Raw genomic sequence first — 72,089 nt, forward strand, 5'->3', positions numbered from 1 at the left:
TCTGAAAAAGGCTAAATTCTTGTTCCATATTCAAAGTGTAACCCACATGCTGAGAATAAAGGAACAGTCCTATTTTAAACACATATTACAATTCATGCTTTGAAACATAAGTCTAGCCTTAAGTACTTCCCATTTGATAGTTACTTCATTTTTGCCTGCTTTTGTTTTCTTCTTCATTCATGTTGATCTAACAATATATATTAAAATTTTAACTTCTTCTCTTGCTGCACATTCAGGTGCCAACAATGAGTTGAACTCCACTGTTTAAAAGCATGTTTACTGGGGCAAAACTACGTCCCTTTGTTCTCACGAGGGCAAATGTAGTTTTATTATCGTGGAAGATTAAAAGACCTGACCCTTGGCACAGAGAAATATTGTGGCAACTCCTACAACTCCTGACTTGAATACTCTAAAGTATGGTCCCTTGGTAGCTGGCAGAGCACTAAAATGTATACTGTATCTGGCAGAGGTGTTTATGTTCAGCTTTCATCTTACGCGTGCATTAGCTACTGAATTGACTATATTGTCAGGAGAACAATGCATCAAGTCCAGGCCTGGCAGATCCTATCTGATGGGCAGGTAAAGCAATAGGAAAGCAGGCACTCATTTGAAGAAAAATACCAAACTGCAGTCAGATGCTCACTATACCTCCCTTGCTGGCGGAATTAAACCAATTCCCTCCTCCTTGATGAGGGCTAATGCACAGCCAGCTCCAGGAGCACGCGCATCATCAGTGGGGAGCAAATCACGCTCAGCAGCGTGCCAAAATGGGGGTGGAACAAGAATTCCTACGAGGAAAGCCATCACCCATACACAAAGACAAAAGACAGCAAGTGGAAAAAGATACCATTTTTACCTCAGCCTGAGTAAGGCTGAGCAGCCTCTTTTTTTCTCGTAACAGAAACCACAGGCTTTCCCAGCTTCAGCCAACCACTGCGATGAGAGCAAACAGCACTGCCAACCTGCCTCATTTCGTTATGAATGTTGTGATACCTGATGTCTTCTTTCAGCCCCCGCTCCTTAGAGTCCCTTCATTACGAGACCCTCTCTTCTCCGCTCCAGAAGAGCTGAGACACCTTTCTAACCCTCGTGGCCGCAAAAGCGACCTCAAGAACAGCTCCCAGGGGGACAATAAGCTTCCCGCTGTGGGTGCTCACCCCGCAGCCCTCCAGACCAGAGACTAGAGCAGGCTTAGATGAAAGCAGACTGCCCACAGCAAGAGTTCACCAGGCAGGGAACGCTGATAACCGCCAGCTGCACCAGCAGGGGATGCCAGCATCTAATACCAGCCATCATCGCCAGCAAGCTCCGGGTGATCTGTGCCAGGGACTACAGGGTATAAATTCAGCCCAACCTTTCCATTGCAAAAGCACGGAAGAACCTGGCTGACTTTTCTCTATTACAACTGCTTTTACGGAGAATAACTTTTAATTACTTTAAAATAAATTAACAAAATGAAATGTTTTTACCTCTTCTTTCCCCATGTGGACAAAAGAGCAACAAGAGAATAAAGTAAGAAAAAAAAGACGGCTTCACCTACAGATACAGAATGAATTTTCAAAGCCAGCATACTAGAAAAAGCATTTGTTTGCTTACAAACTCTCAAAGTGCAATAGATTAAAGCACAGAAAGTATGTGCTAATGTTCACAGCTCCTTTCCAATGCATTTATATAGTCACCTAGAAGACAGTGTGCAATTTTTGTTCATTTCTGTAGACTGCTGAAGAAGTAGTTCATGACTGAGCACTAGGAAAAGCTGTGGTTGGAAACGCACATTTCAGCTCAATTTACAGATGGTAACTTTTAAAGACAGAGATTTTTGAAAAGTTTATTCATAAAATGAAATTTTTACCTTCTACCAGATGATTCTAAATTCTCTATTTCTTTAGTTTAGCATCTCTGGCATGCAAACCATTTTAACTGCACTTGAGAAAGATCCCATTTCTTCAAAATTTTGCTTCTCATGTGCTAGATTACCTCTTCTTGACCTCCCACAACAAAATTATGAATGTGCCCTTACGAAACACACCCCATGAATACAGCAGCTTTGGAACACAAAGAAGCACTTCCAGAATAATGTAGGATAGGATTTTCAGTTGCACTTTCATATAGCCCACTTCTTTTGTTTTCAGTCAGTGATAAGGTACTGTTGACTTTAATGGGAGCCATGAAAAAAACACAGCTTGCCATGAAAATGCAGTCTTCTGTTTTCTCTTGTTAATTGCAATACATTTCAACTAGAATTTTCAGAAAGATCACGATCACAGTATTACTTGCCCTGCATTTTTTTTCAGAGAACCAACATTCCTGCATTTGGAATAATTCAGAAATACTTTTTAAAGAAAATTTCTACACCAAGATTTCTCTGTAGTGAGCATGTATTGGTCATGTTTTACTGCAGAATTTCTGTCCTGTTCTGGGCCTGCATTCTTGCAGCTATGGAAATTGTCTGATATTCTAGATTTTTCGAAAGAGACTTTTATTCTAGACTCCAAAATAAGACATGCTGAGCATGTGGTAATATAATAAAATTGGCAAACGCCACAATTTTCTGGATAAGATTGCCATTTAGAGGAATTTCACTCCATTTACTTCTTTTAAACTTGAAATCCTAAATTAAATTCTTTGCTACTACAAATAATGGAAAAAGTAGATCTGTAATGGCAGACTAATCACCACCTTGCAGTGCCACTTTGAGGGTTTTGGTATGTAGGGTTGATTCACCTTTTTTCTTTTCTAAACGTCAGAATCTCATAATGGCCTACAAACAAAAGACATCAGCAATAACCATCCCAGTCCTTGCTGCAGAGGATTCCCAATTATATTTGCTATGACATTCCCTGTTTGTACTTTAAGTTTCCTTGTTCATAACTCCAACAATGGTTAACATCTTAAAAGGACATTAAGTTAAATGGATGGTGTTACACAAGGAAGTTGTTTTCTACTGTCTATCTAGAAAATTTTGACCAAGTTCTGTACTTACGATTTCCCAGAACAGTCTCCTATTCTGCCATCATAGTCTTAATACTTGTCCCCTCATGCTTCTTCCTGTCCTGATTGTATATACATTCAAATCATTAACTTTCCCCTACCTTATCAATTCAGGCAGAAAGTTCTCTATCGCTGGCCTCTTCATAATCTTTAGTTCTTCCAGTCTTGTGTCACTTGCAAAGGTAATCAGTGAGGATCTTCTGTGTTCTTTCAGGTCATCACTAAGCTGTCACCTAGTATACAGCAGAAGAGAAACGGACCGAGTAACTACTCTAGTCACCATAGGCCTCAAAATTCAAAGTTAAAAAAAAAAAAAAAAAAGACAGAAAACTGCAAAAAACTACTGAGCAGCAGCTTCCAATCACCCTTTGTAAACAGCACGCAGATATAATGCTGTATCCTTAGCATGTGATCTAAAAACTTCTCCTGGGAGAAGCAGCCTCAGAAAAAAATGCGTAGACTCTTCTCTGGCACGTTTGTGATAGATTTTCTCAGTCTGTTCAGCCTGAGGTAATGAGCGGCCACAAGGCCTCATGAGACAAAGTTTACATGTCTCCAAAAGGACAAGGATCGTGATGGTGCCAAGGCAGCAACTGCATTTGAAATGCACACAATAAAAATTAAAAACATTAAGCATATCATGTAAACACAAGTACACACACTTGCTGGATATTTGTCATTGCATATTGGTAGAATAATAGAATTTGTATAAGAAATGTGAAAATAAAGGCCAATAAAGGCCTGCGAGACTCACAAAGAACCAAGGTTCTACTTTAGTTGCCTTTGTTAATAACTCATACTTTTCTTTCCTGGTCATCTTTGCACAGGAAGACACTTTACATGCACACTACATTAATTAGACATGTAAAAGACATCTCAAGCCTGCCAACTCAACTGCTTTGGGCAGTATTCCACCAGATTTCCAGACAATTAGCAGCTGGAACATCTGGAAATCCCAGACAAACGGCCACCAACCATGCAAAAATCGACTCCATATCACAGAAGTGTCTGATGCATCCCAGGAGTTCAGAGGCATAGACATCACAGGAGGTACTTGAGCCTCCTGGAGTGCATGCACAGTGAATCTGGCATGTCCAGGACACACTGGAGTAGCTGAACAGGCGTTGATCACGTACATATGCACAGGTTACTCATGTGCACTCAGAGAGTGGCCAGATTTACTATTCTGGGGCTTGAGGAGGCTGGAAGTGATGATATAGTGACCATTTCATTGCTGAGTTGCACAACATCATTCAGGCTATATCTTATCTTCCTAGTCTCTAGGACTCCGACGGTACGTCCCCCAGTTGGAGGAAGAGAGCTGAACTTTTGCTGTGTGTTGCTATTAATCTGGTGGTGTCCAAGATCAAGTCTCAGGAGCTCAAAACAAAAACCTCAATCTGTTTCTTTTCTTTCTCCCACTGGCCTAGAGATCTATCCTCTAAGACGTCAGGAAGGAAGTAAATACAGCTTATATCCAACCGTTGTAGTCATTGAAAAGGTAAATCTGACTGATGATATAAAATCCTTGTATTTTCTGAGGTGGTTTCAGCATTCTGGCTAAGATTTTCAAGTCCTGATGCCCAGAATTAGGCCCATAAAGCTCCTGTGCATAGTGTCTCATTCTCAAAGTGCTCAACATCCAAAAGTTGTTACAAGATGGTGTCTTTCCCAGTCTGAACAGACTTCTGTGTAAAAAACTTCTAGAGCCTCTACGCTGCAGAGCTTACAGCACTGGTTAATGGCTCTCACACTATAGCATTGCCTGAATCCTATGCCTTTGTTTTCAGCTCGTTCCTGATACTGTATTATGGCACAAGAACAATGCACAAGCCCTCAGCAACTTGCTGTCTCAAAAGGAATGGCATTCCTACAGCCGATTAATCTGCCAAAAAAGCTGAAAGGGTCACATCTCTGACTAAAAAGGCCTTCCACTTCAAGGCTTATTCCACAATTCAGTTCAGCTGACAAATGCACAGATGAGGATTTCTCAACTATGCAGTTTTCAGTAAGGGATGACCCACCCACATTGTTAGGAGAACTGGAAAAAGAGAAGCAATCCCCTGAAAGCGATACAACTTCACATTCAGAGGGCATCAGGATGCAGCACTGCAAACGAGTTCCCTCCTGGCTAGGAGAAAATAATCAGTATCACATGGGATCAGTTGTCCATATGCCTGGAGTCAGCATGTAGGGAGTGGAACATGACACAAAATGCTGGGAACATATGAAAATTTACTTCCCCTCTCCTCTTACAGGTCCTCAGGACCGTTTCCTTGCATCACATCTGAAATGGCAGCTAGTGAAATGGGGAGAAAGGAGAGTCTATGGCATGAAAGTTGTGGCACATTTACACCACAGGATGCAAAGTTCAGTGGTGACAGAGAGGATCTGAAGGCTGCATGACATGCTATAAAGAGAAAAACCTATAGGAATGTGCTGAGTTCTGTCCATATCCAAAATCAAACATTTACCACCCTGTTTATCCAATTACCATCCCATTTAGCTGAGCAGTACTTAACTGCAATCCTTCAAGGTTAGGGCCCCAGGAAGAGTCACTTTCCTGGGCAGTTCTTTGATTACCTTTACCTCCATCCATCCAAATATGCTGGATGCCCCCAAACCATTTGAGATCAGCAAACATGGGCTGAATTTTTTATCCAGTTCATTCACTACTTAAGCAGGGGGGAAAAAATAAAATAACAACTTTGCTTGTTCAGCTGACTTAATATTGAGGATAGGCAGTGATCTTCTTTTTCCATGAATATGCTAAAATTAATCCAATTTGCATGGGAACATATAAGCAGTAAATATTTATTCATGATTGGGAGGGAACCGATCCAAGTATGTAAACTAAAGGTAGACATTAAAAAAACAGCATAAACATCGATCACCTTAACTTTCCTACAATTAGCTGCCAGGTATAATTAATTTGTGCTTCCAGCCATATTAAATCACTAACAAGCATAACATGTTTGAAATAACGAAATAATTCCAAAAAATGCAATTAGGGAGATCCAGTTATTTCAGTCTGGGCAAAGTGACCCTCACTCTAATAGCCTAGTAGTTAATGAATCTGACTTTAAAAGAATTCCTTTTTCTCTCCATGAACACTATCTTTATTTTTTCCTAAACTTCATACTGAAGTTGCAAAGTTTAATTAAATATGCTCCAGTCTGGAGGAGTAAAAAGTAAGAGATGTGTCAGCAATAGAAATGGCAGACTTCATGTAAGCAGTCTGCCAACTAAGGGAGTCATATGCTGGGTTATTGTTAAACTAAAGCAGAAGGAGATAAAAAACATACAGACATGTATTTTTACATACTTTTAGTCGAGCATTGCGAGAGGACGTGTTCCTTAGCTGAAATCATTCCTACCCTGACTAAGGACAAGATTTCAAGGGAGAGGTAAAATTGCCATTCTGCATTTCCAGAATGTATTTTTTACTAGAAAATGGATCTCTAGTTTAGTACAGAGGAACTTTACTTCTCAGAAAGATCTCTGTGGTTTGAAAAACACTCCTGGCTTTGGGCTTAAGGTTGTGTTTGACAAAAAACCAGCTCAGAAGCATCAGTCAAAGTCAGTATCTCACTATCTTGATGCTTTTCTGCTCAAGGCTCTTAAGAAGAGGACTGCCATGACCAGGGAGCACAGAAACGTTGCTGTGAAAGCCTGGGTTACTTCCACAGCAACTCGGTGCGTGGATGAACCATACACACTGACCAAGGCCACGGGCAAACACACGTATCATTAGTTAGCCCTCTAATTTGCTAGTGCTCCTCTGCTGGAGATTTATTGCCTCTCCATCAGAGCCATAAGAGCAGACCGTATGAATGTTCCCCATCTCTGTCTAAATCAAAGCAGTTGGTTTGAGCTAAGCTCAGAAACTTTTCACCAAAGTAGATGAGAAGAATTCATGTGATCTGCTCCCCCAATCTGTTCTGCTATGAAGGAGTGCAAAGAGCTGTGGAGCAGTTGCATCTGCGACGGTTATTTCTACTCTGCCTGTAACCCAAATCTGGTCAACACGGTGCCTCAGAAGGATTATAAAGTCAGCTCGTGATTCTTTATCTCGAAGGTTCAGGTTATAGGTTGGGAAATCACTGTACTGTCGGGGGAACGGTGTACAATTTCAGACCAACAATTTTCCTTAGATCTTTCTTGAGTTTAACCTGAGCTTAAGGAACTTCATACCCTTGAAGGATAGGGCCTCATTTCCACTGATGGCCACATCAGGTTTAGGCAGCCCACAGACATACCAGTCTTGGTGCAGGAGTGGGAACTAAGATAAAAATGAGAACTTAAGAAGAAGAGAGACAAAAGAAAATAATCAAATAATCTCACTAGCACTTACGTTCATCTGTTGCCCTGTTACCAAAATATTTAAGCACCCAGTAATTTATGTATTTATCGTTCTGTGAAGGAAGTACACACTGTCATTCAGTCTGTCTGTGAAAAAGTGGAAAAGGGGCAGCATCTCAGCACGGCTGCACTCCTGAATCAGAAACTACGATATTGGTAATTTGGTTTTGAGAAAGAAAAAAAAAAAAAGAAAATAAGAGAAAGAAGTCTTTGGACAGGGGCAGTTACAGATCACAGCAACCCTTTTCTTCTTATTTCCATCTTTTTTTTTTAGCAGAGGAAAACTTGGCATTGTAAACAAGCAACGCTGATGCAACAAAGACAGGATACCTTTTGCAATTTCAGCTTCAGAGCCAGCCATGCAGAGATGGCTGTATAAATACATGTGGAAGGAGGCAAAAACAGAACTCTGTTCCCTGCTGTCCCCCAGTCCTGCAGTCAGCTGTTGAACTCCAGCTCTCAGCCCCTCCTCAGTGTTGGTGCAACGTAAGTTGGAGAAGCAAGACCAAAAAGAAATTCTTTGAGCCTGTGGGAGCAAAGGCATAAGCAGCTGAGGCACTGGATATTCAGAAGACTTTCTCAAGCTGTGACAGGACTTTCTCTACTAGCTGCTGACCAAGGACTTACTCTAATACTCACATGAGCTTTATTCTTCCCGTAATTCTACATCAGCCCCATTTCTATCTGCTTCATCACCATGCTGTTGCTCCTTCTCTTAATAGATCTTTCCATGTACACAACCTCTTCCTAGCAAAATCCAGCTACATAAATGCTTTATTAATTTACATTAATTCAACAGAGATCCAAGCAAAATTATCTGTCAAAATATAATTTACATATTAAAGAACAGGTATCCATTTGCTCCATTGAAGTGCACTAGGTTATGTTCTATACTATTGCCTACTCTGGGTCTAGCTTTCTTCTGCTTGGGTTGCAAATACTGTGGACTGCCTAGTTTTCTAAACATCAATTCAACACTCAGGAGCAGTCAGAAAAATAAATAAATCATATATTAGGAACTTCCACAGTTCATAGCAAAGAACACCATTATGCCACTGGATAAATCCATGGTTTGCTCACACTTCTTATACCCTGTGCATCGCTACCACTTCATTGCAAAAATTATAGGTTCAGTGCTCAGACAAGGGTAAAAAGGATGAGCCCAAGTGAGGAATTATGGTGGCTTCCACCATGAGGACGGCATTACCACTGTACAACTCCAGAGCCCCTGTAAACTCTTCCTGAGTTTTATTTTCCTTGGACACGAAGCATGGACATGCATGTACTAGCACTAAGACCAGCATCACAAGTATATTGTGTCTCGCACCCTAGCCTTCAGTGGGGACTTCTCCAGTTGTCCCCAAAGTCACAGAGACTGATACGATGCACTCAATGTGAGTGCACAATCAGCATGCAGGAGAAAGCTAAAAGGCCCTGACACCCTGCCTAACCTGTGATTTCATTTGTGATGTGCATGGTAAGAAGTTATTCCTTTACTGTGAGATTCAGCCTTCCTTCTCTTCAAAAGGATTGAACAAAGTAGACTATGTTGAAAGACAAGTTCAACAAATGCGTGACAGGGTTCTTGAGTGTTCGCTTGGCTGCGCAGTTGCCCTCGGTGGGCATTTTGCTGGCTCTCACACTCTTGCAGAAACGGGCATGTGGCCAGTCAGGCTGAGCTGCAAAAAGAGGGCACACGGGAGAACAATACGAGATCCTTTACAAGGTAATGGCTATTTTTCCTGTTCTCCTGCTTGAATTACAAGTTAAAGAATAAATATCCTATTTATATTCATCCTAGAATAAATATCCTATATTATTCTTGTTTTGCATACTGTTCTCTTAAACCTTCAGTGCGTTTTATATATATAAATGTAAATATATATATATATATTTTACTTGTAAATATAAGTATGTGCACGTGCATACACAGAGACACAAGTCTACTGGAAAATCTTCTGTCAAGATCCCCACTAGTGAAAAAGCATTAGAGCCACCATCTTATGCAATAGTTTCCACTAAAGGGACAGCTGAGCAGGCAGGGACTTGCCAGCCTAGAAAAAAGACAGTCTGGGCAGGCGACACATGGCAGAGGGCAGTAAATTAACGAGTGTCTTCAAAAAGGTAGATAAAAATTGACTGCCGTTTTCTTCCCGTATGAGAGCTGAGGGGCACCAAACGAAATTTGCAAGAGCGAGGCTGAAGAAAAATAAAAGTGAAATAAATGCTGTGTGTGCTACAGAACTCTTGAGAAAGGATATTGTGAGTGGCAAAAGTTTACATGGGCTGACAAAGAACCTGTACAACACCTTGAAGAGAGAGGCATTTAGGGTTACAAAACAGAAAAGGGGAAAAAAAAGATCAAATTTGTGAAATCTCCTGAGCCAAAAATGTTGGGAACTGGGAGAGTACTTGCAGGAATTATGTTCCTTTCCTTGTTTCTTTGTCTTTAGTCTTCCCTGTGCATCTGCTTATAGACACATGGATAGTGGACTCAATGAACCCCTAGACTGAGACAGGACAGATGTTCTAAAATTCAGGAACTGTGTATCACAAGAGGATCTGTCTGGGGTTTGTATTTATGTAGAGCCCTAACAATTAGAAACACATTAATCAATAGATGAGCATAGATTTTAACTCAGACTTCTCAAACCTAGAACTAATGTTTTAACCAGATCAGAGCTTTCCTCTCTGATACAAAGCATCCTGGTGCATCAAGTCTTTTTCTGGAGGACAAAGTATCCTGAGATGTGGCTCACAGATCCAACAGTTCACAGATTTACAGTACATTAACTATGGTCATGGGAAAATGTTGGGTTTTTCTTCTGTAAAGAGAGTCTTGTGTAATATGTAAATGCCATAAGGGATTAGCACAAGATGATATTTTTGCAGCGTGTGAAAGTACGTTGTTCCAATTCTCAGAACGTCCAGCACCGGCCAAGCCTCATGGCAGACCCAGAGGCACAACTCTCAATCCAACTGCCCATTAGAGATGGCCAGACCAGCTGAAAAGCCAGAAGCATATGCTAAACCAGTATTTTGCAACAGATATCTTCATAGACCAATATATCTGAGGTAGCTCCAACAGAAAACAGCTCAGGCAGAAAATCCCCTTTTTTCGTAACATATTTCACAAAGACTCTGTCCTTATAGAAAAGTGCTACAAAATTCAAATGAGATGAAAGCTCATATGCTTCTGTAAAAAGTTGCTTTCATCACCTATAAAACAAAGATTTTTGTATGTGTTTTTAGTATGTTGGTGCAGAGGTCTATTAAAAGACAATAATGTTTTGATTCGAATGGTAAAAAAAATAAATATACAAAATAGTAAATATTTTCCAGATCCTGTTCCAGAGGATCCTATATGAAGACAGTAGTATTTTTCAGATTGTGAAAAAATGTGATTAAAGAGGAATTAAGCTCACCCTGTATAGCTTATAAAAGTATATGCAATACTATCACAGAGTACATGAAATCAGGTAGGTTCTCTGGGACTGGGTGTAGTAAGGGGATGACAGAAAATGTTGCCATGTTTTTCAATATACATGGGCTAATGTTTTTTCTAAAAATATTAGCTTATCTGATGCTCTAATGCATCCAGTATCCTTTATGCAAATAACTTTCTCTTGATATCTTTTGATGAGTTAATTCTTACTGTTAGTTGTGAGAAGAACCATGTAATAAACAGCCATGTAAAGATGACGAAGCCTCTACAAACATATTTTTGAGCCTGGTATTTATTCTGTACTCTATATAGCAAAGTATAAGGGGACTAGAAGATGAAGCCAGGTCAGGAATGAGATTTTTATTACTTATGCACAAACATGCCAGGGTAAACTAAGTATATTTGTGAAGTCTGGGTTTTTTTTTGGTCAAACTACAGAATAGAGGGTTACCCCTTTTGTACACTTGAACAAAGGCTTTTAAGGACTGGCTTAAATGAGTAACAAGCTGCCTGTTAATCCCCAAAATGATGATATAGCAGTTCTCCATATTTAATCACCTGTTCTCTGTTCATATTTATTTTTTGGGGGTGGTTGGGGCTATAAGATGGTGTACTGTAGGTCAGACATCTCCCAAATGAAAAATGCTAACCAGAAATGTGAACCCTTTTCCACATTTGAAGTTACTGAAAACTTACGAAAACAAAAAAAAAAAAAAGGGAAAGTCCAGGAGACCACAAACTGCAGAAGAGAAACTTGCAGGATCAGACACAGTTTAAATAACCTTGTTGAAAACGTACAGTAAAGTTTAAATATAAAGCTAAACATAGTGTTGCATAGGAACTAGAACAGGAAGTGGACTGAAAAACAATTACGAGCAAAAAGGGAAATGAACAAGTCTATCTGATCTTTCCAGCTGACTTAAATGTGAACACTAAAAAAAAAAAATAAAACAGTGACAACTAATTTGTGATGTAAAATTATTCCTGTTTTAATTAAATTAAAATAAATGAATATAATTAATTATCTAGGTTGGGAGACGCATCTACCCAGACAGAATTCCTCTCTTAGACCCACTGAGGGGAAGGAGGTGGATCAGGCTGACCTAAATTTGGTTCACTGAAACCAAGGGTAAGATTTTCAATGCTGTCCAAGAGATTTCAACTATATCCCGTGTTCCGACTCCCTGGCTATGATCCCTGGAGCCTTGCAATGACTTTTCTTCTACCCATACTATTTTTCCTGCTGTGGTACAGCATGTGAAGTCCATATGCTATGATTTTATTTGGGTTGTCTACTTGTTAACAACATTATATCAAGTAAGGTGTGGGTCAGAAGTTACTCTTACACTACTGCCCACCATATTTTTTTGATTCTGTGCTCAGTGTCCTTTTGAAAGTTCATGAAACGGAAGCAAGAAAGCTTTTGTTTCTGCTGGGTTTAGTCCCTAGCCTGTATTAAAAATTGTAATACAGAGCTGCTGTTCGGGTTATGGAAGAACAGCGTTTCTGATATATTAAACAAAGACAGCAGACTTTCCAAGATTTTTTTATGTAATCTCCTGGCCTGCCAAGTGGCCCAGCACATGGTGTATGCAGATGCACTAGAAGACAGACAACTTTCATACCATAAATTCCTTTGCTGCTCTTCTGCTGTGAATGACAACAATATTTTCCACTCATTTCAATGGCAACAATTCCAGTCTTATCACAGATTGCCAGTTTAGTTACTCATGCTTAAAGTAGTTTGAATTTTAGAATAACTTTTTCTGACCCTCTTTTCCTTTTTGTTTCTTTGCTCCACAACCCCCTCTCCTCCCCTTTTTTTTTTTAAAAAAAAAAAAAAAGCAATTTGCTTTCTGCCATTTGGTTTCTCAGCAGGGCTGTTATCAGCACTAGTCACTAAGGGAGGACAGCTGGCAAGGGAGAGAAAAAGTCAGATCCTTAAGAACGTAACCGTGGATTTAAACATGTGAGCCTGCACCATAAATTATTTTGTTATGCAATTTGTATCAAACTCACTCCGTAAGTCAGGGGTATACCCTGCAGCATGTGAAGTTCATGGAAACAAACAAATAAGAGCCAGAAGCACACACTTATACAGATAAAGCAAACGATGAGACCATTTGTTGCAGAGCGGCATTTGTAATTCTGAGAACTCTCCCCTCATTCTGAAGCAGATAAAGTGGTTTGCAGAAAAAAGACAAGACTCACAGCTGGAGGAAACACAGGTGTCAAAGTCTGTTGTTACTGCTTTTGTTGTGGCTCTAAACAGACAGGCATTTTGATATGCAAGAAAGACAAAAAAAAAAAAAATAGATGCTTGGTCTAAGTCAGCCCAGGATTAAATGGGTTCAGCAGCCAGGTGGGTCATATTTTCCTCTTGCTTATTCTTTGTGTGATTAAGTCTTTCCTGCTGAAAGCAACCCAGATACTGTCATGCGAGATGAAGATCTGGACCACTGGTTTCAACCCGACTTCAGCAGCAGTTTCAGATCTGGCTTCAGTAAGAACTGTCCTTAGACTAGAGCTGAATTTGACTCACCGCAAGGAAACTTTTTAAGCACCCTTTGCTGGTTTTTCTGCCTGGGCATTATCTTGCTGGCTTGCTCTAACACAGTCAGCAGCACATTTTCAAACTGAAGACACCAGTATAAAGGGGAGCTGGAGCTTCCTGAAACCACTGCCTAAAAAGTCAGCTTGCCCCACGTACAAACCAGTTGACACAATTACTGATATTCCCCTTTGGTTCAAACCTGTACTAACTAGCAGACCTTGACAGCTGCCTCTGTTCTTTCCTATTACAAGGCTCAGAGGAGAAAGTTGCAGGGAATCACACTCTGCACTGGCATCCCAACGGTTTAATTGAAGACGAACACTTTGTTCAACTCTTGTCCTTTTCCCTGGGGTGGCCAGCATTGCTTCAAATGCCTGCTGACTTAAATGGCGACAGCTGCAGGACACAGACTCATGTATCACAAGCTGCGTGCAATAGGAGATAGCTGAAGGGCAGAACTTCAAAGACGCTGGTTGTAACCACTCGGACAGCACAGGGCTGCTGCCACGGCCAGTTGGTAGCTCCAAGCTCAGATGTGGGGCCGTGGCCTCACAAGCAATTGGACATTTGCCACGTCTTGGAGGTGCCATATATCTATCCCAGAGAGAGGCCGGAAGACAGAGGTGGGTACAGTGCTGACTGCTTTAACTTTTCTGTTGGCCTTGTTTGGTTCCTCCAAGACCTGATGTACACCAACGTGGGGATCCTTCTCTTTTGAGGAAGGAACTGCAGAAGAACTGACCTGATTTTTGCTTGCTTCCTCCAACACATCAGCTTCAAAAGATATGTTGAAACTTTTGAGGAATAAGAATAACCACAGTTTAAATATTATTTCTTGGCACCTGAAGAGTAGCTCACAATTATTCTGCCTTCACAGGAAAATTATCCACATCCTGATCAACATCAAAAACCTCAGGCACTATTGGCTGAGAAAGGCATATTGACCTCTAACACTAATTTGGATGTATAATTTATTTTCATACACATGGAGATTCTAGACTCTACAGGGCAATGCAGATTACTGGGTGTATGGTAATAGTGCTGAAATGGTACCTTACTTACCATGCTTAGAAAATGCCTTCATGGGGCTTGCCAAATCGCTTTCCACATTTCCGTCGTTACATATGAGATTCAGACCTCCTCACCCACATACATTTTATGTTTCTAGAGGTTGGCATCAAGCCTCTCTCTTGCTCTGTGACCTCTCATACTAGTTTCCCTTGGCAAAAAGGGCTTCGGGGAAAGACGCAAGGCTGCTCTGCAGCTAGAAATAGTCTATTAAGTTGGGCCCTCCCTCAAAGCAGCTGGGTTGGAAGGTGCACTTTCCCTGGCTGCAGCCTCACCTCATTTACTTCCATCCCAAAACCAAACCCACAGAGAAAAAAGTTGAGCAGCTTCCCTTCTCACTGCTGGAGAATGAAGGAACTACAGCAGGATAAAAAACAAACATCACAAACACATTATTTAACTGCAGAGCCACAACAACAGCCCTATGTTCTTATTTCCTTCCCAAATTCTGCTTCTGGGATCATGTCATTAACAATCTGTCAATGTTCCAAATTAAGAGCAAATGAAAGGTATAACAACCACAACTGGTGGCCTAGTGTTGTTGGATGTTTTGCATAATTTACTAGCCCCCCTACCCCCTTTTCTTTTTCCCTGCTGAAAACAGTGGGTTAATCCACTCAGTCACATAGGGCCTGTAGAGTTGTGGTCCAGACGCAATTGGTTCTCAGGAGTCTTCCATAGGTTCTTGACCCTGTAAACTATTTTGGACCAATTTCTTCAGGAATCCATATGGTTTTGTACCAGAGATACTGTCCAACAATGGACCTCTACGGATGCCATGTTTTCCTGTGATCTAAACAGGGATGTTCTGGAGATACATTGTAATTTCTGGCACAGTACACTTGAACCACTTCTTGTTCCCACAACATACCGGGCAATTCTGTTTAATTCTGATGCTTAAGCTCGGTAGAATGCTTGTCAGCAGGTATAGTTGTCATTAACTCATTAATGGATAGTTTATAGCAGATTTGCCGATAGAAAATGAACTCCTTTTACTATTTCTGCCCAATTAGGAAGATTCTTCTTTATTCGGGTAGTGAGGAACTATGACTACAAGCACAGGCACCAAGAGACCTCATTCCAAAATCAACACAAGCAGTTAGGGTGAATGACACATTACTAGTGGAGCTTGAAGAACACAGATATGCTGACCGATACAAGGCATATCGGACTAAGTTTGTTTATCTCTTGCAGGGTGAAATTTTGCCTCCAGATACATCCATACAGCACTATTATTTTAGACACAAACTTGGCCCACTAGCCTCATGTTAACTGTTCAGGAGTCTGTAGTGTAAAAAAAACTCGTGAAGCGTTGAGAGTACCACATACCTAGAGCCACAGAAGGGTGTCCCCACAGCAGTACAAGGGACAGAGAAATCCATGCAAAGATTTCTCGTGGCAAGGCATGATAATGGGAGAAAACATCCCTGCGCTTCTTTTGTCTTTCCAGAGCAAGGAACATTCCACCTGTCAGCTGTCTGCCAAGTTCCAGGAGGCTGGAAGCAAGCTGGAAATCATACCACCACGACTGCAGTTGAAGGAAGATCTGACTTAAAACCTTGCTACAATGAAAATCCATCTACCAGTACTGGTCACCAGTACATTAACAGGTTCTAGTATCAGTACCAGCAGCAGAAATTTGAAGGCATACCAGAAATTTTAAAGAGTGCCTACTAACTTCCAGAACTCTAACAATGCAACAAGGAATAATAAAAGAATATCTGGTATACTTGCAAATATTTTTCTGTCTTCAGCTGATGAGTTAGGTGCAGAATCCTTTTGGCCACATGAATGCAGTGTTATGACACTAGATAGAGTCTTTTAAAAAGTGAACCTTAGAGACCCAAATTTCAGAAGGCAAATTATGAGAAAGATATATCTTTCAACTATGATTTTTTCAGGCAACTTATGACTGGAAACAATTGGAGTTGGTCGCACTGCAAGCTGTTGTAAGTCTGTACCGTTCTGCATTCTGTCCTCAGGCAGCCATATCAGTTAGGAGGCATGTTACAGCTTTTTATTTATTCTAACCTGCTTTGTTGTTTTCTGCAGCACAGAGATCATTAAGAAAGAAGTTTTTCAGATACAGAAAAACATAACCCAAATTTTTAATGACCTCTCTAGTTCAGCTTCCCACTGCATATGCAGCTAATTATTTTTCACTTGCACATTTCCTAGGCCTTTCTTCATTCTGATCAGCCATGGAAACTAAGAGCTACTAATAAAAAGTGACCAGTCCTCTAAAGATTCTGGCCCCTGGGGAGAGGATGTACTACGTGCTCAACCTGTGAGGCATTCTTCTGCTCCTAACCTTTGAAAGGTCTGAAGACAGAATGGAGGTGTCATCTCTAAAATCAGATTTCCCTGTTCAGATTTGGATTCCAAACCAAGGCAGGAAGAGCAGAAGTGAATACTCCTGGGATTTCTGAGCTGCACCTGGCTATGCCTCCTTCGGCATTCATTCCATACACACAAGTGAAGAGGACAGAATTTGAGACAGAGGAGGCTCTTTCAGAGCAGAGGGGAATTTTGCAAGCGTTTAGGGGAATAAAAGTAAGTCAGAAGCATTATAACTCTGTCAATAATGCATTTTACTTGAAAGGGCCTGGGTATATCTATCACTTAGCAAGTTACAGTCTCCCTTTTAAGGGAATCTCTGTATATAAAACCCTTACCTGATTTGATGGACCAGTGCTTTCAAACTAGTCAGCACCTGCTCTCAAACTTGATATACTCTCAAACTGTTTTAAGTGAAGCCAAAGGATCAAGACTTAATTAGCAGTGAAATACTTCTTATACTGATCAGTTTGCTCCAGATCTCCTGAGGGACATAGATTTGTCTCTATCTGGAATCTCCACCCTACCCTCAGCTGCTTGTTAGGAGGTTTGCATTTTGTCATTTGGCAGACACTTACCTGCCGCATGTGCTGCGATGGAAGAGTGCTTTTGGCAGCAGAGGCTGCATGGCTCTGGAAGAAGGTGAGGCAAGTTGTAGCAGCTTCATCTCTTAAGAGCGTTCCAGCTCTGCCAAACCAAACAAGACAAGGTGACATGCTTTTCTTGCTGCTCCTTAGTAGACAGACTCATTAGTTTTTTGCTGGTCCCATAAGTTGTGGGGGTTTTTAATTTTTCCTTCTTTTCCTGCAGGGATAACAGTCATTCAGGTGTAACGCTTCAATTAAAAGGCTTTCCTTCTCTGGCAGTCACAGCAGTGAGAGTCACACCTCTGCTTAGGAAAAAAGCTTTGCTTCCAGCAGAAGCACTAAAGATGAAGGTGTAGTCATTAAGGGTGGGATTTTCACAGGTGTTTGATGGTATCAGGTGCCCAATTCAGTCTCAGGCTTTTGTATCTCAGGCAATATAAAGGTACCAAGTATTGTCAGAAGGGAATGATGATACAAAAATTGAGGCAATAGGAGTCCGAACGCCTTTACTGAATGGTTCCTGTTAATAACAGAAAGAACAAAACAAACTCCATCACACTCTAGAACAGCTGGGCCCTGATGTCTTGCTTGCTTGCTGTGGCAAGGACACTTTTTTGGTCACTTAGATAACACAAAGTGAGCTAACCTTGTCATTCCCTCAACTTTAACAAGTCTCTAAACACATCTGTCTAAATATCCATGACCCGGAGGGGAAAAAGAATATATTTAAAATACACAATGGGTGCCAAATCTAACTCATCAGTCTCTGCTGGGATTCCTGAGAGTCTTGGGAGGTGGGACCTGAAGCAGTTTATTTTGGCATCGTTCTCAGCTAGGGAATCTTTTGATAACAGTGACTCTGGAATGGACCGATGCTTTGAGAATAAAGTGGGGTAAGCATTAATGGGAGAGCAGAGGGAAGTCTTATACTGCAAAAGCAGGGAAAAAGTGATAAAATTCATCTGACTTCCACTGCTTTTCATTCAAGGACAATAAGAAGGAAAGAAAAGGAGTAAAACACAGGTCAAAGTTCCAGTCAAAAAAAAATGAGACAAAAAAGTGAGAAAGTCCTTTTTATCATCGAGGTAATCCTTCTGACTACACAGGATTGCACTTATCGCAGTTTAGGTGCTTTGTCCAGCATCCCCTTCAGTCTCCAGACAGAAGGAAACTATACCAATCTATTGGTATTGGTTTTGAGATGTTTTTCTTTGAATAAAAATGTTTCCATCAGTAATTTCAGGCTACTAGCACTGCCTCTTGTAGCTCTGCCCCAGGATTCAGCCCAAGGAAAAAGAAACAAAGGAAATAAAGAAAAAAAGTGCTCCTGTAGTTGGAAAGCTCATTTACCTTTTGTCTTCTATACTCATTTTATGGTTCCAGTGTTTTTTAAAATACTGTTTGATCTGGCAAGCAGTCCTAAGGTCTTACTAAAGTTCCGTTTCCCTTTCTAAAGCACGAAACCAACAGAGTAATCAAGGTAACCGTCAGTTATCTATCACTTTTTTCAAGTTGTAGCTGCAACTAGGATGTCAAGAAAAGAACTGGGCAAAAGGGTTTTCAGCTAAATGTGGTTTCTTATCTTCCCACAGCTATTTTAAACATCAGGCCGATGTTTTTAGCTTTGTCTGGAGAAGGAAAACAAAAAAAATTGTTGCTAGATTTAAAAGTCTTCCAGAGTAACTGGAGAGATGTCACTCAGGCACTCAGCTGGGCTGTGGCGGATCTGGGACCCGTCTCCTCCTTTGCCTGAGCAGCGTATGAGCCAGTTCACGCTGGGGTATTAACCTATCTGCCAGGCTGTCAGCCTGGGGCCTAGGGTCAGGCTGTCTCAGTCTCTCCTGCTGAAGCTGCTCTATTTTACATAGAATAAATCATTCATTAGGGCTCAGACAGTGCACAAAACAACTTCATCACTAAATGGTTAGACGAGTCATGGGGGATGCAGGCAAGGATTGCGGTCCCTGCTTCAGGAGAAGCTTACGCTCAAATTAAGTAGTCAGTGTAACACAGATCTCATTTGTCCTAGGTGAGTGCACTAAGACACAAAATGATACCCCCTATGGCCTCCAAAATATTTCAAGTATTATCCCAATAGAAGCAAAACAAGAGGAATTAAGAACTTCTCTCTCCTCCACCTAAATAAAAGCCCTAATATCTGAGTGGTAATGATTTAAATGTCCTCAAGCTGAGGAAGGAATTTAACTGTGGCCTCCCACATACAAAATAAATGCCATAATCACTGGGTTCTTGCATGAAAGCATTTACATCTATTTTGTCATTTCCTCTCCTTGAAAGTGACATAAAACAAAACATACATTTGATGCTATTTCGTGCTGAATGAGAAAAATCCAGTGGAAAAAAAATACTACACCACTGAAATTAACTTTTAGTTAAACTCAGCTGAATGTCTTCTCTAATTTTTCCCATTTAGCTACCAACCAACATGTAATACCAGTGGTTCACACAGGCATAGCCCAAGTCTTTGTTAATCAATGAGGTGATTTAACTAAAACCTTTTGTAAACAATCTGTTTGAAAAGCCAACACTTTCCTGTGTCGGAATATCCAGCCCTTCTTTCTTAGGGACTTATGTTTGAACACGGGAATTGAAAAAAAAAAAAAAAAAAAGCAGTTATTGATTCAATCTTGTCTTGTTCAGTCTCAACTTGTAAGGAATTTCATTTAATTAAATTGGCTACAAATATATAAAAATATGTGCATATATGTGCGTGTGTGTGTTTGTATTTTGCTTTGAGAGAGAGAGATCAGCTAGGAAATCACCTGTTTCCCACTACTGGCACCAGGTTCTCAGAGTTATGCAGTCCTCATATGTATTGCCTGCAGGTGGTTCACCAGGGCACTGGGTTAAGCCTCTGTCCCATCAGCCAGACAGGCTGGTACACTGTGTCCAGGATTTCACCTGTAATGTTGGGAAAAAAAGGAATGTTCTTAAATTTTTCAAGAGCTATGGACTACCTCTTCATGTTTTGTCTCTTGTTTTTGACATCTTCATCATGCCCTCTCACTTCTGCTCCTGCTTTTCAGAGTCCCTACCTAGGATCTGTCTCGGTGATTCTCTGCTGTTGACCAATTTGGCAAGACACCGAAATCCTCATCCCCCACTTTTAGATTCACCCACCTGAATGGCATCTCCAAAAAAAATTAAAAAGCATTCCTTATTCATAACTGGACAAAAGGTTCTTGCCATAGATACTGACAATGTCCATCTCATTTAATTAGAAGTTTTATGCTTGGATAATGAAAGGTGCTGAAAACATGTTCACTTATTAGTCCTGACAGGAATAGGGTTGGTACAATCCCTACCAGGACATCCATAGGAAAAATTGCCTTTTTACGCTCTGTTTTATAGTCCTCCATCTCTCTAGAAGGGGAGAGAATATGGAGAGTCTTGAAGTATGTGTCCTTTCCTGAAAACAAAGGAAGGTTTCTGAAAGATGACTGGTATTATCCTCACTGTCCTTTTTAGCTAAAACTAAAAGGAGTTTCTTGGCATGTGAATAAAACAACTGGCCGTAGTTTACAAAGACTATAAAGACTGAAATTGAGCTTGCTGAAAATTGAGCTTTTCAGTCAAAATTCTTTTGTATTTTAAATGATGAAAAGAGGAGAAAAATGAAAGTGCTCTGTCCTTTCAGGAAAGTCGGAGCTCCAGGCAGGAGCTGACATCCCCAGAGGCAGGTTGGTGGGACACTGGGAAGGCAGACCAGCAGGACAGCCAGCACGCCTGCCATCCCATGTGTCAACGAACTCAATGGGTTCCTGGAAAATAATTTGATTTCACCCAGCCAGCCCTTCCCTACAGCAAAGCGTTGAGTTTGAACATTCGGGCTGAATTTTTGAACAACCCTTCCTTCCCAAGTACCCTTTTTCTGCATTCCTTTTGTACCACCATTTTGCATGGGCCATACACGACATAAAGTAACTGGGACTGGTAGATGCAGTTCTACGTGTTACTAGTACCTTTTAATAGCACGAAACAGTTCAGTTCCCTTTGAAGGATGTCAGATGGTTTGTCACAGTACATTTTGGTGGTAGATAGAAATCTTATGACACGTCTAGTCAGTGGAGTACATCTTTCCTGGAAGGAATTACTTTTTATTCACTCAGGCACCCAGTCAATACCTGGTTCACACTATGCCTAGCACAGAGGGTAGGTGTCTGCGTGTATGCATGCATGCAGATACAGACCCATTTGTGGGTAAACAGAGCGGCAACGCTGCCCTGAAGAGTCTATATTCTTTTAAAGCTTTTACAATCTTTCAACACATCTGTCACATAACTCTCCCTCTTAGCATCCTGCTGACCTCTGCAAACTCACGAGCGCTAACCCGCTTCTTTACACCTGCCTGCTGTAGCCATTCGTCCCTTTAGGGCTGCCGTATCAGGCACAGATGAAGTTTGCATGCTACGGACTAAGCTTCAGCAAATCCAAAGGCATTGGTGAGCTTGTGGTGTTACCAGAGAGACCTTTGAAACCTGCAGGCAGGTCTGCTGAGCCACTTTTTTTCCAACCACAGCTTGCCGTGGCCTGTGGTTATTCAGCATTTAGGCCTATTCAGCAGCAGGACTAAAACACAGAGGCAGTAAATCCCGCTGAAAGCTCCTCCATATATGACACACTTTATTATAAGAGAATAAGGGGTTCAGCTCTGTTGGACCAAATCAAGTTGGCCTGTGTTAAGTACCACATTTTAGATTCAAATCCCTGCTAAACCCTCTGCTTACGCTCGTGGTTAACATTATTTTTATATCTGTCTTCAGAAATGAAAGACAGAAGCAGCTCACACATAGCAGCAACAGCATCAGCAGCTTTTAAAGGCCGACTCCATAGATTAAAGGGTGATACACTGAGCACCACCACCCCAGTGTCTACTGATTAGGTTGGGAGAAAAGCTGAGTGACAAACATGTTTCCAATCTGCCTAGCCCATGCAGCGAAATGGAGCAATCTGGCCTGAAAAGGGATTTAGACTTTTGTTGTGCGCAAGGGGGGAAAAAGCTGATTTAAATCCATCAACAATGCTCTCCCTCTTGGTGATCTCAGAGATAAGGAACAGAGTCTGGACACAGTTCATATCCTACCTCTCACCAGGCCCCACACTTCCACTCAAAGACAAAAGCTGGCAGATGAGGGTAAAGGATGCTGTCTTGCTATTGAGCAGCCTGCTCACTTAAAAACATGTTGTACAATGCATGGAGCCTGCCTGGGGCATTTGATCTAGCAATTTTTAAAGTGAGAGTGAATCCCCAGCCCATAGGAAGAGAAATATAAGGCCTTTTAGTTCACCAAGAACATTGCTATTAATTACGTGGCGCTGTGGATGTATAGCACTGCATGCGTAAAAAGGATCTTTAGAGACAGACAGAAAGGTCTTGCTCCAACTTGTTTACAGTCTAAACCAGAAAGACATTACACCAGAGAATAACGACAGCCTACAGCTCTTGTGTGGGGTAGGCAGAGGTAGAAGTGGGGAGGACAAAGAAGAGACATGGCAAAAAACAAAGGCGAAGGAAATCATGTTTCTAAGAGAGAGAGCTATTAGATCCCCTTACAAGGAAAGCAAATCACATGGTTTCCTTTATTCTGGTTATTTAATATATGCCATTCTGTGCATTTCAGTGTGACTGCCATAAGGATTGAGCCATTACATTCTCTCTTTATCTCTTGTCACAAGGACTGAGAATGAGGTGATAACCCATTTTTCTGAAACCTCTCTCAGACCCTTGGAGGGAAAAAAAAAAAAAAAAAGATTTTGCCTTGTTTCATCTGAAAGAGATGAAAAGGTTAAAAAAAAATGCAGTTCTGGTTGCCTATAAGCATATCCGCTCTTTGCTTATTTTTAATTGACTTCGTTTTTTCAAATAAAAGCGAATGAAAGAAGGGATGCATGCGCGGAAAGTCGATCCGTGCAAAAGGCAAAGGCTTGTTTTCTTGTGGCAGAAATGCAGATGATGCCCTCTGACAGTTGTGAAGAACACCAACAAAATGGTTGCTGGAAAATAGCAGCAATCACCTCTGTTACTCCATGGATGCCCCTCGCCATAGGCATTAGTGCAGAGCTTTCTCGTTCACAATTATTAAAACAGACTTCAGCAAGCCCTTATTGCTGCCATGTTTGGAGAGCAGCATTCAGATGCAGATTGCCTTAAATCCCATCAACCCATTCAAGCGTTTGTACGCAAGTGTGTCTGCCTCTGCATGTACGTGTGCATGTGTTTGGGTGCATTTATCCACATCCACAGTGCTCACTGTGCGCACACCTTCTCTTCACCCCCTCATTCGGAGAGAAAGAGCTAATATTGTCAAAGACGAGAATGTGAAATTTTCCAAGCTACTTTGTCAGATGTTCGTGTGTGCGTCTTATAAATATTTCATACCAAATATTTAACATTATTCCTTCCCCAATCGGATCAGCTTTGAAATGCTCCTCAAAGTGAATTCTCCCCTAACAATGGCTTGACGCAAAAGCCTTTTTTCTCTCTTAAGAAGAGGAGGCTGCACATGGTCTGCTACCATAGCAGCATGAATAGTTCTTATTTAATGGAAAATAAAAGATACTTTACATTAATTCAGTGGGGGATGGAAAGCTGGGCACATGCGTACCTTGTGCTTCAAACATGGAGGAGCATCATACCTTGACCTCCCCTCCTCTGGTCCCATGATTATTACCCAGCTTGCATTAGAACTGTAATGGGAAGTGACAAGTTTATGTAAATGATCCACACAAGGATTTTACTCTTGTAAAACAGAGCAGTTACTCTGGGCTTTCTAATTATTTCATGCCTTGTGGTTCTGTGATGGGGCAGAGATGACTATTACTTGAAAAGTATATTGTGATTGACAAGCCACTGTCCCCCTGGAACTCATTAAGGCCTGCGCTTTGCAAGAGGGGGTAGAAAACCCTACCAGGCACACCACATGCACACAAGCACGCGCGCACACTCGCCCCAGTGCCGGTTGCTCTTTCAGATCATTTGTTGGGATTTTTGCGCTGGTAGAGAGAAGCGCAATCTGCATGTATCTCAAACAAGTACCACCTCCTGGCTACAAATTGACCAATTATCCTCCGCTCTCCCATTTTGAGTTTAAAATCTAAGGTTATCGGCAACAGACCTGGCAGGCGTACAACGGTCTTTGGATTTTAGCGTGCTGGATGGAAGAAGTCAGTTGTTTCACAACACAGCGCTCAGCAGAGTGGGGAGCGGAGAGGGGCTGGGGTAAGGGAAGAAGGCTGCTATAAAAGCTGTCACTAGTGCGTTTCTGCTGCCACGCAATTTGTGCAAGTGCTTTCCAGTACGTATGGAGAGCCATTCTGCTGCCTCGGCATGACCTGTTCGCCTTTCTTTCTTAATTGATTTTTCTGGCCTTCAAACTTGCAAACAAAATGACAATTTGTTTGGTGAAAGTAGAGCCCCTGTCTTTTGAAACGTACACCACGCTCCAACCATGGAGAGAGGAAAAATCCTATTCAGCAGCTGCATTAATGCTTCCCATTGTAGAAGTGGTTTTGAATTCTGCTGCTGGTTTGGGATGTAACACAGTTTAGCATAAAATCAATTCATTGTTAACTCCATAGTGGTTGGATCTTATGGGCATGCAGCATTTCTTACTTTTAGTTTACTTCTGATTGAAGTAAACCCTCTGTGAGGCTTAAGAAAGGCACACGGCCCACTTGAATTCTTCCATTAAAGAGCACTAGCACTTTGCTTACTTCAAGTTGTTTCAATCTTTACAGATAACAATAATAATAAAAATAAAATAATAGTAATAAAAAACTTGATGTCTTTTCAGTTTCAACCAGGAGTTGGATACTTAATTCACTACCTTTCTAGCAACCCACTTGACTATATCTGCAGGAGAAATTTATGATCTCACTAGTATGTTCCATAATAGCATTGCAGTGAGATAACAACCACCCATCATCTCTGTATAATACCTTTGTTATGTCTAATTTGTCAGTAGATTTCCCTCCAAAACAACTAGGTCATGGATAGTCAATTAAAAAATAATAATAATAAGATTCCTCATGATCCAACATATAAAGCTTAGGCCAAAAGCTGTACATCATTGATACAAATATCAGCATAAAGGTAGAAACATGGGAAAAGAGAAGAACAAAAATAGAAAGGAAAAAAAAAAAAAAAGGAACACATGGAAAAATCTCTGAGGTCAGTTATATTTTAGAGCAGTGAGAAGTGAATACACCAGGGACTAAGGTGGATTTTCAAACACGCTGAGCATTGGCTTAATTTGTCTCCTTTGAGGTGACTCCTCCATTATGAGTCTCATAAGTGCAGACGTAGATTAGTGCAAGGATAGTCAAGCTCTGCCTTTTGAGGTACATGTAGTTTGCAAGCAGCTCAAGAGCACTCTCAGGCTGACAATCAGTCATATGGCCAGGAACAAAGCTAAGTAGTCCTGTAACTTCCATGCCAACCCAAATCTGTGGCTGTAGAAGGAGGTGAGTTAGCAGGGAGCACAGAGGCCACTATTGCTAAGTTTCTCTGGTGTGCGGTTTTATGATCTCCATCCCTGCTTTTCCAATGAGAGACCACAATCATCTTTTGCTGGTGAACTGCATCCACTGCTTCCCCATCCTTGGCTCTCCAAGATACAACTCTCAAGGCTTCCAGCCTCTTGAGGAATTTGGCATATGGCTCACTGGGAGAGGGAAGTGGCTTACCGTCACTCCGGGTGCTCACCTGGTGCATATCTCTGTTGAGTCAGACTTCTTGGAAGTGACAGGAAGAACCTCGTTTGACATCTGATTTTGCAGGCCAGCTGCTAGAAAATACATAGTTTTATGTATAAGCTTAGCAAGTGCAAACCAAGAAACTCTTTATCTGCAAAGCAGAACTGTCCACTAGCCATTTACCACCAGCACAATACTTTTCTACTAAGCAAATTTTATCTTATCTCTGCTCAACCCATTCAAGGTAACACTCCAGCAATAGCTCATGCTCTCCTTGAGTGTCCTTCAGAGGCAGCAGTGGAGAGCTTCTGTGTTTGTTTGGGTTTTTTTTATTGGTACATTTCCGTAGCAGCTGAATCTATTGCTTATGCATCTTCAATAGCAGAAAATGCATGGGCTACAGGTAAGCCTTCTGCTGCTGTGATTCCCATCCACAATTGGATTACAGGGCAGCTTTTAAATACCTGTTCCAAGAACCAAACCGAAAACAGTGGAGCCCTGAAAAGGCAGAGGACCCTTGAAACTGAATCTTTTGGGGGTTTGGACCCTTCTGTATCCAGGGGTTAAGCAGACACTTTATCCGTCCTACTGAAAAAAAAAAATTGTCACTGCTGTAACCAATTCATCTCTGACCACAGAAATGCAGAAAGAGTGGACAGAGTTCCAGCTGAAAACATTTCAATAGACAAGAGCATTGTAGCCACTTCTACAGGTACTGTCAAAAACTTAATGAATAGAAAAGAGCCTAACTACAACCTGAAGAGAAAGCTCAACCAAATTCACAGAGCCACTTGGCACTGAAAGGGACTGGCCAAAATCTATCATATGTTCAATTATGGTCATACTCAACGTGCCTTTATTTTAACAGCCCATTTGCTCTCAAAACTATCATTTTGAGGAGTACAAGATACATATTTAAAGACTGAGCTCTAGCAAGTCTTAATCATGAACACACAGCATCAGCAACAGGCACTAACTCCGTAGGAAGTGCAGCAGAGAAGAAACTAACAGTTTATTCAGAAAACATCTTGAAGTGTTTGGTTGTAAAGAGGCTGAGCCATTTGCTGCAGTGCTGGTGGTAATCAGGCCTATTACGTTACGCAGAAGAGCTGCTGTCAGTGAAAGTCATGGCATAAGTGCCTACAGCCTATACTTCACTGAGTCTATAAGATTATCTATGGAAAAAGTTAAGATGGCACAGTTCATATACGTACGTTAGTTCAAATATTTATGGAAACTGCGCTTGTAAATCATCCCAGTGAAAATTCAAGCTAACATACTGCTGGCATGTTTATCTAGTCACAGTGGAAGTGCCTGACCTTTGCATTGCTTTATGTGGGTAATACAAACTGCTGTTAGTGACATTTAGGTTAAGTTTGCTGACTTTGGAAGTCGTATCGTGGAAGTCACATATTATTTCCCCTATCTCAAATCTCAAACTGGTCAAGCCCAAAACTCTGCTTTGCACTGGGAAAAAGGTATACACATACTAAATCTATATGTGTATGCATATGTATATATGCAAGTACATATTTATAATATTTAGTTGTATATACTATAAAACTATCTATGCATAACTATAAAATGTGCAGGTGTTTATGGTCATGAGTCCTGGCTACTTTAAGTAGCCAGGAGATACAACCAGAAGAAGAGTTTTAAACTTGAACTATCCGTTTGGTTTAATTACATTATAATATCAGAAGCTACAGCTAAATACATTGATAATCTAAATCCTACCTACATGTAGCAAGACAAATTCTGTCAACTTCATTAGCTGAAGCTTAGAAGTGTTCCATGTTAAACACAACCACATCCTGAAGGTCTCAGTAAAGAACATTTGTTAGACACCAGTCCTAAGCATTTGGGAGTAAAACAGAGACCATCCTGTTTCATCACAGAAGAAAAATCATGCAAGGTTTCAAATCCAGCTGCAATTAAATCATTTGGATCTAAAATCTGTGGCTGGCCCTTCTGTCTACATCTCTGCTCTTTACCTTGCCCCCATCCTGCTGTGAAACGTGCAATAATTGCACAGCAGATTAGTTTTTTTTTTTTTTGACTTCTTTTTTTTTTTTTTAAGATCATGACATGGTCATTATTAATGTGGCCTGGTATTAGTCTGTTTTTCTTTTCATCTTTATCAGACATCTATCTCTCTCTCAGAGGTCTTGTTTACATAAAACAGTGCACTTGGATGCATGGTGCTTAATGAGTTTCTGTATAACCAGAACAGAGTGAGCAAAGTATGCCACTCTTTCTAATTATGAATCATTTGACTGCATTAAGAGAAAGAAAACTTGAGGAAATGATGCCAGAAAGCTTCTTACCATGTTGTTTTTTTTTTATTTATTGTTAAAAAGAACAGCCATAAATTATGAGTTAGGACAATGTTGCTTTGGCTCCAAGCAGAAGCAGTAGGAAGAGAAAAACCCCCAACTGTGCTCCTATTTCATGCTACAGGATCAGTGAGTGGTTCCTTCCTACATCCAGAAGGCTCTGCCAAGGATGGTATAATAAAATCAGTCAAACTCTGGTCTGGGTGGGTCTGTCTGAACTGGGGATGCTGAGAACACTTCCCAGCTACAGCCACACATTTTCTCTTGGATGCTGATGGGCCTTGGGTGCACGCAGGCAGTCTGATACCCCCTGATTTCCTTGGGACGAAAACTTAGGCATCAGGGCAGCGATGGAGTCGTGCTGTGCCCATGCTCTGGCCTGCAGCCCACTGCAGAGCTCACCAACCTCGCTGCCTGCAGCACCCGGGCATCCTTTGCAGCTCAACAGACCTGGGTATTTCACCACAAACTGCTAGAATTAGGAAGATTCTCGCATTTTGAACTTTAAAATTGCCCGTTTGGTAAGATATTCCTCTCTCCAGTGGAATTTCCTGTTAAAATCAAAGCCTTGGTTAGCTGTAAGAACAAGGTAGATAAACTACCCTAGCTTCCCATTTGACTTGTGGAGCATTATGCATTTGCTGTGAGGTAGGACCATTGGGAAAATCACAAGCCACGCAGAGTGCAAGAGCTCTGAAGTTAGAGACGTGTTATAAGACGTCAGAACTAAAAAGGGTTATAGCAGAGAAAGAGTTAACCCAGTCATGTTAAAGAAAGAAAATGCTGAGTGCTTTAGGAAACCTCTTTGGCTCTGCTTATAGGTGTAATTTGGCCAGTACATTGTTGTTGATCGCAGGCTGAGGAGACATCTTTTAATGTTAATTATTTTGGGTTTTGTCTACATGCATCATCTTTTTTGGAGTTAAAAGGTCACCTTTTTATTTAATTATATCCAATTTATTTCTCTGGATAAAGACTGATACTATGCAAGCATGCAGGATTACAAATCATGATACACACTTGAGAAAACAAAAAGATGGAGATGAAAAGAATTCCAGATAGTCACGAAACAACATTAAAACATAACTCGGTGTGTTTAAAAGACTGGTCTTGCCTGGTAGCTAAGAGCATCAGCACAGTGCAGATAACTTTGTATTCCTACTGAGTGAGGGACATGAAACTAGCACTTTGCTCAAGAAATGCCACTTAGAGGGCTTGGAGTTCTTAAGGACATCGGTCCAAGAGCTTGGGAAAACAAAAGCCTGCAATAGCTACAGAAAGTCTCCGTTGGTGTTGAGAATATGATAAAAAGAAGCAGAGGGTCCAGGAAAAGAAAATTAAGTACTTCAAAAGTCAGAAGAGTTTCAGAAACCCAAAGCAGAAAGGAAACAAATAATAGTAAACCATAAAAAAAAAAAAACACTTTTTTTTCTTTTTTTTTTTTTTAACATATAGAAAGACTTATTTTGATGTTTATGGAGCAAGAAGAGGCAGGATCCTTCTTTTGTTTAGCTTATGGTTGAATTCAAAAGCAACTGCAAGAGAAAGCCCAAGTGTGTTGGGTGTTTCACATGTTCATCTTAGACTGAAATGCTCCCGAGCAGTACGCTGTTCCATTTCAGTGCAGCAAAAAAATCCCAGGCTTTCTAGTCAGATAGGCTATTTATTTCTGCAACAGTCTGATTATTATGAATCTGCTCCCACAGGCTTCATGCAACCCCTTCCTTAAGACTATTTCCTATAGCTCCATAATCCACAACTCTGTTCCACATAATAACAGGCTAATCACTGCCCTACTTTTAAAAATGCAAAATATTTTTGACATGCTGCATAATGGTACTTCCCAAACAGCCCATAAACCTGTCCAGAGGATTCCTCCTTCATTTCCTTGCTTTGCTGTTATCTTTCTCAGCATCTTGTCTTGTAGAGTTCAATTTAGATTGCGATGTCTTTGGGCCAGAGGCCACGTAAATCACCTGTGGCTCCACACAAATATTAAGTAACAGCAGAGCCTGACTTTGGAGCCATAAAATGCTTTCCAGACTCGAAATCCTAGAAGTCATCTCAGACTTCTAGGCATTCCAAGGTGAGTGACAAACACACTAGTCTACAGTCAATCAAATAAGTGAGAAGAGAAGGTGAGGGAAAAGGGAAATTTTTCCAGAGCCTTCCTGAGCATTTTCACTCCATTGCGTGAGTCTTCAAGCTACAAATTCAGGTTCCTGATCACACAGGTTTGCATCCTAACTTTTTTTTGAAACCAAAACTTTAAATCCTGCTTCTGTTTAAGTCTAAGATAATTTAGTATTATCAGGCAGGCTTTGCATCTAAGACACGTGGTACTCTCACAAATGTTTACCATTGGGGACTTTGCCATCAAAATTAACATGTGCTCACACAATGAACTTGGCATCCTTTGGGCAGTCGCCTTCCTTCACAGTATTAGGGTCTGCAGGAGGTCCACACTTATCTGATAAAAGTTATGTTACATTGCAAGAAGTGCCAAAAGTCCAAATTTTGCCAGTGTCTTCAAAAAGCTGTGGCAAGGAAAAGCAGCCTGAAGCAAGGAATGTGTAATTCAAGCACACAATAAAAGTGTTGAGATCTTAAGGAGAAAGGAAATTACTTAAACCCCCACTTCACCATGTGATATCCCAGTGCCCAATCACAAGAAAAGGTACAGGTAAAGAGGAAGAATAAAAGCTCATTCCATCTTGAGCAAAACATGTCTGGGAAAAAACTTTCTGGGTCACCCAGGCACCTCTCTTAACCAAAAGGCAAGGAAAACTCGCTGTCGGAACTCCTGAGGGCATAAGAGCCATGAAAGAAATTACAGAAGTTAGTTTTCAGGCAGACTCATGCTGCAGTGTGTGGAATAACGCTTCCCTTTGATCAGCTTTATCCAAAGAAACTCCCTGGCATGAAACAAAGAAGGCATTCAGGGATGTCTCACTGGTCCATGTCAGGATGCAGTGGTTGCCTGCAGCTGCGGCGTGAACCAAAGCCTCCTGATCCTGTTCTGTCAGCTTCGCATCCAATTTTTGCTATCCGTGAACGAAATGCAAGGATGAGGTTAGGAGTCTTGCTCCTAGTTCTTTTGTTTGTTTGTTTTTTTGTGTGTATGTGTTGTTTTTTTCCCCTCTCTCCAGTCATAGAGTAAAAGAGACGGCAACACACACCCAAAGCATGAGTCATGTACATGTACTAGCAGCAAACAGCCATTGTTTCAAACTGTCCTAGGGACGTGGATTGCAAAGTCCAGATTTGGCGCTGGATTTTCCCCCCCCCCAAATCAGAGCTTTTCAGATGCAGACCTTAGTTTGGTTCGATGCTTATGTAAGAGAGGTTGGTCCTGGTACACCACAAAGGCCTCCTGCCCTCCCCGGAGGAGAATCCCACCCTTCAAATTGCAGTGCACAGGAAACGAGGGGAAGAGAATGGAGACATGCATGGCCAAATCCCCCTCATTTTGCCTTAGGGGGTTGCACATGTGCAAACCGTTCAGTCTGCGCTGTGTGCTGTACCACTTCAGCACAGAAGTCTGTTTTCCTGTGACTTTTTGCCGGCATGCTAGACACTGAAAGCTGATGCAACAGAATGGGAATAGGGAGCAGGTAATTTGCGCCCTTCTGTTAGGGAGCAAGCAACTTGTTAATAACGTGTCTTCCAGGCTCAGCACTTTGTCTAGTGCAGCTCTGCTTTATCCAGTCTTATCCCACATAAAACACTTCATTAAAATGCAGTTAGGGTTATCAGCACTTGCTGCACAGATACACATCAAACACTTGGCCTTTGCATAATAGGGTGCCCGGCTCCCGTGTATTAGAAGAACAACTCCTAAACTCCAGGCTGTGAGGTGGGAATTACCTACTCGCCCCAAACACATTCAAGTATTCCCATATAAAAAGCATTCCTACTAAAGGAAATAAGTCATAGTACATCAGTAGCGTGTTGTACAGGCTCTCCCACTATTAGATAACTGGGAAACATAGACGTGAATGTTATTTTTCTTAGCACTTGGAAGTTGCCATGGATATCTGGTTTGTATAACAATGTCCCCTTAATGACAGTGGACACAGGACAAGTCTCAGGTACCAGGACATAAGAGTAAGAGAGGCATGCGAATGGTGCTCACAGAGGCGAGCACCACAACTCCTTTAGCTCCACAGCCCCTGCAAGAAACTGCAATTTTGATCTGCTCTGAAGAGCTGATATGGTGCCTGGCTGTCTTTGTTGTAAGAGTCTGGGAATTTCCTGCAAAGCATGTAATATGCTTGAGACATCAAGTTTTTAGCATTTATTTGCCAAAAAAAGGGTGTATTATTTGGCATTTTTCCATGGTGACTTAATTCAAGGGCTATGAACAAAATGGAAATGGAAAACACCTTTCAGTTACAAAATGCCACTCACATGCACTCTGAATCCTGATAGCTTAAGCCACAATAAGCACCGTAAGAACCAAGACGAAACCCCAGAGAACTTCATAGCAGTTAAATGTTAGCATCATTAAGCTAAGGACAACAGAGCCCTTTAGTCCAGTGGCCGATGCAGTTGGGTCAGTGTGAAGAATATTGGCGTTTGTCCCCACTCTGGGATCCTGGGGTGAATAACGTCCCTGCACCTCGTCCCAGCTTCCCCATCACGAGGAGATGAAACTTAACCTACCCTGTGGTCAGAGATGGGGCAGGATTTAATACATAATACTGCAATCTCAGTTTACCTCAAGTCCTTAAAGTTTCTTATTGCCTTTTCTGGAGTTACGGGATTCTGTAAAAGTCTTCCTTTGCTTAAAATAGGTTTCAGCCTTTCTTCATTATGAAGTGTGATGCCACAAGCCTTGAGTTTTCAGGAAGGCGACAGAGAGGTGGCCGCGTTATCAATAACCTAATCTTATTTAAGAGCTTGCCTTGCTTTGAACATGGAGATTGCAATGCCCCATACAGGAAAAGTAGTTTTGAGATACCTAAATGAAACACTACAGAACCAGGTCTTTCAGATTTTTTTTTTGTCTGTTTGTGATTTCTTTGTGTTGAACTCTCCATATCCCAAACTACCATGAGGGGCAGCTGCTGAGAGTTTTTTTGTTGTTTGGGTTTTTTTTCCTTTCATCGTAGTCCTTTAAGCAGACTCCACAGAAATGGAGGCACTATCATCACTAGTGATTTCGATAAATGTCTCAGTCCTGACCTCAATTCATCTTTTAACAGGCCTAAAGAGTTGCTAACCCAAATCTTAAGATAACAGGATAACTTCAAGAATGCCTCCAGTTTGGTACAGAGCCACCTGTCCAAGTCAGGACGGACACAAAAAACTTCTTTTTTCTTTATTTCTTTTAATAACTGTCCCAGTGTGGAGAACAGGATGGTCCTATAACACTCATACCCTGTGAAGACACTAAATCCTCTTGCCTCTGCCTGCCTTGCTTCTCAGACTGGGATTTCCTGCAAGGAACGGTGAAACCCGCTGGTTGCTCAAATCAGCTACTTGGTCTGATGAACTTCCGCAGACAAATTTTCATGTCTGAAACAATCAAGCTATGGTCAAAGCTTTAAGTATCATGAAATAGATACGAGGCCAGCAGGGCGCTCAGGAGTTGATCACACAGTACTCAACATTTTGGAGAGCCCGGATTTATCACAGTCATTGCCAGCATTCATTTAAAACTGATCCTTTAATGCAAATGTTGGCTGCAGATTTCCTTGAGGATATTTGTAGGATTACAAGTTTACATGCAGAGATAGCTGGACTGATTGTTAGATAGCAAACAAGGGACGAGTGTCCTCGGACTTTCTACGAAGTAATGCTCTTCCAGTTACTATCTGATTAGTTCCAAATCTTCATATAATGCAAGCTATAGTATCCCATCTTACTCAACAAGCATTTCAAAGCCTAGTTCGCTACACAGTTCTGTAGAAAAATGCTACAGATTTTTAAATAAACTCTTAAATTGCTGTTGTCATTGTCTTGACTTTCATTGTGTTGAATCTCATACAGCCAGCTGATGTTCAAATGTGTTTTGTGATTTCAATCTTCTCCCTTAGGCTTACCCACAAAACTCTACCACATACTTATTCAGCAAATTAACTAAATTATTTCCTTCCCGAAGAAAAGCTTAGATCTTCATGGGGAAGGCTGATGGGTTTTGGCAGAAAAGTCTGGAATTATAGAGTCACTGACTAACTGTAAATCAGCTACAACCACGGATCAAGGAAGTGTGGATTCAAAGAAGACCATAGTGAGACAAATCCTGACTTTGTTCATAATCTGTAACTTCATTGACATCAGCTGAACTACTCCAAGTTAGTGAAATTTAGCTCCAACTTCTTCAAATTCTCAGGCCCACAGTACGCCAAGTTATACATATCCCTCACAGAAACTTTCTTTTCACCACAGCCAATTTGCTCGGCCGAATTGCTCCCTTTCGTGTCCATTAAACATACTGATCATAAGCAATATACATCAAATAACCTATACGTTAAAATTTTGATTTTTTTTTAATCTTTAAGAAGTGTTGTGAAGTTCATTATACACAAAAATCAGAACAGGGCAAATTCTCACTCAACACATCAACTTTGAGGAGCCACATTTAAGCAATAAGGGAATCCTCACTGCAGCCATGAGGAACAGCACAAGTCACAGGAGCTTTGGAAGTGACACGTTTTGATGGCCAGACATGGACACGCCAGTCTCTCCGGACAGGAAAGCTTAACATCCCTTTTTTCCTAGGCCTGATGCCACTGTCAGTCCCATTTACACAACCTCAGCTGGATAACCCGTTCTGAGTCCTCTAACTATTGACCCATATGGCCTTCAAGTCAAAGGTGTGGAGCCTCTGCAGCAAGGATGCCCTTTCCCCTGTAGCCCCCCTTCCCCTTTTCCTCCAGCTCTGGATATGCCCAACAGGACTATAAGGCAACCAGCTGACCGAGAGGATTACCCTTCTTTTAGCAGCAGCAGGAGCTATCTCGTGGCCATCCATCCATTGCACACAGGAAAGGGAAGATGGATGGCCTCGCTGGGGATCACAAAGCCCATGCAATCCCGTGCAGCACACTTCTCAGCACTGTTTCAGAGGCTCTTGGCTGCAGGTTCGTGCTTTGACCATAAATTTCAGTACATACCCCTCACCGAACCTACATAGCTCCTGGGTGGCCTTTTTGACAGACACTGGAGGCTGTCCCCCACCACATACCCCAGCGGAGGGATCATCCGTGGCAGAGCTTGGGTTGGGAATGAAGGGTCTCTGTTTCCTTCATTTGTAACGGAGGGATTTGAGCAGGAGCTGAATCCTGTCAAGCGCTTCCTGTCCTGCACACACCCTTGTCAAAGAGCTCTTCGGAGAATACAGAAAGAGGATTAATGCTAATAGGTATCTGCCTGCCATTTGAAAACCTCAAGCAGCACTTGCTGGATTTTTCTCCATAAAACTCTAATGCCCAGTAGCATGAGGGCACCTTGGTGGTGACTCTAGGGGGGATAGCTCAGCAAGCCACAAGGCACCATGCAGCAAAGTGACCCTGAGGGGTACGAGTGCAGACCATGGCCCAGACACCAGACTGCAGTGAAGCCTTCTGGAGCAGGAAAAAGGCACCTGTCTAAAGCCATTCTGCCACCAAAGTAGGTTTACCCAATTCATTCCTTTCAATCATGGGCTGTAATTCATTCCGCCGTGCATTTTAGAAAGAGCCACCGTGGGACTGCATTCCCTCAGCGTCAGTAACACAACACTAGCCCCGCAGTCCTCCTTACGCAGCACCTGCGCTTAGACTTGCACCTGTGTAACAGACACTACATTTCTGGGACCAGGCTAATAGCTTCATTGGTCAAGCCCTAATGAAGTGCCCAATCTTAACCCCAAAGGAACCTTCAAGAGGAGCAACTTGTGATCCTCAGGAGCTCTGTTTTACTTAAATGAAATTACCGGAGCAATGGCAGAGCCCTTGGATATGTCCCATGTAATTCTTGGAACAGGGCAGCACAGGAAGACACGAGGTGTAAGGAATTGATAAGAAGACCAAGAGCTCACCAGCTGATCACACACATTAACACTCAGCTCTCAAAGAACAAGGCTGCCTTTCAAAATCCCTGTAGATTACTGACAATGCACAAGGGGAGGCCACCCATTTGCAATGCCTTGAATTTTTCTTTGCTTTGGCAAGGGGAGGACTGTCAGGACATTCATGCTGAACCTCTTTGAAGAATACCCTAAGGACTCAAAGATGAGTTCCTCTGGCTCCAGGGACAATTCCCCTACCACTGTACTCAGCAGTCTCTCGTCCTCAGCTTCCTTCCTTCCCCTACATTCCTAGCTCACCTTCTGCACCTCCTCCAGCTATCCTAAAGAAGCGGCCTCCCAAAATCTAGGTGAGGTGTGAAATTTGACTTCAGAGCCCCCCCACTGGCAAACTTCACATTAGTCAGACGGCCAGCCCAAGTACCCAACACCTACTCTTCATTTGACACGCTTCTGCCCTTTTAGTGGTATAACTAATGCTGGGTTTGGCATTACACCAACAGCAAACACACCAGTCCTCTTTATTCCATTAGTTTTTTTCTTTTATTATTTTTCAGACCTAGAAAAATGCAAATTTATTTTTTCCTCCTCCCTTGGGTGACATGCTCTTTGAAAGCCACAAAAAGGCCTGCAAGATACTTGCCAGCAACTGGGAAGCAGAATGTGTTTTAGAATAGAGAAATCGCCAGACACTGAGGTTTGGTGCTCTTCCTACGCAGTTAGCAACTTCTATATCTTTTGCAGATTAAGCTTTGTTTATATTTACATGTGCTTTAGCAAAGAAAATCAGGATTTTTTTTTCCTTTTTTACACTAAATGAGCATTTCTATAAAGCTCAACACCAACCAGACTAGGCATCAGAAAGGAGTGCATGGATATATTTAAGACACTGTCAAAAATAGACACTGTATAAAGTATTCCAGTTGAGTGTGGGGAAAGGACGTGTCTGAACCCTAACTGTGAAGAAAAGAAGAAAAAGAGGACTATTCCAGCTGTTTGTGTAAAAACAAAAAACTGCAGAGAGTAGAGAAACTGGCCAGGCTTGTAGCTGTGAAGGCCAGCACTCCCTGTCAGCCCCAGGCCGACAGGCTTTTATTCTTTAATGGCTTCATGCCCTCTAATTAAGTTTTCCAAGTACAATCCTTTTGAACAAATGTTTACATTTGTCTTGTTAATTCCCTTTACTTAATAATCAGAGGCCCCTGCAGTTACCTCGACACACGGAAGATAAACCAAAGACATGATCATATCAGGGGGGTTGACATTTAAATACCTGATTTGCACAAACATATCAAAAGTGAACACCTGCAGACATAAAAAATGGATGAGCAAAACTGACAATGCACATTTAAACTGCAACTCTGAAAACACAACTTGGGGGATTATAAACTAAGGCATGACACGGTCTCACTAAACACCTTATTTAGAGCTTTTTAAAAATACCTTGCCTGATTTTTTCTTTAAAAACAGAGTTACCCAGAAAAGGAGGAAAGATGCCTTTTACTTATGACATATCGGACTCAGTCATTTGTTGTCTGTGCTGCTCTCCTCTGGAGAAGTCATTAAATCTCATTTGGGCTATATTTTCTCAACTAAATGGGGGTAAACAGCACTTCCCTATGTCACCAGAGTGCTGTAAAGGAGTAGGCCCTTGAACAGTTTTGAGCAGGTCAGAGCTGTGATGATTTAACTACAGAAGTGCCTGGACAGCTGGACAACTGAACTAGAGGCAAGAGAGGCAAACAGATTAGAAAAGACAAGCAGAAAATAACTTGTTCTTCATAACTTATCTATCCTGAGAGGTAGCATTGAAATCTAGGCCTCTAAGAAAAGGAGCATAGAGCCACAGAAAAATGCATAGTTGTGTGGGAATCAGTAACATTGGTTTGCTAAATTTTTTGTTTGTGGGTTCTTGTGATGGGAAACGACATAAAAGAAATCATTGCTGCTCCTACTCTGAAAGAAAAACCCCAAAGATAAAAGCCAAGGAGAAAGACAAAAGAGGCTAAGGGGGATGGAAAATGTATCGTGTCTTTTCACGCAAGAGTTGAGGATATGGATTAGCAGAGACATGAGATGGTTGGTCAGAGGGTTGTAGCATGGCAGATGTGGCAACTACCAGTTCAGCTGAGGGCTGTCAGACCGATGAAGGCAGTGCCACAGCTAGCTTCATGTTGTCCAGGGCTGCTAACGGCAGCATCACACGATCCCACCAGGCAGTCAGTCATCAGCAAGGTGAGAGGCTCTCAGCTTGCCACTCAGCAGAACGAGGGTCCCAGTTCTCCTCCACAGCAGGCAGACCTTCACCACGAGTCTACTAGATATTTTCACCAAAAGCACGATGCCCGCCTATAGTTTAACTTGTAATGGGTGTTCAAGTTTTTTCCTCCCTCCTATCTTATATACCACATACCTGCCTAGAGCAACATTTTATGGACAGATATAAAACTTAGATAATGAAGGTTCATTGTAAAAGTGCTGGCACAACTGTTATGAACATTGGACAAGCTGGCGCCTCCGTAATTAAGTAGATATTTAAATGGGCAGTTGCTTGTTCAGTAGCATGACCATTTGAATACAAGGTGTGTAGGTCATTTCTCAACACCTCATGCTACCACCTTATCCGGCCAGCTTTCACCAAATGTGAATGACCACAGGAACTGCTTTTTGCAGTAGCAAAGGAAATGCTGGTGTTACGTCATCCTCACTTGCTTCATGGCAGGAGCCACATGCCAAGCTACTAGAAGCAGCCCAACAAAATGGCTGTCTGTCCTTGGCACTAGAATCATGAAATTTAGTGAGCCCTTCCTCTAATGGCAACCTGTTGCAGCTCTGGGAAGCTGCACCTTCATCTGTTTTCTGCTCTTTCTCCAAGGGACCTGCTTATACCTTCTTAAGGCAGCATTTCTTGATTCTGGTGCTTCCCCCCATGCCAGCTCAGCTGTGCTCCCTTTGCTAGTTGTGACATGTAAGGTACCCAAGCAGCTCACCAGCCAGTGCTGCCTGCAAGCAACATGTTCTTCTGATGCACTTGCTGGACTGGAAGTACTCCAAGCAGCCTTTGCTCTTGTTTACCAGGTCCAGTTTCAGAGAGTTGTCTTAAAATCTGGGGGAAAGAGGGAGGTTTGAAAGTACTGAACCACCTATAAACAGAGCTACATGGACTGACTTTCTTAGGGTTTGCTGAGACCTTGCTTTGCATAAATCCCCTTATTTTCCTTAAGGAAGTAAAAGCTGAGGCAGGCAAAACAATTTACTGTCCGGAGCCAATATCTTTTCTGACTTGAAATTTCTTAAGCTTTTTGATACAAGAACTGAAGGACAATATTTAAAATGGTCTATCTCAGAGGAAAATACAAATCCTTAAATTTTGTGAAACAGCTGATACAAAAATAAACTCCTAAGATACTGGCATCACTGAATTCTCTTTTTAAGACACATGTGCACACTTCATCTACCTCTGCAGGCTGAAACCTATGTGCTTGCTACATGTCTCTGTTCTTGCTTTCTCCAAATATAATCAAACTCACTTTCTTCACACGCATTCTGCCTTTTACCAGATAGGTGCTGTAGGGTCTCAAACACCTAATCTGTCTTAAGACATTGTTTTTTTTTTAGAATGCCACTGCTTATTTCTTCTTCATGAGCTCTCCCCTCTTTCTTGTTTTGGCATTGCCCCTTATTACACAAACTTTGAGAAGTAGCTTATCTTGCATCTTTCTTTCTTGCTTATTTCTCTCCATCCCTCTGTATTAAATTAAACAATATCATTATGCAGTAAACAGCCCAATAACCCAAGTCAGCATATGGTATTCATAAGCTGTTACTGTGCAGCTCTAAATCTGTCACAGCCCCCATTAAGTACCCTGGGCTGTGCAGCAAAGATACGACTTCAACCGCAGCAGAAAAACCACCCTCCCAGAACGAAACAAAGGTCCAAAAATCACTGGCCTTCACAGTGGTCGATCCTGGTGCTTTCAAACAGGAGCGCTCAGAGCACAGCTGACGATACGAACGCTGCTGCCGGGCCAATGCACCTGTCCCAAAGCCTGCCCCTGGGACATCCTTACTCGCAGACCAGCAGGAGGAAGGTGTTATGGACCACCAGAAGAATTTTTTTGATGCAGACAAAGGTGCTGGCACGTTTTTCCCCAGTTGGCTTCGCAGCACATTTGGCTCACAGGGCACGTCCTGCCCTGCACATGCCAAACTGCTGCCTGCCTGCGCGCTTTGCAAGAAAAACAGGAGATGACAACAGGTTGTCACTACCAGGCCACTAACAAAGTTCTCGTTACACATATCCAAATCAAATCGTACCATGAGCATGGATAGAGTCTGCTCACACCATCCAGAACAGGGCCACAGAGCACAGCCTGCTTCTGCCGGTAGGCCTGAGCTCTCGACACTCCCCCATCACAAGAGCACACAAACCGTCTCGTTACCAAACTTCAAATGAAAGAATCATCTCATCAACATGGCCATCGAGTCTGATGGCTCAGTTAGTTGTACATGCACAGACAGTGGCAAAGGCAGAAAAAAACCAACAAAAAAGCACGATACACTCCTACGATGTGCTTGGTGGCGCTATACAGGTTACTTCTGGAGCTGTATTAACATATGACCTACATTTTAAAAATTAATTTTGTTCTTCAGTTAGGTGTTCAGGTTTTATTTTTACTCCTGCAGGCAATTGGTACTATTGCATGTGTATTAATATATCAGCTCCACCAGGCGTTTCCCCTCCCCTCCAGTGTTTGGAAGGGAGGTTGAAGCAGCAAGGGGAGGGTCTTCTCATAATCAAGGTCCAAGCATTGCTGACTCTCCCGTTCTGCACACTGCAACACCTCTGTCAGCAAAACAGCACCAGCAACTGATGAGTGTTCACACGGGACCACTCAAAGCTCTAAGGACAAAGAATTATCTCTATTGGAAATGGAGAAGGAGGAAGAAACTAAATGAGAAGGCAGAGCCAGTTAAGATTTGCAAGAAAGAAATTATAAAAGGCTATAAAAAAAATCAAAAGGAGAAAAGGAAAAATAAGATGATCAGAGCTGGAGGAGGGTTGGAAGAATTAAAGGTTTATACAAACATTTGAAGGGTAGAGCACAAATTTTGAGAGCAAGGGGAGTTGATATGAAATTATAATAGATGTATTTTTGAAATTGCCTAATAAGCAGAAACTTTCAAAAATAGGATGTGGTATTTGAGTTCTGCTCCTTTCTTTTACAGGTAAGGTTATATATGGGAATGCTACAGGCTGGGATGATATCTTAATGGGTGTGGGGAATTATGACACGTAGACAATTAAACAACTTCTGAGAAAGAGTTTAAAGGTGGTTGGGAAGTGAGAAAATACAAGCAGAAAAAACAGATACACTGAGTCTCAAGCAAAGAGTGAGTGATTGCAGCAATTGTCACCCGGCAGACCACTTAAAAATTACTTGGTAATTTCAGACACCAAGGAAATCAGAGGAATTAGTACTGAGCCCCTCGTGTTAAAGGTGAAATCTGTTATTTGAAAGACTTCTGTGTATACTTGTGGCATTCAGTCTGGGGCCAGCTGTCAGAGGCTGCATCATACCCTCTGAATCAGTACTTCAGAAGAGGACACTACAGAGGCTAACAGACTGAAATAGGATACTTACACAAGAACTAATCTCTTCACTGAAGAAACTCCCCCTTCCCTATCTGGGAAATTTTGTTCAATCCACTTCGTTTCACAGCATCTTTTGTACCTTTTACCTGCAACCAGTTTCAGAGAGCTCGTATCATTTAAACAACCAAATGGATATTAAAATACTGTTCTCCTTTTCGTTTGGTAGCGGTTTGGAGCAGAAGCTGTCCGGTTACTGTGCCTAATCCGGTGAGCCCTGGCCAATACAAGTAACCTCTAGTTTCTGGCTGAACTAGCCCTTTGGGGGCTCATCGCCTGCCCTGATGTGTACTACTCTCAATTAAAGATATCCAGTGGGTCCCACCTAAATCATTCCCTAGCCAGAGACAGGAAGGAATGTCACGCAACTCCCATCAGGCAACCTACATGGATGCACACCCTCCATCAAACGGCACCACGTGTGCTCCTCACACAGCGATGCTGCCATTTGGGTCACACAGCAGGACTGGGTTCCCTTGCTTGTGTGCTGGGACAGGAGAGGATTTGCATGACTTTTAAGGCTGGAGTAACAGGGAGCAGATTAGCAGGACCGGGGGACTGCTGGACAGGGAACTCTAGCAAGTCGTACCCACACCACAAGCACTGGGACACTATCTTCAGTCTGCACAATATCCTGTGCAAGGTGGGATACCCTCGTGACCTACATGGCAGAACTGTTTATCATCTTCATTATTTTCTTGCCCTCCTGTCCCCCACATAAAGCTTGAATAATATCCATGCTTTCCACACTACTCGTGGAAACTGTGGATATTCTTTAATTTTCCTTTTTTTTTTTTTCCTTCAGAGTAGGCATTTTCTTTTCTCGGTTTGGATAACTCCAAGACAAATTTAACAAGAAACTCCTTCCGTAATGCCCTCAGGAGAAAAAAGAAGAAAAGTGAGGTTTAAACATAAATGAAAGATGACAGCTAAATCTTTAAAATCATAGAAACACTAATCTCTGTTAACTACAGTATCTGCAAATCACGTGAGTTCACTGATCAGAGCGTGCTATTTGTCCTTCTAAGTAAAGAGATGCGTTTTGAAAAGCTCCAGTGTGAGCCAGTGGTATTGTACTTCGTGAAAATAATTAAAATGATAACTGTAATCACTACCAAGAAATACTTACAATTTAATTAAAGGCAAGGATTCTTTGTCAGTGTCTAACTAGAGCTCTCAATGGATGTGATTTTCAGAAACACTGTAATTCCAGAGGGAAAAAAGTAATTTTGGTCTTTTTCTTTGCTAAGTTACCAACTCATGAGAACAGATGATAATATACAAGCATATCTAGTTCTCAGAGGGATTTTTAGGTCATCAAATCTAGTCCCTTGTTCCACAAAGGAGACACACCATATAACCTTTTTTATAAACACATACCCAAACCAGTGCTGGCTGCAGTGGTGTCCTTCAGCAGTACTGGAGGAGGCGTGTGCTGGTAGGTGGTGGGTCACAGGGTCAGCTTCTGTAAACACCTAGTCCCACAAAAGCAAGCAGCTGAAGCTTGAGAAGCTTGACTCTGGAAACACTCCTTGAAAGGTTAGACACAGATGCCTCTCTCTTCTTTTAAATGTCATGCTCAGCAATGCAAACCAAAACAAGTAACGCTCCTACTCGCACCCATTATCATCAGCAGCGCTTGTCAAAAGATGATCAGTATCATTCATGTATGGGAAACCAAATGAGCATTAAACAAATTCAAGCTTTAGGGCTCTTCTTTTGCGAGATATCATCAGATATTAGCCACCATTTCTTGCCTCATCACATGCCGATCCCTTCAGTAATCAGGATTTTAATTACACAGATCTGTCTCTGGGTATTTTTCTAGCATAACTGCTAAAAGGCACAAGTGTACTGAACTTGTGGCTATAGAAGAGATGTGCGTTACAGACAAAATCCAAATCGGAATAAGGTTTTTAAACTCCCCAAAGTTTGGGTGTGCAGAGATCTATGGCTTTATATCAAGCTGTTTAAAGATTTGGTTTTGTGGCTTTTTTTTTTACTCTGACCCTAGGAGTTTGATAATTAGATACGTATACATATGTCTGCATACGCAGACATTTGCCAGCTTGATATGAAAGATGTTAACACTGGGAGTTTGCAAAGTGCTGGCTCTTGCCTTTGAAAACTTGTTGCAGGGAAACCTGACAGAGCATCTGACCTGTGACCTTCAACTCAGAACAGGATAACTTCAAGCAGCTCTGAAGCCTGGTTACTTCTGCTAAACACTCCACTTTGATTGCTTAATAACCCCTGTCTGGTAAGCCTTCAGCCTGAACCAGGAAAACCCCCAGGTCCAGGCCCTTTCAGCATTTTCCCATTCCTGCCCCTGGTCTCAAACACAACCAAAGAGAGCCTGACACTCTAAAGATCAAAACTATGGATAAGCTCAGCTCTGTTTCAGGGGAAGCAGGGGGAAGGCTTTAACCTTGTCCAAGCACAAGGATTTTGCAAATCTCTCCACAGGGCCTATGTTCCCATCTTTTCAAGGTGGAATAGTTTTGCAGTGACACATGGACAGCGGCTACTTTCATTAATTTTTGTACTTGCTACAGAAAGAAACAAAATAGTGTTTGCTAAGGCTGGAGACAAAGTGATTTCAGCCTCTGAGACACAGAAGACTTGTTAGCATCCTACCTGAGCAGCTGACATCACCCTGTGCTAAGAAAAGCTTGGAGCAGATCGCTCCCAGGACAAGAGCTGGACTCACAATGACCCAATACAGGAAAACGTGATCGGACATGAGCCTCAAGCCCTTCCTGCTGCAGAAAAATTAGTTCACAGTTTAACTTCTTTATTAGCCAGCTTTTACTACCACTCAAAGGCAATATATGGATTAAATTAAGATCCTTAACAAGATAGTTAAACATTACCAAAGCCCTGGAACTGAATTAAGATTAAAAGATAGATTCAAGGGATGCGGGGAGGAAGAGGCAGACAGTGATGCTTAGTAGACAGAAATATCCACAGATGCAACCGAGGAGCAGAGCTAGCCACCTTACATTTTTGTTAAATAACTTGGGAGGAAGCATGTTGTGGCATAGGAAAACTAGAAAATCCCAAACCATTTCTTACTATTCACAACTTATGCTTTTTTGCTTCCATTATTTCTCTCTCCTCCTCAAAGTGCAAGGCCCTCTCTTCCAGCAGGTTCACAAACGAGTTTTGTCTTAATCTCTTTAGGATGGATGTTACAGATGTTGCAATGCCCATAACTCAGAAGTTTTTTTCAGAAGAGGTAGGCTTACAGTCCAGGTGCTCGGAAGATCTCCTCCGAATAGCCCGTCTCTGCATCCACTATAGGGAGATTAAGCCCCTAATTCACAGCACTTTCAATGCCTGAAGCCAGCTGATGCAAAGCCTTCCCGCTGTGATACCGCTCCTGCTCCCCTTAGAGCATCCTGCGTGCAGCGCTCTGGTTTGGAGGTCGTGGGGAAGACCTTCAGTTCACATCCAAAGACATGATTTAAAGCAACGTTGAGCACTTGCCAACTTCCATCTCTGAAGGCAAGGCAGAGAGACTGCTGGAGATCATTCAAAGACAAAATTATAGAAGTCTTTCACAGTAACATGGTGCTGATGCAACCGCGTCTTCCAAAACTGAGTGATGCCTCCACTTTCATATCGCTAGGGCCACGTGGTGAGCAATGCAGAAAACACCAAAGCCAACTCTTCTGCAGCAGACCAGAGCTCATACGAGACAGGCTTCGGTTGCTTTTAATTTTAATTTTTGGGTTGCTTTTAATTTGTAAAATATACAGCTTGCCCTAATTTATACACACTGCAGCATTAGACAATTAGACATGCTGAAGTATTATTATTCGCCTGATTCACAGCGGAGGGTCCTCGGTCTCCGCTCCCCTTCTCTCCCCTGAGTGTGGACCATTATCCTCATTTTTGCAACTCATATAGAATAGGCGTCCTGCAACTATAATTAGTCCATTCCTTGCTTGTTTTAATCGCTGTATTTTCTAAACTAAATCTACTGTTCTCAACTATCTTAATTATTGGCAAATTTTTGCCTGCCTAGGACACTTGTTTCAATCACTTCTCCCCTATTTTCATGTTTTTGTTGGGGAAGGAAAGATGCTCAACTGCTTGACTAAAATCAAACTTAAAGTCAAACTTAACTTCTGAGCTTAGGTATACTATATATATTCTCATTTTCAAAAATTACTAATCTTTTCCAGAAAGTGTCAAAAAGCAGAAGAAAGGCAGCTGGAGAAAAAGTATTTGCAGCTGCTTTATAAAGCAACTCTATGAGGTTTACAACTTTTTCCCAAGACAGAAACAGTGTTTTCCCCATGACCTCAAGTAAAATGAATATAACGCACGGATCACCAACAGTAATGCGTGTGCAGCCAGACACTTGTAAAATGTTGGTAAACTTTGCCAGAGACAGCACATGTAAGAAGCACAAAACACAGCAGCATACTGTGAAATGCAGTACATATGGAATGCTTGAGAACATGCACAGGAAAACTTTTCTTTCCCGACATTATTTTGAGTGGTATGCTACTTTAAGGTAAAGATAGTACCCCATACTCATGCCAACAAATCGGGTCATGTGTTTATGTATTCCTATTTATTCACAATATTAGATGTTTGAGAGACTTTAAATTGCTTGCTGCGACTATTTTTTTGTGTGTGTGTCTAAACCTACACTGCATTAGTTACCATTAATCCTGCTGTGTAGCTCCCAAATGGGGAGAAAAATAACCACTTTCTTGAAAAATGCCTAAAAATGACACTACTTTAACATCCATCATCGTACTCCTGCCTAGCCCTAAGGACTTCTTGTGTAATCCTTTGAGAAACTTGGAATATCTGTCACTAATAGTAGAAACATCCTATTTTAGATCTACATACTTGAGATACTTTAGATCTAGTTTTAGTTTATCCCTAAACATTTTCTGCACATCAGGCATTTATAATTTTTGAAGAGGCAAGTAGGGAAGAAAGAAGGAAATAGGTGGCCAGCTAAACTGTAGCCTAAGTTATTTTCTGAAGATTTTTCAAGTAAATTCTGGTGAATTTATTAATAAGGTGGGGAAAAAAATTGTAATTTGTCACATGAAACTTACCATGCCAAACACTGGAATGGACTATTAAAACAGAAACCCCTAGCCTACAAATTTACTGTTATCATTGAATAATATTAACTAGCAACTCCCTCATGCTGGGATGAACATAATCTTTGTATGCTTTTTCTGAAGTGATCTATGCATTAAAGTACTCTCACTTCTGAGGATCAGTATTCCTGGAACTAGACAGGCATGTTTCCGGATTGCCAAAAGTAGAAATAGAGAATAATTCAGCCTCTCTGATCAAGGCAACTTCATGTTCTGCTCAGGATCCTTTCAAAAAATATGTGACTGGATTAAATTTTGGATCTATTTGGATAGTTCAGAGTTTTTCTGTCTCAAAGGGGGACTGAATGGCTCAAGTAATAATATCTTGTCTGGCAAAAGCTGGTGAATTTGCTGCAACTGACTTTAACAATTCAGATCTTCCTTATTTCTTTACTCACTCTTCAGGCAGGACACGAGTACTGGGAGTTAAAATCTGCAAGGATTGCTTCTCAGAGCTGAACAGTTTTGTTGCTCTGAAGATCTATTCCATTTTTACTAACGCTTACTCATTAGAAGTAGCACATTTGAGCAGAGATATGGCCAAAAGGGATAGATATCTCCACTCAAAAAAAAAAAAAAAAAAAAAAAAAAAAAAAAAGAAAACAAAACAAAAAAACACAGAAAAGCTTTAACCATAGATTAAAATGGCCAACCTCAGACAACAGCAAGGCTTAGCTGAGAACAGCCAGGTGTATCGCCATTGCAAGTACCTGAGAGGCATCAGTAGTTTCCTAGCAGCCTCTTGTGCCATTCCCAGTTTCTGGAGCTCAGCAGTGCCACCACTTACAGCCCCTCAGAGGTGGGGAGGCAGGCAGCCCCTGCACTCTGCACTGCATCGGTGGGGAGCCCAGCAGGCTTCTGGTGCATCCATGCTCTTGTTCCTTATGCGGACTTCCTGCAGCAGAAGGGAACAGGCTGTTCATCATTACAGTCAGACACCATCTGTAGCTAAAACATCAGATGGCAAAAAAAAAATAGGAGAGGGGAGTTGCTAATCTCTTCCAACCCTATTTTTTCAACAAGACTGAGATGTGAAGTGAAAGGAAAGATAACTGGGGTAGAGTGAAACTTCAGTCTACAGAGCCAGGTGGCCAAACGCATCCAATAGCTCATAGATGGCCTGTCTCTAGCAGGGTTCCTGCTAGAGCCTGTTCTTAAACACACCTTGAGAACCCAGCATTAGATGAAATTATGTTTGTCTATGACAGAAGTCACTGGTTGATGCAAAATATATTTCATACTAGCCAAATCCCAGAACAAAAGTCTGCAGGCAAGAAAACAACATTACACAGAAAAGAATGAAACTAGTAGCCCAAACTGAAACACCATTTCCAAATCCTATATCATTGATGATCACGATGAACAAACATTAAAAACAAAAATCTGCAAAAATCCAGCCCAACAAATGTAGATGTTTTTCTTAAGGGTCTCCGTAGCCCATTCATGAAATTGGGCAATTACCTTACAGGGTTAATAACAGAGTTTAAGCTTGGGACTATTTCAAACAAACTTGTTCCAAAAGACCCAGAGAACAGAAAAAAAAAAAAAAAACTAGAAAAAAATCCAAGACTGTGTATTTAATCCACAGCCTGAGTGGAAGCAATATGATTTGTGATTGGGATGTGACCGGAGTCATTGAACACATCAGTATTAACAGAACTCTTCAGCCCCAAAATGAACTGGCAAGAAGATAACCAAGTATCCAGCAGCTTGAGCCTTGTATTCTTCAAACACTATGCCAAGTACTCAAGAAACTTAACATGATTTGGATCTCTACCTGTTGGATAGCAGGTCAGTCTTTCATCAGAGTCACAGACCTCTGAATATCTACATGCACATTCATTCTCAGCTGGTGGAGCAGAGCACACATGGCAGGCTGTTTACCTGACACAGTAGCCTACTTTGCAAAAATAGAATATCCCCAGTCAAAAAATATCAAAAACTTGAAGGCGTTAGGTCAACTCCAGTCTTACAATGAACTGGGCAACTGGGAGGAGAGCATTGCTCATGAAACAGACAAAAGAAAACCTTCTCAGTATCTGATTTATTCCTCCACGCATTTCTTATTCTTTGGGTGTTATTTCTAGACCAGTATTAAATATCCTAGGCTATGTCTCCAGCACTTCTGGAAATTAATCCAACTTAGAGTTGTCTCTAGCACATCTATACCATGCTTCAGTATGAAAAACCTGGGGACAATGGGGCTTTCTCATTCTCAGGAATGTAAAAGCAACTTAGGACGCACTTCGGAATCTGTTCAGGAAAACCATTCCACAAATGTTCTGGTTCGACTACAGGAAATCATGACTGTTGCTCTCTGTTATGCCATTTGGCCCATCTTCAATTTTATTTTTTTTAATACTCTGCAATAAACTACTAGATCTTTATCAATGATAAAAGGGAGAATCATTAGAATTCTGGTATAATTATTAGGATAATATATATGCAAAACTACAGATGAATGAAATGGAGAAGCTAAACAGATACAGTACATAGAATCTAAAATATCTCTCTGCTGAGTTGCAATGGAGATGAATAAAGATAGACCCTTTTACAGTATTTTGCTGGGGATAAATAATGCAATTAATCATGTGTGTATGAGTTTGGAGGAGAGAAAGAATATTATCCCTTCATGTTCTGTACACTGGAAGGTTAAACATCATTTCAAAGTGTTTCTTGGCTGAATCTAGTATTCCGCTCTTTTGAGGAAAGTTGCTGGATCCCACTTAAAAGACTGATAATCCGGCAAAGAGGAAGACCACATTACCACAAGTGACTAAGAAACCCTCTGACTATCAATTAGTAGACAACATTAACCAACAAGCCTGGCAAACTCTAAAAAATAAGTTAGCATTATCTTATGGTAATTGCAGGACATGCTACTGTTTAAATCACATACTGAACATGATAGATCAGTTCCCAGTAAGGAAAATCTCTTGGGTATGTACTCTAAAACCCTCACTCACCACAGCAAGAAGTTTCACGATCTGTCCCTTACACATTGACATTATGTCTGAAGTTGGACTGCAGCAATGAGTGATTTTTCAGGTTGGCAACAAAAAGGGAAGGACAGGATAGGATTCTGGCTGCATCCATTCGAAAGACTTAATTTATTTTCTCACAGTAGTGGAAAAAAAAAAAAAACATTTTGCTGGGCACTTAACTTTTTTTTGTATGAAAATTTGTGAGTGCTCAGAGGGAAAGCAAATGAAGCAAAGGGACAAACCCACAAAACTGCAGAAGGCCGGCAGCAGCTGCAGCCATATCCCACTTAGAAGTGGACAGCACACTGACCTGCCTCAAACCTCTTCTCTGTCTGAGGGACAATGAATCCTTACCACATACCTCTCACAAGAACAAGCCGCCAAAATGGTACCTGGTGCTACAGGAGACAGGGACCCAGGAAGATGGTGCTAGTGGGCACTGCATGGTCTGATACCAACGAGGAACCACTCAGAGAGGCAGAAGCCAAAATAACCCCGCTGTGTCCTACAAACAGGCTTGCAGGGTTCAGCAGAGGTGGTGACTGCCTCTGAAATGCTTGGCTTTCACCAAATTACTAGTCTCTCATATCAAGTGCTTAGATAACAGTTGAGAAAGCAATAGTAGGATCAGCTATTTTGTCCGAACAGGCACCAAGATGACGACTTTCAGAGAGCAGGCCTCCACTTTCCACCTACCCTCACTACCTTCCCCTCCCTCCACCCCCAACCCATCTACCCAAAAAGCTTATCACAAGCCCTATAACTTAACCTAATACGTGGAAAAAAACAAAACTTGAGGAAAATACTCTTCTCTACATTTTCCTCAGCCTACTCCTGTTGGTCCCCTCTGTGAGGAGGCAAGCAAATCACAGGCTAACTCATCCCACAGGACCAACATGAAGCCAGGAAGGGGACCAGTAAAACCGCTGTCTTGCACTTGCGGAGGGCTGACCTTGAGCTGTTCAGGACACTGGTTGGCAGAGTCCCTTGGGAGGAGGTTCTGAAGGGCAGGGGAGTCCAGGAAGGCTGGGCACTCTTCAAGAAGGAAATCTTAATGGCTCAGGAGCGATCTGTACCCACGTGCCCAAAGATGAGCCGGTGTGGAAGAAGACCAGCCTGGCTGAGCAGAGAGTTGTGGCTCGAGCTTAGGAGAAAAAAGAGGGTTTATAATCTTTGGAAAAGAGGGCGGGCCACTCAGGAGGACTATAAGGATGTTGCGAGGCTGTGCAGGGACAAAATGAGAAGGGCCAAAGCTCATCTGGAGCTCAATCTGGCTACTGCTGTTAAAGATAACAAAAAATGTTTTTACAAATACATCAACACCAAAAGGAGGACTAAGGAGAATCTCCATCCTTTACTGGATGTGGGGGGACACTTAGTTACAAGGGATGAGGAAAAAGATGAGGTGCTTAATGCCTTCTTTGCCTCAGTCTTTAGCGGCAAAACCAGTTGTTCTCTGGATACCCGGTACCCTGAGCTGGTGGAAGGGGATGGGGAGCAGGATGTGGCCCTCACTATCCACGAGGAAATGGTTGGTGACCTGCTACAGCGCTTGGATGTACGCAAGTCGATGGGGCCGGATGGGATCCACCCGAGGGTACTGAGAGAACTGGAGGAGGAGCTGGCCAAGCCGCTTTCCATCATTTATCGGCAGTCCCGGCTATCAGGGGAGGTCCCAGTCGACTGGAGGCTAGCAAATGTGATGCCCATCTACGAGAAGGGTTGGAGGGTAGACCCGGTGAGCTATAGGCCTGTTAGTATGACATCAGTGCCAGGGAAGCTCATGGTGCAGATTACCTTGAGTGTCATCATGTGTACTTACAGGGCAACCAGGCGACCATGCCCAGTCAGCATGGGTTTATGAAGGGCAGGTCCTGCTTGATGAACCTGATCTCCTTCTACGACAAAGTGACACGCTTGGTGGATGAGGGAAAGGCTGTGGATGTGGTCTACCTTGACTTCAGTAAAGCTTTTGACACCGTTTCCCACAACATTCTCCTCAAAAAACTGGCTGCTCATGGCTTGGACTGGCGTACGCTTTGTTGGGTTAAAAACTGCCTGGACGGCTGGGCCCAAAGAGTTGTGGTGAATGGAGTCAAATCCAGCTGGAAGCCAGTCACTAGTGGAGTCCCCCAGGGCTCAGTGCTGGGGCCGGTCCTCTTTAATATCTTTATCGGTGATCAGGATGAGGGGATCGAGTGCACCCTCAGTAAGTTTGCAGATGACACCAAGTTAGGCGCGTGTGCCAATCTGCTCGAGGGTAGGAAGGCTCTGCAAGAGGATCTGGATAGGCTGGACCTATCCAGATGGGCTGAGGCCAACTGTATGAAATTCAACAAGGCCAAGTGCTGGGTCCTGCATCTGGGGCGCAACAACCCCAAGCAGAGCTACAGGCTGGGAGATGAGTGGCTGGAAAGCTGCCTGGCCGAGAAGGACCTGGGAGTACTGGTTGGTAGTCGGCTGAATATGAGCCAGCAGCGTGCTCAGGTGGCCAAGAAGGCCAACAGCATCCTGGCCTGCATAAGAAGCAGTGTGGCCAGCAGGGCTGAGGAAGTGATTATCCCCCTGTACTCGGCTCTGGTGAGGCTGCATCTCGAGTACTGTGTTCAGTTTTGGGCCCCTCGCTACAAGAAGGACATGGAGGTGCTCAAGAGAGTCCAGAGAAGGATGACGAGGCTGATGAGGGGTCTGGAGAACAAGTCTTACGAGGAGCGGCTGAGGGAGCTGGGATTGTTCAGCCTGGAGAAGAGGAGGCCCAGGGGAGACCTTATCGCTCTCTACAGGTACCTTAAAGGAGGCTGTAGAGAGGTGGGGGTTGGTCTGTTCTCCCACGTGCCTGGTGACAGGACGAGGAGGAATAGGCTAAAGTTGCGCCGGGGGAGGTTTAGGTTGGATATTAGGAAGAACTTCTTTACTGAAAGGGTTGTTAGGCATTGGAATAGGCTGCCCAGGGAAGTGGTTGAGTTACCATCCCTGGAGGTCTTTAAGAGACATTTAGATGTTGAGCTTAGTGATATGGTTTAGTGGAGGACTTGTTAGTGTTAGGGCAGAGGTTGGACTGGATGATCTTGGAGGTCTCTTCCAACCTAGAAGATTCTGTGAGATTCTGTGATCTGCCCTCAGAAAAGGTGCTGCCAACACTTCCATGAGCAAGGTGGCTGAAGACTTGCCTACTTGCATGGTTGTCAAAGCCTCCTGAGGTCTCTTCCTTCTGTTCACATAGGAGAAGGATCAGTTCCTGCTCTCCACTTTTGGGAGATTAAGCCCTAAGGATAGGCTGCTGTATTATTGAAAATATCTTTCCAACTGTGTCACTCATCACACCGAAGTATTCCTGCTTTGGAGTTCCATAAAGTCTTCTGTGATCCTCCCTCAGCATGCTCTGAGCTCCAGTGATCTGCAACCACCAGATAGTATTGATGCCCCATAATGAAAGCAAGCCCTTCCTTTTTCGTGGCTGTGAGGCAGACTCTGACTCAGCAGAAGCTACTGTATGGATAAACATAGTGGGCCAGATTCTTCTTGACATGAGCAGCCCTTTCACACCCTTCTGGCAATGCCAAAGGGCCCCGATGTGATCACAAATGTGCTTTATACCCGCTTTAAGGTCTCGTTGCAGTGCCAGGAACATGTGAGGAAGCCTCAGAATAAATGAAATCAGGCCCGGTAAGGACAGAAATGCTACAATGGCATTTCTGTGGGAACTTTCCCAAAAGTCATCTCCCACTGAAACTCTACGCTAGGCTGATGCTCATTCTACTGGTCACATGTGGCTCCCAGATCTTTTCAGTTCATCAGCCTCTGAACATATGTGATGGCGTCTCTGTGTGGTGGAAAAAAAAAAAAGAAAAGGTGGCTCCGCTTCCAACTCCACAAAGGATATGAGCAAGCTGTGTATGCTTCTGCAGCCCTTGTCAGTCAGTAAAATTAGATCCTTACAGCCCTCTCGCTTGAAGACATGTAGCTAGCTAAACATCAGGCAGTGCAGGGCTGTATTTGAGGCATGAGTACAGCAGCAGAATGATAAGAAAGCTGGACTGGTTTCTGGCATTGCCAAGATCTTTCTGATAGCTGGTAATCTCATCCAGCAGCAGCAAACAGAGGACAAGGATTGTGTGGAGATATAATAGGCACTTCTCAAACTATTAATTCTAATATAGTACTTCCTTTTTACGACCTCTGGTGAGCTTTAAATAAAACATAGCAACAAAATACCTGCATTTGTAATTATTTTAAAGTATATATCCATGGTTTTGTTTTTCTTGCTTGCTTTTGAGCTTTAAGATGAAAGCAAACAGCCTGGGGTTATTCTGAAGATAATCTAGGTATATGAAACTTTTGTTAATTTTACCTATAGGAAAAATAGCCTACTTCTTTCCAAACCTTCAAAATAAGGTTTCATACTACTACCAATGCAATATAATGAACTGATTGTTTGGGAAGTGCAAGAGGGGCTAATTTTCCAGAGATTGCTAGTGCCGTCTGTGGTGCAATAGGGTACCTTCTAAATGCTGAAGATTACACTCAAGCCTTTTAGAGCACTGCTGCCATTCCATGCAAATTCCTTTGCTAATTTTATATCAGAAACATTTGCAGTGATCTTTTTAACCTCTGTCTGTGTCCCCAATGAGAGGGAATGAGCACATCTATGAAATTTAAACTGAGGACCACCCCCCCCCAAAGATATATTTGTCGCTTTTGACATTCGCTGACTCTCTTCCTTTAAAATAAAAAGTCAAGAGCTTTAAAGAAAAATTAGGGAAAGCCGCCTGAAAGGGTTAAACTTTTTCCCTACAGCTTCTCTAAGCGGAACTGATATTCTTAGTCTGACTTAAGGATATGGAATAGAAAGGCTGCCAACATCTGTTGTGGTCAGAGACAGATAAAAGAGACTAATTCAGAGCTGGAAGAACCCATGTACAGCATTCTGTGTTGCATTACCCTCTGCATAAAAGCACGCAAAATAGCATTTGATAGTATGGAAGATAGGTGCTCACCTAAACTTCTCCACCATAGGGACCTAGGAGTTTCACACATATGTAAGTTCCCTCATCACCGCAGAGAGGGAGAGAAAGCACAACATGACACATTTCGCTTCTAACTGGGGAACTCTGGGGCTGAGAATATTTCAGAAACACTGAGTTTATAATCACACTGCTATGTAATAGGACCATATGAATGAAACAGAAAGGAGACAGGTGATTTGGGAGCTCACAGGTATTGGGAGCGATATCAATTTAGCCTGCTGGCCATTAAAAACTTAGCACAGAACAAATTAGGATACTAATTAACTTTGGAAGTGGATTAACCCAAACTCCATGAAGGCACTCAGAGCAAGAGGATCCACAGAGGCTTGAAGAGCTAATATGATTTACAGTCACACCCCAATTCAGTTCTTAAATGTACTTCATGTAGACAAGCCTTCAAATTACTGTAATCAGCAATTATTTCCAAGGAAGCCAATGGCATTATGACAGTATATAACAGGCATACAGTCAAAATCAGGCCCATAGACTACAAACTGCAAAACAATTGCATCCATCTATATTTACTTTTGCCAGGATTGATCTCACTGTAGGACAGGAACTTCGATATCTGAAGTGCAGTTTGAATAACAGCCATTTTACTGCAGGAAAAGAACATTTTACATACAGGCAACTTAATTACATTACGAGTGAGACTACAAGTGACACCAAACGTGTAAAGTCTAAATGCTCTTCTGCTGTGAGTTCTGCTGTCCTTATTCCAAACAAGCATCCAGCTTGCCTCTTTCATAGTAAAGCAAGATTTATACCTCACCTTTTGTATGCATCAGTAGCTAGGATGCACATGGAATTAAAACTCCCTGTCAGAAGTGGGTGTTGCTTTCAGGAGCACAGAGCAGCAGGAGCCAGAGGCACTGGGCCCAGCTTCTGAGAAGCGCAGAACTAAAGAAGTCCTGCCCTAATTTCTGCTCCTATGAGGTGATCTAGTCCTTACTCTAATGGACAATTGAACTGAGCAATATTTCTTTTCACCACTTACACCCTGACATACCCCTAAAAACATCTCCCTTAGCTTTCAGAAAACATGCAGAACATTGGCAGATATAGCATCACCGATCAAAACTCTACCAGTTTAGAGAAATTCTCCTTTAGCTACCTCCATCCATTTTAAAATTTTCTTTGCACATCTTGGCAGTTAGAACTTCACCAAACATTTCTTGCTTGATATAACAAAAGAGAACCAGATTATGAAGTACTGGCTTACATCTGCACTAGATCAATAATTAAGGATTCTTAACATAAACACCAGTTTCTTCTCATAGTTGCATAATCATGCAAGCCTTTCACAAAACAGGTGTAAACTTACAAGCTGGCTTTGTGAACTCATTCCTTCATTGCTGAACTCTTAATTAAATCTGATTTTTCAACTCAATAGCATGTTTATGTGTTAAATATACAGATTATTAAATCATACTGAGTTTTTACCACCATTACAGATACACTTTTTTGCAACATTAAAAGCCTCCAAATGTTCTAAATTATTGAGTATTTAGTCACACGTTTTTCCCCCCAAATATATGTTTTGAATAACTGATCTTTACTTCAGATGCATGGAGATCAATGATTTAAAACATATTTTGAGGTTTAAACAACTACATCATGATTACCTCTTCCGTAATCTCAGACTGCACATCTCAGAATCAAGATGCACACTGGCAAAGACATCTCACTATAACTAAATGAAGCATCTGATACAGCTTTTAAATCCCACTGCATTTCTCAGTTGCTAAACAATATGCCCAGTAGGCTAATAGCAGTCTGTGCAAGGTCTGATCCCATGGGATTTTGCCATCCAAAATCTGCCAGCCTCTAGATCTGTATTTCTATGACTGTGAAGGCAGCTCCCCGTAAGGAGACATGGTTTGTGCAAGAAGTAGGAGGATTTCGTACACCACACAAGTTCTTCATGTTCCACAGTCCAAAATAGACTTATCTGGAGCCAATTTACTGAATTTAATTTATACCAGACCCGTGCTGGAATGACTTGCACTCTTGCGGCTCTTCAGATGTATATCCAATAGGGAGCTATCACTCTGCATGAGTTTTAATACAGAGGTCCAAGTACAAAATCCAGTACCCTGAGACACCATGTGGCTTAGGAGCTTTCCTTGAGAGAAGCAGAGCCAATAGCTCAGCAGCCAGGTTATATACATTATGGAGTTCTTCCACTTGTAACAGGTATAATATGGGTTATTTTCTTTTTAGGATTTGACAGTCTTCTCCAACAAATAACGAGGTCAAATAGTTAATCACTTTTTCAGCCTAAAAAGTTTTCAACTTAGCTATTATTTCAGAAATACAGGCCTAGTCCTTAGAGATGCTGAGCATTGGCTACGCTATTGGAACAAATGCATAAGGAATATACAATTTTCTTCTGAATCTGTACAGCCCTCATAGCCTTTTTCACAGTGCTTATAAGCATGAAATTCCAAAGACACTATACAAGTCTTGTACAGAACTGGACACGAGATGTATAGATTACATGCATGTAGCCTGAACAACAGTTTGTACATAATTAAATACACCAAACTTGAAATCTCATTCTAAAGAGTTTTGTTCTCTTTACTACAGAAAGGTCTTCTGCATATAATCTGGAACAACAGGCAGCCAAACAACTACATTGTACTCACCAACACGAGCTGTGCATTCTTTAAATTTACTTCTCAGGCAATTTCAATACTGATCCATTCTGCAGCTGAAAAATAAGGAAGTGGGAAACCACTTTTTATGTAAACAACCAGCATGAAGCAAGAATAGTCAGTAAAGAATATCCACTGTCTTTGAAAGAGCAGTGCTTCGGAAAGCATACACTGAAGGTATGTCTTTACTGCACCCTGCAATGCAGTGAAGCTTTTAGTGAAAGAATTCCCACCCATACCAGAAGCAACCCAGGCAAGGCAGCATAAAGCTCAGCAGGTGACCTCCTGATACTCACTGAAAGAGACCCACCATAAGCAGAATTTAGTTAATTTCATTGCAATTGCAGCACCTAGAAGTCCTTAACATAAAGAAGCATGACATTCTCATTACATTTTCCTTCAGACTGATAGGATCAGCTTTTGTGCAACACTTTCCAAATATTAATATATAGAAATTAGATTATATTCACCTGCATGTACACCTTAGAACATACCACTGCTGTACTATCAAAAGGCAACTTTTAGCAGCCTCGCAACAGCACCATGTCTTCACTATATGCCTGCATTACAGCAGGGGGATGAGATGCTTTGAACCTAATGCTACAAAGTCAGTCAGTGAGGGAGCAAAGAGGCAAACTTACACCTGCAACACCATAGGTCACAACCCTGATTTCTAGAGCAACCATTTTCCTTGGACACAGGAAAGGAGCTCCCCTGTACTTCGGTGTCCGCAGTCCCTAAACTGCAAAGGGAGACACACAGCTTGTGGGGTAGCAGAGCAGCAGGAAATTCTTCACTGAAATTAAAACAAGTAGATTTTCACTGCTTAAACATGCAAATGGCTTACACATTACTGCAACATGGCAGGATCATATTAATTTTAATAGGCCTGCTTCCCCACTGGAAAGCACTAGAGATCTTTGCTGGATATTTTTTGCTAAAATAGCTCAAATTGTTACACTGTCAGGCATGGTATCAGTGTTTAAGGCTCTCCTGTTGCAAACACTCACCCACAAGCAGCAGTCTTACCTGCTTTGATATTTATCAATGATAGGAAAGCCCTTTTAAATCTTCACAGCAGAAGAAACAGTGTAATGACCCTAAAGTCAGGGAAATGTAGTTACTGATTAGCAACAGCCCAAGAAAAACAAGTGTCTGCAGGAGAAGGAAAAAAAAAAGCAGTCTGAGGACCTTCAGAAGTTTATCTCAAAGACATCTGAAAGCCCAGAGAGTATTTTTGTTTGCTAACAGTGCAACTATGAATGTGTTTTCCTCAAACGCCTGTGCACCAGCACCTCGATTCAGTCCCCGCCTCTCATGAGGAGACTCACAGCAGCCATGTCTTACCTGCCCTCACCAGACACCTACCAACCACCCTCCTCCAGAGCCTGCCACAAGGAAGGAATAACATCCCACCCCAGGACAGCAAAGCTGGGGGGGCAAGGAGGATTTCAGACATTTTCTGCTGTTTTTTGCTGTGCCCATGCAGTTCCCTCACTCCCTCAGGCCAACACCAGGCGGCCATTATCTGCTCTAGGCCAGTCACAGCTGGTTCAGTCAGCAGCATGAGAACCCTGCTACACACCGAAACCTGACTGTTGCCCCCCAAAATCATCACCCCCAAACTTGAAAACACACACTGCATCCCTTTGTCCCTTCCCAGACCTTTTCACCAAAGGTTTTACCAAAAAGGCAGCAGCTACAGGGTAGGAGACACTCCTTGCTCCCCCTCTTCCAAAAGAGCAGATACTTCTGAAGGCTGCTGTGTTGGTGGAACTGTTTCTAGGCTATTAAGTTGGTGTAAGTATTTGAACAGCATTTTGCAATATATTAATAATATTAATATATGCAGATATATTTTGGCTTTATTCTCCCACACTGCATCTAAGGTGTGTAAGCTGGTAGGAATATCACCTTCAGGAAAGTGACAAATATTATTACTCTCACAAAACCACACATTGAATATAAGATGGCTATGAAGAACACAAGCTTGTTGTAGACCATCGATATTTTGAATAAGTTAAAATAATAACATCCATTCAACATGAAAGCCTGTCTCTAACAGCACCTCTACTTGGCACCAAACAGTCATAAGAGTCAAGAACCATATCTCAAAAGCCTTGCAGTTAAAAATAAATACATACATATTTCTCAGAGAAATCTTGCAGGATCAGTAAATATTATGCTCTTACTTCATAGAGATATAGACTTCTCTGTGCCTTTTTAAACAGGCATAGACAAGGCCTGCAAAGTTAAAAAGTAAAAGCTCTAGCAAGACTAGGGATTAGAGTAAAAAAAATATGGAGAGTTCGCCTCAGTTTTTCAACTACACATTTAATCAAAAATACTATTTCTGTTCAAAAGATACTTAAACAGCTCAGACGTTTCCTAAACGCTCTTCCATCATAGCCCCAACTTTCCTCCATGGTGCAATATCTTCTCCCTTAGCAAGGAGGCAGTGACCATGCACAGCACAGCAGGGAAGATATCCAGTTTCCCAGCCACTCTTTTAAAGTTTCTTTTGCCACCTGATGTGAGAGACAGCTGGGATGAATCTTCCAGAATTGCTCCACCCAGAAAAACTAGGCTGAATAATTGATGTAGGCCTAATGACTGTCAGAGTGGGACCAAAGAGGCAATCAATCTTCCAATGCAGCAGCAGTTTTGCCTGCTAAATGGAGCAGTAAAGTCTTGCAGAAGGCCTAAAAGAGAACTGTAGCAAGCTCGTTGCAAGGCATCTGTAGAAACCTTTCCAATCTTCTGCAAAAAAAAAAAAAAAAAAAAAAAAGCTGCTCCCTCTCCTCCATTGGAAACACCTTCCCAATTATGTGCTGCTTGCAGTCAAAATGATGTTGGCACTTTGATGACACAGATCTTTCATGAACAAACAAAGATCATGAAAACAGTCAAGAGTTGTCAGATGATAGGGAAGAGCAAACATTTCCCCATGGCAAGGAAAAAAAGCTATCATCATCAGCCTAAAAAGACAGGGGTTGATTTTTGTTTACAATACTTGAATATGAGAGCAAACTGGGCCACCCATTTAGAGATGGATTCTGCTCCTTGATTGCACAGTTATTTTTAACTTCTGTGTTTTTATAACAAGTCTGGCTATGAACTTTGCTACAGTTCCTCATACAAAGAGAATTCATAGACTTTCAGCAAGACTGCTGTATTTTAGATTAGATGGCAATTTTATTTGAAAAGTGACAAAGAAAAAAGTGGCTTCTCTAGCTTGGCAGATCTGTGCCCTGTGCGTATTCAGATATAATTTATTCATGCTGGTGATGAAATACATTCCCCTGGTTTTTAGTCACTCAGCCCTGCAGAGCTGGTGGAACTCAGAGAGAGAAGAACAACCGCGTTTAAGGGCTTCCCAGAACATATCTGTGTGAAACTTGAATGTTTTTTATTTATTTATTTGTTTGTTTGTTTCTAATTTGGTTGTGATTTCTGTAGGTAGAAAGTACAGGTGGATGTCCCCTACATCAACCCAACAGAGGTAATGTGCGTCCAGATGTTTGTGCCATCAAGTCCTGCAGGTGTGGCACATCCCAGGACTGTGACAGGCTCCACACAAATCCCCGAGCCCCCTAGTTCCTGGGAGGTACCAGGCAGAGCAGCTGAGTGGGTACATATCAACTTGGCAGAGCATTGTGCACCACCGTCAAGGCACAGTGATGTGGCTGTCATCAGCCTGGTGTCCCTCAGAAGGGTGGCCCCACTGCACAGGCTCTGCAGGCTGCATGCGTGTGTAGTGCTATCCAGGAAATCACAGGGAAAAAAAAAAAAAAAAGAAAAAAAAAAAACATGGAAGCTTTGATGTTCTTTGGTCTGATTTCCTCAAGTAACAGCAGAATTGCTTGTAGTACAAAGTGGTGAAAAATTCATGGCTCAGACTTTTCACCCTGATAGCTGCAAGACCTGGTTTCTACCAGGTGATTTTGAAAATAATAATAATGCACTGGAGGTGTTCTCATTTCTGACCCTTAAGATGTATGCCAGTTATCTTGCCAAGCCTCTTCTGTATGCAAACCTGGAGGCTAGAAATTTACTTTTAAGGAAGACCTATTCAACTAGCAGTAGGTAACACACTATGAGATTCACCATGAAGAAAAATCTATGAGATTCTGACATAAATCCCTTGTCTCCAAAAGCAAGGGCTTTGAACAAAAGTTGTGAGATTTATGACAAAAAGCACCAGGGCTGTCAGCAAGGCATATAAAAATGCTGTTGAGGTTAAGCAAAAGCTTTACAAGACGTAGGTCTGCAAAGTAAGCAAGGCTACATTTTGGCCATAGAACCACCTCTGCCATTCAGCCCTTTGCCACAACAGTCAGCTCTGCCTCTTCCTGCTTGGAAAGCCCAGTGCAAGCAAACTTATCAAGGAAGTCACAATCTCAACCAGTTACCATGTATATCGTGTAATGTTTAGGCCTCCCTCATTTCACACAGTATAGGTCAGTTCCTCCATCTGTTACATCACGGGAGAAAGTCATAGAATCACAGAAACACAAGGTTGAAAAGGACCTACAAGATCATATAGTCCAACCATCCTCCTGTCACCAATGCTACCCACTAAGCTACTAAATCCTATCTCGTAGCACCTTGTCCAGCAGCTTCTTGAACACTGTGAGGGAGGGTGTCTCCATTACCTCCCTGGGCAGGCCATTCCAGCCCCTGACCACTCTTTGAGAGAAGAAGTTTTTCCTGATATCTAATCTAAATCTCCCCAGGCACAACTTGTGGCCATTTCCTCGAGTCCTATCATTAGTTATCTGAGAGAAGAGGCTGACCCCCTCCTCATCACAACCTGCCTTCAGGAAGTATGGAGAGCAATGAGGTCTCCCCTGAGCGTCCTCTTCCCCAGACTAAACAACCCCAGCTCCCTCAGCCGCTCCTCACAGGACTTGTGTTCCAGGCCCTTCACCAGCTTCATAGCCCTTCTTTGGACACGCTCCAGGGCCTCAATGTCCTTGTTGTAGTGAGGGGCTCAAAACTGAACACAGCACTCAAGGTGCAGCCTCACCAAAGCTGAGTACAGGGGTATGATCACCTCCCTGCTCCTGCTGGCTACACTATTTCTAATACAGGCCAGGATGCCATTGGCCTTCTTGGCCACCTGAGCATACTGCCAGCTCATGTTCAGCCGAGCATTGATCAACACTCCCAGGTCCCTTTCCTCTTCACAGTCTTCTAGCCACTCTGCCCCAGGCCTATAGCACTGCACGGGGTTACTGTGGCCAAAGTGCAGGACCCAGCCCTTGGCCTTATTAAACCTCATCCCATTCACCTCAGCCCAGCAGTCCAGGTTACCCAGATCCCTCTGAAGGGCCACCCTACCTCAGGCAGATCAACACTACCTCCCAACCTGGTGTCGTCTGCAAACTTACAGACTCAGGGTACACTCAGTCCCCTCATCCAGGTCATCAGTAAAGATATTAAACAAGACAGGCCCTAGTACCGACCCCTGGGGGATGCCACTTGTAACGGGACACCAGCTGGACTTAACTCCATTAACCACAACCCACTGGGCACGACCCTCCAGCCAGTTCTTTACCCAGAGAAGAGTGTATCTGTCCAGGCCATGGGCAGCCAGTTTCCCCAGGAGAATACTGTGGGAGACCATGTCAAAGGCTTTGCTGAAGTCTAAGTAAACTACATCAATAGTCCTTCCCTCATCTACCAGTCTGGTCACACGATCATAGAAGATGAGGCTGGACAAGCACAAGTCCGCTTACTCAAGCAAGGGAGGTCTAAGCTTGTCATTTGTAAGAAAATCTGTAGGTCCAGTCCCAAATTTTAAAAATGCTCCTGCCAAAAGACACATGCAGAGAACAGAAGGGGAGTGGTCCTTCCTATCCAGAGATGTGTGGGACAGCCTGCTTTTAGGAGAAGCAATGCTCCTGCAATGTGTTATGTGTATTCGTTTGGGGGTATGAAAAAGTGCTATTCCATCAGGTAAATGACACAGATGACAAAGATGCAGCAGAAAAATTTCTGCCTTCCCAGTGGCTCCCTCCAGAGTCTAGATTTTAGCTTCCTAAACTTTAGGGGAAAGTTTTACTTGGAGGAGCACAGGGGTGTTGATGGGTTGTTGTTGTTGTTCTTGTTGTTGTGTAGTATTTTTTCATTGGTACTGAATTTCAGTAGATTCCCTAAGATAGAAAAGTTTAGAAATCAAGCAGAAAAATATATAAATAAAATGAGAGAGAAAAAAAAAATGATGTCACCCTCAAGCAGTTCCATCAAGGGATGACATTTTAAATCACATCATGTCTCACACCCATTTCTTAGTGCAAAATAAATCACTTGAACAGAGTGCAAGCCAATTTTTACTTTAAAAAATGTTGTGTCCTAAGGCTCTCTTCTTGAACTTCAAAAGCGTACTTCATAATTACTCTACCTATCAAAGGAAACTCAATATTTCACCTCCAACCTCCCTCTGCTTGTGTTATAATTTTTAATTGTTAATAAATTATATTAATTTTAAACTGGTTATTCTCTCTCAAAATTACATATTTCAAATGAGTATGGAAAGTTATTTTAAATTAACATATTTACCTTAAAATTATATTTTAGTAATTTGTTTATGACTTTTCTTCCCTATTAATTCTTATATTAGGATTTCAACCTTGGGATACCCCATTTAATTTTATTCGAATACTGCTGTCTCAATTTAAGAGCCTAAATCTATTTCACAGAGCTTGAGATTTCTAGAAAACAGGTATTTTTGTTTTGTTAGCATAGTTATATACTTTAGTTTGGAGGCATCACTATGCACTGCATGGGCTTCTGTCATCACAAGCTTAAGACACAGGAAGAAAATCTGAAGTCATATTTACCATCTAAAAGCGGCTTTTGCAGGTGTGTACAGCACTTGTAAAGAATATGCATATCAGTATTTCTGGTGGGGCTATATTATTTTCTTTAGCTAGCAGATATATTACTTAACGCTCTATCCTTGCAAATGCATTCAAGAAGGGTAGACATGGCATCTACTGCAGATGCACTCTTTTCTGTAAAGGTGAGTCTCCAAAGGTGAGGGTGCTTCTGGATAAAGAAAGCAAAGTTCCTGTGTGTATTAAAGAAAGCAAAGTTCCTGTCTGGTAATAAAGGCATCGTTCTTAATAGTGTTCAACAGCCAGCATTTAGGAGTACTCACTGTTTTTTCAAGGCTGGTCACATGCTGAAATGAGCAAGTAACTACTGCAAAATGGTAGAAAAAAGCCAGCATGCCAATTTTAGTATTATATATAGCAGTGCTCTTCAAACTCTAGCACATGGCAATTACCCTCATGGCAGGACCAACCAAAATAGGTGGCAATGACCTGCACCTGACAAGGACCTGAGGTGGGACAGAGGCAGAGAAGTTCATGCCCAAGTGATGTTGAGTTTGCCGCTTGGGCTCCAAGAGTCAAGCAGAACTGGAGCACATGGCAAAGAAACAAAATGCACCCAGTTGGTGAACTCAACTACTTGGCTGAACAAACAATTCCCCCATTAAAAGGAAAATCTTCCCAGGTATGCTTTTGGGATTCCTGGGCAGCCCATGGGAAAGAAAAACAAAGCAGAGACTGTCTCTGGATAGTAAGTTGTGAACGTAACGTTAAGCACAATGTGTACAGGACGCTGTTCAGCGCCAAACAGATACCCCCATAGCCTGCAGTTTTCAAAACTAAATAAATACTGGGACTATCTCAACATCCCTGTGTTACAGAGCCACATACAAAAGTATTTTTTTTTTCCAATTATCGGTAGACAACTGCAAATTGTCCATGTTCAAAGAACTCTGGCTATCTAAGGTGTGAAGCAGTCGGTACCTCAGAGATTGCTCCGCACTAAACCTACCACATTTTGTCACCTTTCCCTCATTATTCTGCATACACAATAGTCTTCCCATATGAAAGAAATCCGGGTTTTGCTCGCTCTTTAGTAATTTCTCTGTTCAAAATGAAACCCACAGAGTCAATTACTTTTTGTGAGTTCTCATGACACCCATTGCTGGTAGATCATGGGAAGACTAAATCACAGGAAGAAGCACAAGCAAAGTAAAGCAAAATAGTTTCAGACCAAATTTACGCTCTTGCATAAATCTCAATACACACTTCCAAGTCCCAGCTCATCGAGATGAAAATGCAGCTCCTAATTCTTTCCACATGCCTCAGACAAAACGTTATGAATGAAGCATAGCTCCCTGTCCCACTTTGTTCCCTTCCAGCGCAACCCACCCAACTCTGGATCAACCCGCTTGGTTCTAGCTCCGTCTCGTCTGCTTGGTCGAGGCAGGCCGGGGAGCCGTGCCAGCAAAGACGCTGCGCTCCTCCTCGCTAAGGGGACGGGCGCATGAGGTAGACGGCAGCATGTGCTGGAAGGCTCAGAAGTCGACACGTGCTCTTCTGCAGCAAAAAGGCAGAGGGAGGGAATGCAAGGAACGGGGCAGTGCAGTTCTGCTCTTTCATGTGACGAGGGCTTCCAGAGGAGCGTGTTGCAACCAAAGGGAGGCACAGAAAGCTTTCTGGGTATTCTAATTTATTTCTAATAGTTGTATTCATTTAAGGAGCAGTGTGTTTTCTCTTGAGTCTGGCATAGCCACTGGCTGAAGCAACAGATGTACCACTCTGATGATCCTGAATAAAGGAAAAACATCTGTCTGCGGTAGCTTTTTTGGACTCTGAGGACCGAGTGTATAAGCCTATGGGAACTTCACAGGCACTTGAAGTCCCAATTTATTCATTGTTGATTTATTTATATACCTTTATGCAAGAGCCTTGGTGGTACACAGCAATGTATATAGAAAAGTTTTAGCATATAAATTAAATTTTAAGACACTGAGTTACAAAAAAAGAAGAGGCTTTAGGTATCTGTGAAGTGGCATGTCGTTAGACATTTGCGTATTGAGGCGGGCATCTGACGTTTTATAGTATACACAATTGACACATCTGGGAAAATGCATGCACTGCCAGCTAAAATGCCTAATCTCTTCTTTAGCACATCTGTGGTTTAATTACAAAACTCAGCGAACAATTAAAATTCAGGTCAGCACACAGCAGCAATACCATCCTTTGATGTGGGGTCAGTATTGGTCACAGTCCTGTTCTCATTATATAGGTTAATCAACTTAGTGGAGTAACTATGACAGGACTGACCAGAAATCCATGTAATTACCAATGCTCTGAGAGCAGTGGCAAGCAGGGCTGTTTTATTTGTCCGATACACAAATATTATTTCTTCTAAATAAAAACCAGCTAGAGATCATAGATCCGGAGCTGTTGCTCTGAGGCAGATTTGTTTATTCGGCGAATAACTCATTACTGCTGTCACTCTCCTTATTGCTATCCATCTGCACGCGCCCACGCGGCAGGGCGCACACCCCCCCCCGACACACGTGCGAGCACACACCCACACGGTAGCCTTAATCTTGTAATTAGATTTGTACTGGTGACTACTTCTGCCCCTGCAGCATCCCACTGGCTGCAGTTGGTTGTGCTCTGCACCGACTTGCAAAGCCACCGCACAGATCCGGTTGCAGCAATTTGGGATGAAACAACGCACACGTTACTTTTCGTCTCAGAAAGAGGAAGGCACCGTGCGGCACTGGCACGGAAGGGAGCGGGAATGTATGTTTGTGACTGACCCAGTCACCTCCACCCATTCGTCCATCTCACGAGAGCTGCTTGTTGTCATCGCAAATTTGGGGGCAACTTTCATCCAGCACCAATTTAACAGAAGCGGATCGCTGTGGCCAGATCAGATGTTGCTTTCTCCTGCCCAGATGTAGATTCTCCTTGATACCTAAATAAAGTAAACTCACCCCAAACCTCCGACAGGTAATCCTGAGTCCAGCTTGAGGGATATAGCCATGGCCCAAACGTCCAAACCCTCCACACGGGAAAGCAGAAATTCCTGCCGGCTTTCTGGTAGGATGCGCAGTGCTTGCTGCCCGGCCCAGAAAGCCAGGAGTTATCAGGCTGCTCAGCCTGGGATTTTCGCAATAGGCACCCAATTCTCCCTGAAATGAGAGTGACAGTTAGGAGGTTTGAGCCGGGATTTTTGCAACAGTCACCAAACTCCCAGGGAAATTCGGTGAGAGCTGAGAGTTTTGATCCCCCACATGAAAGTTGACAGGAAATTAATATGCATTTCAGTGGGGGTAGGACTAGGTCCGGGTGCCACACTCCCATAAGCTCTTTTGAAAAGCACAGCCTTAAAAGGTAATATTCTGATATCCTATGTGAGGTTAGGTAATTTTTTTTCTAAATCTTAAAAATGTCTTAGTTATAATTTTCTCCAGCCTTTCAGTCCCTATGAGATAAAAGGAGCCTGACTTTACAAGCAGCAAGATTTACCAAAGTAGCCTCAGAGAAGTTTGAAAACACCTTCTAAAACACTTCCAAATAATTTTCTAGTTTTTCTTCCTGCACATTGAGTGCAACACAGACAGGCGGGTAGGACTGAGCGAGGAGTCCCGGCTGAGCATTTGCTTGGGCTGAAGCTCGACTGTTTGGGAGCACGGCGGTAACCCTAGGGGCACCCTCACCAAGAGCAGCAAGCCAGACAAAGGGGACGATTAGCCAGCAGAGGAGCCTGTGGACATATGCCGAAGCACAGCCGTAAAAGAAATGACAGCATAGTACAGCGTGGCATTGTGGTGGCATGCTGTGTTTTCATTAGGGTGTGTCAAAATTTTAAAATGGGACAATAAAGAAGGAAAATGTTTTTGTAATAAACCCTGGGTTGTCCTTTTTTAAGGGAAAAGTTTAATTGCTGTAGGGGGCAAGGACTGTGTTTTATTAGGTTTGTTGTCTGGTGTCTATCTCGTTGGCCTCCTTATATACTGTATTGGAATAGCAATAAATAACAGGAGCCTTTAAGTGTTTCCACAGTGCTAATATTTACTACTAGTAATAGGCGTCGATGAGCAGATCTTTACTGCTCCTTTTCTGTTTGAGTCCTACTCCCTAAGACGCTCTGCTCTCTCATTCTCCCCACCCACTACATTTAAACTAACAAACCAGGTTTTCTTTATGTCATCTCCATCCATCCCAAGAGCTTTGATCACCAAAGGGAACATGCCAGCGCTGGCAGTGTTCTCATTTGAGGGGAAACATTGATATTTCCAAGTTATTTTTGTTGTGTGGCTGAATGACAGCAAGCGTTTTCAATTGTTTTAGTCTTACAAGAAGGAAAAAAATAAAAAATAAAAAGCACTCTGGTCAGGATAGCTTATTTAGATTAAGTTTAAAATACCATTTATGCTTTTTCTTCTTTTATTTTTTGAAACTACTTTTTAACTGCTTCCTAAAAAAATAAAAACAAACCTTCAAGAAAAAATTGTTCGGAAATGAAACACTGAAGCTTCTTGTTGTAGCAGGAGTCAAACAGGACATATTCATATTTTGCTTTCTTATTTTCAAATGAAACTCACTGAAAAGTTCACAAACCCACTAAACATTCACATTTTTAATAAAAATGGCATTTTTGGTGGAAAGAACATTCAGACTGATTTTTCATTGACTAGTGCAAGCTACCAGGGACTAGCACAATGTCTTCTTGCTGTTTCTCACTCCTGATTTTGCAATTTTGCTGCCACCCATTCCGTGGTCTTCATCTGCGTCCGGCCGGTTCACTGTGGAAAAGCACAAATGGAAACTCTTAAGACCCTCTTGAACGGAGCTAGGGGAGTAACAATACGCCATTATGGCTTATGTACGTATGTGTCCGTAGCAGATCGGGTAGCGTCCATGGTGAGAGCCATCTCTATCACAATGCACAGCACCAGAGCTGGTCCCACTCGAATTATTTCTCTTTATCTCAAGATACCTCCCTTGGCTTCCTTGTTACTCCCAAATCTGAGAAACATGCACAGTCCAAGAGCAGTGCTGTGCTGAGCCAGCAGGAGGTGCTCCCATAGCAAGAAAATCTGCCCAACAGACTAAATCATAGCTATGTGGCACCAAATTTCCTTGCCATTACAATATAGAAAGCCTTTGGCATACTCAAAAAAGGGGGTTCGGTATGGCAGGGAAACTGGTTTGAGCTATCCTACAGCAGGAGCCTAGACAGATGCAATATTTTTCTTGTTTTTAAGTTATTGTAATCAAGCATATTGCGAAAGAGGAAAAAAATATATGAAAATATGTTATTAGGTCCTAGTAGACTTGCAATTTCTGAATTTCTTTTACAAATGCCCATAGAGTATTCCGTCTTTATCCTCCCAAGTCACTGAGAATAACACATCAAAGAGCATGTTTGCATTTCTATAATAGATAACAGCATTGACATAAGCTTCAGGGTTCATACAAACTATAAACTGAATTACCAATCTCCTATCTCACATATTTATAAACTGTAAGTCAAGCCTGAAGAAAAAATTCCAACTCCAGGTGAAATAATTATGCTGGGGCTTTTGAAGAGTCACTTCTGAGCTACAGTCTGAATTCCGGTGGACATGAATTATCCTGTTGGCTTGCACCAGCCTCCGTTTGTGCAGCAAGAACCAGACAGCAGCCAGGCCTCTGCCGGCCACTGCCATGGTGAGGCTGGGAGCCCACTGTCGAGCAAGCCTGGATTGCCTGGAGCTCCCGCTTACGAATCTGAAAGCATAAAGCAAGGCACCTTTCTCCTTGTACCTTAAGGAGAAAGAACACAGTTTCCCTTATTTCCAAGAAAGCTCATAGAAAGGGCCCATTTTTGGAGAAACCAGGCACCATACACCCTTCATGGACACCAAAGCATCAATAAAGCCAGGGCACCTTGCCCCAGAGGTCAATGCAGCAGGCTGAGCGCTTGCAAGAGATCACGGGGAACCGAGCAGTAAGTATGCCCTGACGTTGTGTCACTGGAAGAAGTCAACGAAAGGAGCTTTTCACCTCTTGCTACGAGCTGGGCCGAGCGTGACTCACCTAAACCACCGGGTGAGAGCGTGGTTCTCGCGTGAGACACACTTGAGTGAAACACCAAGTCTGGAGACGACGTGAGTCATGCGTGCAGCAGCTCTCTGAGCGGCCCTGTTCAGTTTTTGTGCACTGCACTGTCAGAAAGGAGAGCAAAGCAAGAAGGAAAACATTGCCGAAAAGGGTTGTACCGTCGCACACAACTACCTTCACTGAGAAACCAAAAACCTGAAGCCAGTGACACTCGTGGATCTCAAATACTGGTCTGAGCCACCAGCTCCAAGTCACGGCCCCTCAAAAGGTCTCTGCTGCTGCTGCTACTGTTCAGCAGGCTCGAAAAGGGAGGGAAGACAAGGTGTTAGAGGAAGTAACAGCGTGGTCTGTGAGACAGGATGTTCTTGGGTAGTCTTACAAACAGCAACTGGAGTCTAAGGTGGGCACATCTCTTTGTAGACCTCATACAAGACCCCGATTTTGTTATGTGAACTCAGCAGGGCACAAAGATCGTCTGGTTCTGGACTATGTAACAAGGCGTGGGCATTTAAGGCACGGAAAATTACAGGGGACATTTATCATGGTTTTGTGATGAGGATTCAGACCTCTCCTCTTAAGGTCCTTAAAAAACGATCTTGTCAGAAATAGCTCTCATTTTTCACTTAGTGACTTTACACTGTATCACCCCTACAGTTCCTCCAGATAGCACAGATAAGAACAATCAATTTCCTTGCACCATCCCCTGTTGCATTATGCAAACACTGGAAATCCATTAAATCCAAGATTTTTAACTAACTTGCAACTGAAACCAACTAGTTTTTTTTGTTGTTGTTTTGTTTTGTGTTTTTTTTTTGGTCAGCTATAGGATGAAAAGCTTTTCTCTAACGTGTGGCTAATTCACTGAGCATTTACTAATTTCAAAACCTTTCCAGACAGACAGGACTGCTTCCAAACCAGACCAAACATAACGTACCTGAAGCTTTGCTGCTTGGTGACAAAATCAGCCTGTAATCCGCCTGTACTTTTTGGAGAATGCCTTACCCTCGCAAGCATGATCGATTCATGTTTGCTTGCTACCGCACCAGTAAGAACAAAGTTGGCAATAGGATTTGGGGTCAGATCGGCGAAAGGATTCTCATGACAATGGCAGCATTCACGAGCTCTGTCAACGCTGCATGGTTTATTTAATTCAGCAAACACTTAGCTTTGGCGGCAGAGAACGGCAAAGCGATGTAGACAGAAATATTAAGGTAGAAGTGCAGAGAAAAAATTTCTCCTGGCTAGACCATGACTAGATTCAAAGGGAAATTGAGGGGGGAGAGGGACTTTTTTGTTGT

At 42.2% G+C, this 72,089-nt stretch overlaps 1 long non-coding RNA gene across 2 annotated transcripts; it reads right to left on the minus strand.

Annotated features, from left to right (window-relative positions):
• Positions 1–3,086: 3,086 nt before the first annotated feature.
• Positions 3,087–60,426, minus strand: LOC310898513. Of its 2 annotated transcripts, XR_014583353.1 has the most exons (7): positions 60,007–60,426; positions 57,854–57,918; positions 47,905–48,089; positions 26,070–26,151; positions 20,128–20,266; positions 17,336–17,864; positions 3,087–3,224 (listed from the first exon to the last, which is right to left on the minus strand). It is a non-coding gene; the product is annotated as an uncharacterized lncRNA (long non-coding RNA). The 2 variants fall into 2 exon arrangements; XR_014583352.1 differs by lacking the exon at positions 47,905–48,089.
• Positions 60,427–72,089: the final 11,663 nt, after the last annotated feature.

The sequence above is a fragment of the Anser anser genome (assembly GCF_964211835.1).
Source record: "Anser anser genome assembly, chromosome: 4".
Taxonomy (NCBI): Eukaryota; Metazoa; Chordata; class Aves; order Anseriformes; family Anatidae; genus Anser; species Anser anser.